Source organism: Pleurodeles waltl, chromosome 2_1 (genome assembly GCF_031143425.1).
Source record: "Pleurodeles waltl isolate 20211129_DDA chromosome 2_1, aPleWal1.hap1.20221129, whole genome shotgun sequence".
In the NCBI taxonomy this organism is placed as follows: domain Eukaryota; kingdom Metazoa; phylum Chordata; class Amphibia; order Caudata; family Salamandridae; genus Pleurodeles; species Pleurodeles waltl.
The window spans coordinates 804558479-804630567 of record NC_090438.1 but is presented as its reverse complement, the minus strand read 5'-3'; positions in this window follow the sequence as shown (position 1 = coordinate 804630567).

The following is a 72089-nucleotide window of genomic DNA, read 5'->3' as shown; positions in this document are numbered from 1 at the left end:
AGAACCACCCCACAAACATTCCCTGAGATCCAGGACAAAGACAGAGAACGATGCCAAGACCCCCCCAAGAAATGAGACCGCCCTGAATGTCATCCTTTTGTCCCACCTTGTCACCCTGTCCATCCTCAAACTACCCCAGCTCCACTTCCTATGCCCCTTTGGACAATGCACCTGTGAGACTAATAGACTGGACTCTGCCATGGACATTCCTCCACCATCACCCCTCACCATTTTACAACCCCCTCCAATATTGAGCACTTAAATAAACACCCTTAAAGCACAAAACAATCTGGAGTCTGTCTGTGATTTCGAAATAGTGTATTAGCAATTAAAGTGACAAAATGCTCTTTCAATTGTAATGTCAACATACTTATGTTACACAGCTCTAGTCCATGAGGAAACAAAGCAGATGTCACACGGAGGGACCCACATCTGTGAAATGGTAAGGGAAAGTGACAACTCAGTGACCATACACTGGGTGAAAAGGACAGACAGTAGAGAGGTAGTACTGTTAAAGTACATTTAGTAGGCAGGTTTGTATTTTTACCTGTGTCTCACTGGAAGTATTGGAGGATCACAGAGTCCCTGTTGTCGACGTCCTCTTCTTCTGCTTCCTCATCTTCGCTGTCCACAGGCTCCACAGCTGCCCCAACACCTCCATTTGGACCATCCTCCTGCAGAAAAGGCTCCTGTCATCGCAAAGCTAAGTTGTGAAGCATACAGCAGGCCACGATGATCTGGCACACCTTCTTTGGTGAGTAGAATAGGGAACCACCTGTCATATGGAGGCACCTGAACCTGGCCTTCAGGAGGCCGAAGGTCCTTTCTATAATCCTCCTAGTTCACCCATGGGCCTCACTGTAGCGTTCCTCTGCCCTTGTCCTGGGATTCCTCACTGGGGTCAGTAGCCATGACAGGTTAGGGTACCCAGAGTCACCTGTAAATGGTGAGGGACAACTGTTAGACACACAGTAACCTGTAGGAATATCCCCAGACCCAGACAACTATTCCCAACGATTTGGTTCCAGGTGCTCATCTAATAGCCACACAAGGTGCCTCTGGAGTTGCCCCATCACTTAAGGGATGCTGCTATTCCGCAGGATGCAAGCGTCATACCCTGAGCCAGGGAATTTGGCATTAACATGGGAGATGTAATGGACGGCCAAACACACCATCTGCATATTCATCGAATGGTAACTCTTCCGGTTTCTGTACACCTGTTCACTCCTGAGGGGGGGGACCAAGGCCCCATGGGTCCCATCAATGGCACCTATGATGTTGGGGATATGTCCAAGGGCATAGAAGTCACCTTTCACTGTAGGCAAATCCTCCACCTGAGGGAACACGATGTTGCTCTGCATGTGTTTCAGCAGGGAGACAACACTCTGGACAACACGTTGGAAAACATAGGCTGGGATATCCCTGATGCTATGGCCACTGTTGTTTGAAAAGATCCACTTGCAAGGAAATGGAGTACTGACAGCACCTGCACTAGAGGGGGGATTCCTGTGGGATGGCGGATAGCTGACATCAGGTCTGGCTCCAACTGGGCACACAGTTCCAGGATTGTGGCACGATCATTACATGTCTTTCCTCCATTGTCAACAGGTCCACCAGCGGTCTGTACACCGGAGGATGCCGCCATCTCCTCACATGTGCCAGCGGACGGTGCCTATGAAGGACAACAGCGAGCACAGAGTCAACCAACTCAGAGGTACGTAAACACAGCTTACTCAGAAAACCATTCGTAACCCGATTTTTGGCTGTATGAGTGTTAAGCCAAGGCCTAGGTATGTGTGACGCAGTTATAATTCAAGCCATGTGGGCCCCTGAAATGGCGGCTGCCTGACCTGTAAAGTGGGACAATGGGATGTGAGGTAACTGCGCTGGCGTTGTACACCGTCGCAGTAGGCGGTCGAAGACCGCAGCGGAATTCTGCATTGGTTAACATTGGACCCTATGGGTCCCAGGAGCCCATAGGGTCCCGATGTACGCCGGCGGCGACAGTATACACCGCAGCAGACGTGACCGCCATTTTCTATCTGTTCAATCACTCGATACCTGATCTTCGACAGGAGAGGACCTACACTGAAAGTGCTGCTGTGACCTGAGTCTGGAAGAGACAATGGCTTGTGCGTCTGGGGAAAGGGCCACTGCCTTCACCACGGAGGAGTTGGAGAAACTCGTGGATGTGGTCCTCCCCAGTACACGCTACTCTACGGTCCTCCAGACAAACAGGTAAGTACACTGTGAGCATGCTGTATGGGCAATGCCTGTGTGGAGTGTGGTGGATGAAAGAGAGGGGGGGAGAATGATGCGTGCATGAAACGACGGTGAGTGCATGTGCCACATGGCAAGAGTAGGGATGCGGGCCAATGACTGTGACGGTGCAGTTGGTAATAACTTCTCTTTTTCCCCTGTACAATTCCTGTAGGTCAGCGCCCACCAGAAGAAGGATATTTGGCGTGCCATCACCAAGGACGTCCGGACCCTGGGGGTCTATCACTGACAGAGCACCCACTGTCGGAAAAGATGGGAGGACATTCGCCGCTTGAGCAAGAAGATGGCGAAGTCCCAGCTGGGGATGGCCTCCCAATGTGTGAGGGGTGCCCATCGCACCATGACCCCCCTGATGTTTAGGATCCTGGCGGTGGCGTACCCGGAGTTGGATGGCGCTTGAGGGCATCACAGCAGCAACAAGGGGGTGAGTACACTCTCATTCTGCGTGCAGTGGAGATGTCTGTGTGGGGGAGGTGGGCTGTCAGTTTCCTTAGGCCAGGTCAAGTGTGTTAGTTAAGTCCCCTTTTTCAGGCAGACCCTGTGGCACCTTCCCCACCTGGGTACAGTGCCAACTACACCTAGTCCGGCTCCTGTGACATCCATGTGTGCAGATATCGGCCCTAGCCTTGTAGGCCATTTACCAGGCATTGAATAGTGGACCCCAAGTGCGCGGCGTAGTGCAGGGGGCTTCTGTGTCTGTCGTGTCCGCCAACTGTAGCAGTAATGCCTGCACTCAACATGTCTTTCTTCTGTCTCCCCCCTCCATTTTGTGGTCTCCCTGTACATGTGTGCATTAGAATCATCAGGCAGAGGAGCAGTGGCACCGGAGCAGGAGGGAGCTGCATCCCACATGGCCCTGGAGGGCGACACTACGGAGTCTGATTTCACCAGTGGAACGGAGGTTGAGGGGAGCTCCACGGCAGGGACAGGAGCTGACACCAGCGATATGGACTCATCCTCTGATGGGAGCTCCCTTGTGGTGGCGGCCCCATCTGTGCCCCCCGCATCTACAGGTACAGCCGCCACGCCCCCCTCCAGCACCGCCCTCCCGGCAACCCCTCAGCCTTTGCCCCGTGCCCGCTCACCCAGGAGGGTGGACATCTCTTTTGCCCCAGGCACCTCAGCCCCTGCCCCAGTCACCCCTGCTGCCCTCAGTAAGGAGGCCATTGACCTCCTCAGGTCCCTCACTGTTGGGCAGTCTACCATTTTTAATGCCATCCAGTCTGTGTGCCGCTGCTTTGTAGGTAGATTACCATGGGCGTGTCATCTATAACCTGTATATGTGCATTGTATGACACCATGGCTTACATTCTGCTGGTACTCTCTGTCATGCTCTATTTGCAGATTGGAATACTGACTATACAATTGTGTTGACATGGAATTCTCTGACATCTGTCCTGTGACATTTCTGTTGTAATGTGTCTCCTGGTGAGGGAGTCTCCATCTGATGACCATTACACTGGCTGTTCGATACAGGGGGTATGACCAGAACACATTTGGCAAGCATGACTATTGTCATGTATCATAAAGAACACATACACAGTAGCTGTGTTTAATTGTGATTTATTGTGCATATCAAAATACTATCAGTTGCAAATGAAGTGAAAAAATGAAAATAAAATTGATGAGTGAAGTCATGGTTGATGTATCCAACAGGGCTGCCAACAGGGCTGCTGCTACAACAGTTGGTTACACAAGTCCAGTGTCCTTGTACTATGAGAAAGTGGAGTTAGGTTTCTGAACAGTCAACAGGGTGTTTGTGTGGCACACAAGGGTGACAAATCAGGAGAGGTTCACTTCCTGGCTGTGGGTTCTGGACATGGCATCTGCTCCACCTGGATGTCTGGGTGGGTGTTCAGCTACAGAGGGTGGGATGTCTGAGGCAAGTCTTTCCCCTGGCAGGGCCTCCATTCCAGTAACTGCCACAGATGTAAAAGGGGCAGATGTAACATTGCTAGTGGAAGGTGCCTGATGAAGAAACTAATCAGGCTGGTATTGATGTCCCTCAGCACCCCTGCAATGGTAGCCATGCAGGCATTTTGTGGCTGCCACTGCTGCATGACTTCCTGGTGGTGTTCCCTCTGCACCCCTTGATTTCCCCCCAACATGGTGATGATTTGGCCCATCCTGTCTTGGGAACTTTGGTAAGCTCCCAAGACTTGGGAGATGGTTTCCTAGTCAGCTGTGTCTCTTTGCAGCCTCATCCTCTGTCCCATAGCGTCACTTCCATGCACCCTACCCCCACATGCTTGTGCCCCTGACACAGTGTTCCCACTTAGAGTGGATGGAGGTCCATCATTGTCAGGGGTCACAATGTTAGACTCAGTTCCCTGTACTATGGGACACAGAATGGATTGAACAGACCCTGGGACACAGGTTTGGGGGCGAATGGTTGCCTGTGATGGGATGCTACAGTGTTGGGAGGGGTTGATGTGGGCAGGGTGAGGCTGAGAGTCGTTGACTGATCAGGTGTCCCAGTTGGGCCAGGTTGTTTGTCAGTGTCCAGACATCTAAGTGTGTTGTCCTCACTGGGGCCTTCATCCTGAAGGGAACTGACAGTCTCATGTATCCTCTTCATGGTGGCAATGTCAAGGTTACCTGTGGAGGGAGTGAGGCACAGAGTTCAAGCTAGAATGTGTGCTTGCTTGCTTTTTTGTGAGATGGACACAGTGGCTTTACGTGATTCCCTACAATGACATTGACAGGTGCAGAACAGCATACCTTGTTGTATATACAACTCTGTGACTTGTTTTCCTTACTCCATGTTGAGAGCTGTTATGCTAAATAGGTACAGACGTTTGTGCAGATGCAATCTGCACTGTTACCTTATGAATAGTCAGGCTTGCTAGATGTCACACATTAAAGGTGCACAATGCAACATGGTGCCCTAGTGGGAACATAGTATGGGAGTATGCAGAGGAAATTGTCCTGTAAATAGATGCAGTGCATGTGCATTGACTCTGCAGTCTTACTTTCCAACCAAGGTCTGTCTGTTTCTGATTTGGTATATTTGTTCTGTGGCCATTGGGAATGGTCATTCAGCTGTAGCTGTATTTTACTTTGGTTGCTATTGTGAGTGTGCCATTGCATTGCTGTCACTGCCATGCACTGGTCCTCACTAGAACAATATGGATGGTGTACCTGGAACTTTAGTTGTACATGCATAACATGTGATGTCATGTGCATATTCCAGGTTTTCACAATGATGGGTTTGTGCATTCTGGGAGTCATAGTGATCTAATCAGCCTGTAATTAACATGCCACTTTGAAGGGCTATGTGGGCAGTTGGGCTGAGTGGAGAGGTAGCATCCCAGAAGGGGGCTTTAGGTGATTAGGTGAGAGGTGTGGTGGCTAAAATAGTTAAACAGAGGATTTGGATGGTGAGGAAGCATGCAGGACTAGTCAACTGTGTGACATGAATGCTGTGGGTACATATCAGACTCCAGTCCCCCAGGTATTCCTCTTAGGCCCTCATGTATGTCCAGTACCTTCTCCTCCCTTGATGTGAACTGTGGGGGAGGAGGTGGGGGCCCAACGCCAGTCTTCTGCACATCTATCTGGTGCCCGGATGCCATGGAACGCACCTTCCCCGTAGGTCTTTCAACCTCTTCCTGATGTTGTCCCTTGTGCGTGCATGACTGCCTACAGAATTGACCCCGTCGACTATCCTTTGCCACAACTCCATTTTCCTGGTAATGGATGTTTGTAGGACCTGTGCTCCAAACAGGTGTGGTCTACCCTGACAATGTTATCCACCATGACCCTCAACTCGTCATCAGTGAAACATGGGTGTTTTTGTGGGGACATGGTAGTGGTTGTGTTGACAGTGTGTGGTGGTGTTCTGAGTGTAAGGGTGAAGTGTTAGGTAATTGGTGAGGTGTGGGTACTGCGATCTTAATTGGAGACTGTTATGGATTATGCATGCTAGTGATGTGTGTATTGTGAAAGCTGTGCTGATGTGGTGTGTGTGCAAATAGTGTAAAAGAGCTAAATCTATATTTTTGGCTTCTCTGAGTATCTGAATGGTGTTCTGCTTGCAAAGGATTGTGGGTGGTGTTGGGGTGTGTTATATAGTGCAGTGAATAGGTGTGTCAGGTGTGTGGATGTGTCTCAGGTGTTGGGTATTCAAACTGTCCAACGTGGTGTGGGGATCTGACTGTTGTGAGCTGTGACCTCCGCGGTTCACACTGCCAATGGTTTCCTGCCATGGAAGAACCTCTGTGGTGATTTGTGGCTTGTAATCTGGTGGGCGGATTTTTGTGGGGCTGGTGGTGGGACTGCCTCTTTTCCGTCCTCCTGTGTCCTGGCAGTTGTTTTTTTTGTGGCTGTTTTTTGGTGGTCTTCACAGTGTGAGTAGTAATACGGAGGTTGGATGACCGCCAACATGGTGGTCTTATGGTGGCCGCCACCGCGGCGGTCTTGCCAAAAGACCGCAAGACTTGTAATGAGGCCCTTAGTGTCCAACGCCCTCCACACTATGTCTTAGATTGAAGTGGGACTAGTAGATGTCACCCTTTTAGTGTCCATTACTTTCCCCACAATGGCTTGGATTGAACTTGGAATAAAAATGTCACCCATTTAGTGCTTAACACCTTCCCCAAAATGGCTTAGATTGGAGTGGGAATAGTATATGTCACCCATTTAGGCCCATATTTATACACCCTTTGCACCGGATTAGCATCATTTTTTTACGCTAATTTGGCGCAAACTTTACACCATATTTATACTTTGACGCTAGAACCGTCTAACGTCAAAATATCCCAGTGTGCGCCATTTTCTGGATGCGTGAAACCGCCCTGCGTCAATGAGATGCAAGGTAGGCATTCCCGTCTAAAAAATGACTTGTACCCATGCACCAAATTTATCCATCCGCACTGTAATGGCGCACGTCTGGTAGGCGGAGCTGGAAAATGGCGCAAATTCCGATTTGTGCCAAAAATTAACGCCTGGGTCAAGGCAGGCATTAAAATGGGGCAAACACACCACTACTTAAGGAAAACTCACACAAGCAACATCATAGCTCAAAAAGAAAGACATGGAGGTGATACTCATGCAGCATGCACGAAGACGCAGAGCACGGGACCAACAGCAGCAGCTACCACCACACCAACATAGACCCCAAAGGCAAAGCAGAAGGCAGGAGAGGGTATTCAGGACCAGGTAAACCCTTCAGGGCCTCAGGGAACATGACATCATCCAGAGGTACAGACTAATCTGGCAAGCCATACAGCAGCTGCTGTGCCACACTGAGCCAAGGTTGGCACCCAGCTTGCAGACACCCCATATCATTCCACTGGAGACCAATCTGCTGGCTGTCCTGCACATGTTGGCAAGTGGCTCTCTTCAAACCACTGGTGCCCTGGTTGCTGGGATCTCACTGCCCTCATTCTCTGCCGTCCTTCCCAGGGTACTTGATGCCATCATCTCCCTCACACCCCGCCATATCAGCTTCCTCAACACACAGCAGAAGCAGCAGGAGACCAAACAGGGGTTTTATCAAATTCATGGCTTCCCGCACGTGCTTGGTGCCATTGACTGCACACGTCAGGATTGTGCCACCTGTTGCAACAGAGCACCTATACCGCAACAGGAAGCACACACACTCCATCAATGTGCAGGCCATTGTGGATCACCTTGGTTTGTTCACCAACATCATGGCAAAGTATCCTGGGAGTCTACATGATTCATTCATCTTCCGCCACAACACCATCAATCAGCACTTCCAGGATGGATGATATGGCAATGGCCTACTTGTTGGTAAGTACAGAAACCTGGTTATTTACACACAGCACAGCAACTCTGTAGGACACCTAACACATATACCACTACATTGACACGTGGCCAGGAAGACACCGAAGAGTGACACTGGTAGTCATGTTTGATATCCTGACCCAATGGGATACACACCTATGGACAAATTACAGATGCAAATAACAAGAGATGCCACTCTAAAGCCACACGGGACCAATTTTAATCCACACAGTGACAATGACATGGCCTTAAGTGGGAGTACAACTTGGAAGATGAACTTTTCAATATCACATCAATAACACTCAATCCCACACCCTTCCAAACAATACGTCCTGTGTAAGGGGTGTGTAATGTGTTTTGCTGCAGGTCAAACACCATGAGATACTTAGCATGATGAAGCTGACTCTAATGAAGGTGACATGGAATCATTGAGGCAGTACCAACATCTCACATCACTCCTGGGGTGACATTGCCAGCTAGCAATAAGGAAGTGGACTGTGCTATGAAAACATGTGGATGTGACACTAATGAAAAGTGCACACTGCTACACATACGGATTGAGACAATTCCCCATATACATAACAGATGTACAGGCAGATGGACCTTCCTACACTAAAACCTTCACCCCCACAACCATGTTAGCCAGCTTACCTGGAGCAAGTTCAGAAGTGTAGGCACAGGTTTGCACATGAGCCAACTCGGTGGGGGCACAAATATAGGTTTGCATAGAACTTGTCACACACGGGATAATTGTGCATTGTCAATTGTGAACACTTCAGTGCTGCTAACTTATGGAGCTGTGTTGTGCATAGTCACCTAGCCAAATCAAAGGGCCTCACTGTTGCACTTCACCTGAAATTATATATGTCAAATTGGATGGGATTTTCAGGCCATGTAGTGCAACCATGTTACCACCACAGTGGAATCTATTGTGTGTGTGGAAGTATCATGTCACCTCCAGTGAAGGCACACGGACACTTCTTTCACATTACATAACGCATGGAAAAAACACACTAAACTGCAAGTTTCTTAATATACCACTGATATCCTGTTAATCAACCAAACACCAGTTTTGATAGTTAAACAAGCCAATGCAGAAAGAACATCACAGAAGCCTAGGATCCCACACAATACCACATACATAGATGAGTCACAGTGTAGTGAATCCTAGTTTGTTTTAATGGTATAACAGGAGTTAGCTTAGTCTTCGGCTTGCAGACTCGTGCCCCCGTCACCTAGTGACTTTTAACCTACTTAGCTTGCTCAGTCTTAGCCCATTTAATTATTTAATTCTTCTAAGATGGCTGCCTTGTTTATAGTTAGGCCACTTGTAAGCTTTACATCATCAGTGCCACCGCGTTTAGGCGTCAATATCAAGTGACAAAGACAAACAAACAGTAGGTGGTCACACTTAGGGACTTTCCCTCTCTATACTTTCGAGGGAATTGTTTATATTAATTGCCGCCCCAAGCATGTCTGTTATCTATTGTTTGGGAGCACACCTACGTCAGGGGTCCAAGCAGATCTGTATAAAAACATCACATTTTAGACAGATAATCAGAGGGATTCCGACCAGAGGGCATCGCCACCATCGCTGATATCGATGCTGTATATCGTCTTGACGCTGACCCAGTCTTCGTGTCCCTGCGGAGTCTGAGATAGAGACCTCATTCCAAGGTAATGAGGGTTGGGGGCTCCTCTCATGGACATGGCATTGGCATATTGGGTTTAACAAAACCCAGCTATCCTTTAGGTAGGAGGTTAGGCCTATCATATGAAGGTATTAGGACAAATTATACACCTTACGTCTCTTCATGCTATTGCAAGATGGTGGGGGTCTTTATAATAATGACTCTTGTCTTAACAATTATGTTTCTTGCACTGTTCATTATCCTAATCATTGCAGCCCATGCAACTTATCGCAGATTGCAGTTGTGTTAAATAAAAACTATTGAAACTTTACTGCATCTTCGTTATTGCCTGTGTTTGGATGAGACAGGATGTATCTGTGAGAAAGGGGTAATCTCTGTTTAACCACGACACTCCCTGAGATGTCTTACTCTCTAGTCCATGCGTAAAGGCTGCCACAAATCACCTTTTACTATTTGTGTTTTTGGTGAGATGGTGCTAGTGAGCCGGAAGGGTTGGGACGACAGCTGCAACTTGTTGTAGGATAGGCATAGTCGCCTTCAAACATAAGTACTGTCATCCTTAAACCAGCAGTCTTGTCTAGAGCAAGTGTCCAAACTACGACAACAGACGACACAAGATAAAAACTGCCAGGCAAAGTGAAAATCACGGTGCAACCAACAACCAAATAATTACCCTCATTTTCTCTTTCAGCTGATCAGGGTTATGGGATCCAGCCATGGATCATGACGCCAATTGCCAACCCAAGCACAGCAGCAGAGCGTGCCTATAATGAGGCACATCGTAGGACATGCACCATAGTGCCATGAACACATATCCACCCACTTCAGATCCCCACACTTGCTGCCCATCAACAAAAGGATCATTTTCAAAATCCTTGTCCATGCTCACAAAGCCCTCCACGACACTGGATGGGTCTACCTCAACAAACAAGTCATCTTCCACATACCAACTCGACAGCTCCGCTCCGCAGACCTCACCCTCGCTACAGTCCCCCGCATCAATCGCACCACCTCTGGCGGCAGATCCTTCTCCCACCTCGCCGCCAAGACCAGGAACTCCCTCCCCACCAACCTACAAAAGACCCTGGACCTCCTAACCTTCAGAAAGCACCTAAAAACATGGCTTTTCGAGCAGTAACCGGACCCTCCACCAGCGCCTTGAGACCCAACCGGGAGAGTAGTGCACTTAAGAAATTATTTGATTGATTGATTGATAGTTGAGAGGACTTTTGGTGTCCTGAAGTCCAGATTCAGGTGCCTGGACATCACCGGAGGCAGCCTTCTATATTCCCCTGAAATGGTCTGCAAGATCATTTTGACCTGTGCCATCCTGCACAACATTTGTGTGAGGAGGAATATTCCTCTCTATGAACCGGATCCACAAATGCCTGAAGAGGAGGAAGAGGAGGATGCTGTCTGTGAAAATTAGGGGGAACATCCAAACACAGCTGCAGGACTGCGCCGGAGACAACACATCGTACAAAACTTCTTCTAACTATAGTCATCATCACCACTTTGTTATCATATGTAATTAAACACCTCACATCATCATTCAATCATGCTCTGGGTAATTATTTATGCATCACATGATCTCTAGGAATCGTAATCAGAGTTTTGCCTCATGGAGCATTGCAGAAATACACATTTGGATACTGAAAAAGCCACATCACATTTGATGGGTATGAATGTACAGCAAACATCACACACAGTGTTAATGACATATGTCCTGTCTATTTCACATTTGAAGGGCAATATCAGAGGACCACAGCTATAAGACACATCCATGTTGCCAACATGGTCCATTGCAGCATATGACACACAACTAAGACACCATTAATCATAAGGTAAAAAAGTGCTTCATACATGAGGCAGTGGATGTGCAATTGCATTGGTAACAGGAATGTATGACCAGACCCTTGACAGCAGTAAGTGTGACATCAGTTATCTCTGCAAGGAGCATGTGTGACAAGAAGTCCATCTAAGCTGAAAATGGATAGCACGAGTGCCCCAGGTATGACAAGCATTGCTCACAAGACATGCCCTGCGCAGTCCATCCCAGGTAATAAGTCCTGTGACTGCCATGTTTTCAGTCTTTGTCCACCCTTCTCTAGGAGGCCCTGTAAATGGACTATCTGTACCCTGAGAATCTTCATCTACACACACCCAGACTCCCATTCTGACTCCTGTGTGCTTCCCTCTTCAGTATGGCATGGCATAGTAATAGTTCATCAGTCTGCATGGACTTCAGGTCCGATAATGCACTGCCTGGTAGTCAGTAGGACCTCTAAGCAGCTGTCCATTGCTTCCCATGAGAAAGGTCCAGTTGGCCCTTTGAACTTGATTCTCAACTCCAGGACTTGTGAGAGACTGAAGGTGCACACACCTGTGAGCACTTCCATGCAGACCAGCCATTTGAACCTGCCATGCCCTTGCTGCTGCCTGGAACTGCTTAGAAGCTGCCATTTGCTGAATCTCCTTGTTGTGCAAAGGCGTACAAATCACTTGTGTACCAGAGCCCTTGGGGGATTGTGTAACGTTGCAGACCACAGCACAAACTGTGTTTTAGTTCCCACAGTATTGTTGCTGCTTTCCCCAGTCAGAGTCTGCTCACTGTGTATTTGCCTTGATCATGTTTGTTCCTGCAGAGTCTGCATCCTGTTAGCCTGACTGGTTCCAGTCTTTACGTTAACCATAGAGGTTCCCTGTGGCTACATTTGTCTCATAGTTGCTTTTCATGCCCTCTGTTTCCTCCTGGGGTATTGTGTCTGGTAGGTCTACAATTAATCCTCAAATGTATAGTATAGTTTAATCAGTTTACTTATCGTATTCTGTTCTGGGAAATGTATTCGAATGGCCTAATCCAGCCCCCATCCCTTGTGTGGTTTTGCATGTCTTCATTAGTGCCAAACAGTGACAGTGTGCTATGGCTGTATGCATGGATTTGGCACGGTGCCTCCAGCACAACAAACAAGGGTTGCTAATGTGTATGTAAGGACAAAACATGTTTGTGCCCTGACGGTCCACACACAGATTCACTTCTGCCGCCACCTTTTGATGGGGCTTGCGTGGTGACTAGCTGTGAGATTAATCAGCACAGAGGCTCTGATGTTCCCTGTTGAAGTGGGAATTTTAGAGCCCACCCTGTGTACAAATGTTGTGATGAAACCTACCTGTTTCCTATTACTGATCCATAACGTATTTGAGCACACCAAGGTTGCTCTGTCGTCAGCCTTATAAAAGTCCTTCAGTGCCATAGCTGGACTATCCCCATGTGTATTGTTAGTTGATATTTGGCTTTTGCTCAAATCTTCTTTGAAGGATACTCTGTTAATTCAAGGATTGGCTCCACAGACTCATGACTAGACCTGCACGTAACTGTGAAAACATGGAAGCCAATACTGACACAGGGTACACATGGCCACACACTTGTCCAACATTTCATTACATGTGAGGGGTAACATATCTGACATAGTCATTATCAACGGTCCTCGATCTATCCTGTGTATAGTTCGTCATAGGAAATGTTTTGTCCACAAAGTCAAGGAAGTACACACAGCATAAGACAAATATAACAAACACATATCATAACTGATGTACCTCAATGAATGGTATCTGATTGTTATACACTATTATAACACATTCATACATGCACATTACACCAACATTTCTCGTTACATTCCCACAGAGGCACAACAACAATTTGAAGAGCCAATTCACAGATATCAACACACAGGCCATGAGTCTATTTGTTTAGTTGCGTAGTCTTGCTGTCCTCTATTGATGCAACACCTGCTCAAACTAGGAAATACCAATTTTATTCCAAAGGTTTGTGTTGCTGTTGCGTCAGTTAAGAGAGCTAATCCTGCACAACAACATGAGTATTATGGGCCGCAGTAGTATGGTCTGCCACATGTGCCCAAACACTAGAACACACAATGCAGGTCATACCATCCTATCTTTGTCTAGTTATAGGCTGCATGCATGTAAAAATTTGAAAAATCACACAAACACAGTTAAAGACAGAGTTTTTTACACAAATGCGTCAAAAAGACACATATGCGTCAAAATATAACGCATAGGCGTTAGAAAATGACACTCACACACATACTACATTGTTTGGTCCCTAGCGTTAGTTCCAACACCGCACCCCAGGAAATCGGTTATCCATTTAAAATGTATTGATCCTTGAATGCGGGGGAATTTTCATGCATATGCATCAAAAAATATTGACGCAGACCCTGTAAGCGTCATAAAATTACATGCAATATCAAAAAAACTCCCCGCTATTGAGACAGGAAGTAATGTAATAGGATATCTTGTTTACAGAAATGGTACAGTGGGTGTACTTTCCCTTTCACTTTGCAGTCTGTGATTATTCTAGACTGTGTGGCTGTGTCTTGAGTTGTGAATATTGTGCTTTTGTCTCCTGTGTGCTATTGCTATTGTATTCTGGTATTTTGTCTGTGTCTGTGTTAATCTGTGTAAGTGTTTTTTTGTCATTTATTGTGATTAGATTTGTCTTTGTACTGTTGGGAGTGTGTTTGTGGATATTGTTAGTTGGGGTATTATTGGGCTGTCTGTGGGTTAGTTAAGTTTCATTTTCATACATCCTTTCCCTGTTTTTCCCTCTTTACCCTTTCCTATCCTATTTTGTTTGAGATGTTGGGAAGGCCACGTTTTGGGCAAATGGGAAAGGAGGAGCTAGGGGCTTTAGTGTGGCTGGTGTGCCACTTCCTCCCCCTGACTTTGGAGGCTGGGGTCCGGGTGATACAGAGGTATCACACAGAGGCAAGGAGGCTCAGGTGCGCAAAGGTGCTGTTCCACCTAAGAAGAATCTTCAACAGACAGGGCAACGACCACCAGTTGAAGCATCGCTGGGCTGACCTTGTGGCCCGAGTGCAGGACCTGCTGGACCACCTGGGTGTGGTGATTGGTGGCCCTGTTAGTGAGTACAAATTAGACTAATGTGTTCAGTACAATGCTCTTGAGTGACAGTAGCAGATTTTGTGACATGCTGCATGCAATGTTTGTAGACATGTGGAATGCAAGTTGAACAAACTGTGGCCCTGATTTATACAAATTTTGCAACGCATTACCGTCATTTGTTGACGCAAAAGCTGGACAAACATACAAAAGACAACTTAATTTTGTAAATTAGTGCCACTTTGACATCAATAGATGATGGTAATGCGACACAAATAAAATTATGATTCAGGGCCTGTGAGTGTATCAGGAATGGGATGTATTTCACATGCTAATACAAGGAACCAATCGAGTCCCCAGTTTTTTTAAACCATGTCTGAACAGTACTCATGGCCATACGTACAAAGCTCTTCCTAACCTCTGCTAAAATCTTAGGCCAATATTTCTACTTCATTTGTGCAGCATTTGCATTATTTCTGGACGCAAAAGTATAGTACACTTGCTACAATCCAATTTCTTGTGCCAATTTCCATAGCTGTAGCGTAAACAAATGAAGCAAATGCAACACAAAAAAAGAAAACACATCTGGCCCTAAGCTCATTGTTTCTGTGTGTTTACATCTGGACAGATAATCTTTCACATGGCCAAACCCAATTTCGTCAGGATGCTACCAGATTGCAGTAGCACAAAAGAGGTTCATCTTGTGGCTTTTCGGAGGAGGCGTTGGAATCCTATCATTGAGTAGCATGGGCCAACATTTTAGCCTTGGATTCAATTGCCTTTACTGAGCTAGTGCAGTTACTATCTGTGTCACTTTATAGCCAAACAATTTTGTAAAGTGAATGGCTCATCATGGGATCCCTGCTCTTTGTGAATGCATGGTCACAAACTATTTATTAGCGTGATGTGCAAGGGACCACTGACTGCTTCCATTATGCCATTTAAGTGACAAAATAGGTTGTATTTTACTTTTGGTACACCCCTGCTGATAAAGTGCAGCACATGTACAATTGTTAAATTCTCAGTCTGAAGGCTTTCACAGACATGGTGGTATGCTAAGATCAGCAGGCCAGCATTCCTGTGAGTGCCGCCATTCCCAAGGTGCTTTCAAATAGAGACCTACCTCATGAAGATTGCTTAAGTAGGACATTTGCTAACCCATTAATCAGCGGACAGTGTCAGTTCCGTTGTATTACCACAGATCACCCAACTTGGCAATTCTAAGTTAATGAAGGTGCCAAAGTGTGATTTACAATACCTGATATAGGTACACAGGGCCCAGAGTAACACATTTCATGTGCAATGACTACACCTGTGCCTATGCATTATGTCACGAATGATCAAAATAGACTCTGTCAGCATACATTTTTGTTGTTGTTTTGAATCTGATAAATGGCCAAACCATGTTTAGCGTAACATTGTCATCAAGTAACACACAGGATCCCGACCATCCTGTTATCATAGGGGGCATATACAGCTCTGGGTACACTGCCAATGTGGCATATGTAACCTACATACCACACTGGCACACATATAATGGACCACTGAAAGCACAATCATTCCTGAACGCAAATCAACCCACCAGAGCATCACACAGTATTGTTCTTTGATGCACAAGCCACAATACCTGAGTCACTACTATTGCAGTGCACCCTGAATGTGGAATTGCATGTCTCTCATAATTACAAATGATGAAATGGAGTACCCTCTAGAATGAATTAAGCACAAAATGGAGTAATCATGTTTGACACCACATGATTGTTAGTGCCAGTGCATGTGTGCATATGTGTGCCTATCACTCACTGGAGTGATAGTGTCAATGCATGTTTGCAGTAGTATGTCTGTTGATGTGTCTACATGCCTAATGTGTAGCTCTATCATATAAAATGTCACACACAGTAATTTGTTGTTCCAAGTTTTGTACAGGGAGCAGACATTGAGCACATATCACCCTTCCATGCTTTACAGGTGGACCAGCCCCCTACACAATTGGTGAAGTGGCTCGATTTGCGGACCCAGACGTATCCAGTAAGTGTTAATATGTTTGTCCTGTGTTGAGTTTGCAGCTGTTGTGTGATTGACTCCTGTGTGTTGGACTCATTGCAAGGTATGATGTGCTGGCACATGATCTGATATGTGACTTGACTGGAGGTTGACATTTTGTTCCATGTTAGAGCTAGACATTCTGCGGCGGAGAGTCATATATTGGGAGTCGAGTGCTGCGCTATAGGCATGGGCAGGTGAACTAGGTGATTAGTTTCTACATGTATGCCAATAATTAATTTGGAGGTGGCCAGTGTCATAATTTAGTCAGAAAGTCATACCCTGATTCACACAGACCAGTGATGCATAAGTTTTACCCACAGACTTGAGCATCCCTGTTCAGTAATGAACATGTAGGACTGTATGGGTGACTTTCTGGCAGCATCTAGCTCCACATGTTGTACTCCATTTATGTGGCACTTGAGTGAAATGTCATAGGTGTGCATGGAGGTCAAGGCCAGATGGGTGCTTGCATGAATGTGCTTGATTAGGAAATGTGTCAGTGAGATCTAATGATGTTGACAATTGTCCACAATTAGAAAACATTATGTAGATGTCCAATCGTTGACTCAATTCTAGTTGTCAGGCCACCTTACCTGTGGTGGACTGACTAAACCCATGGACAGCTGTCCCAAGCTTCGTGGTTGTCCTTGATGTTTGAAAGTATGTGTTGCATGTCCATCCCCCCCGGGGCACATATGTGTACCTAAGTGTGATGGCCACAGTGTAGATGACAGACATGTAATTCAAGCATTCATGTGTTCCAAACTACAATGCCCCCTCATGATTACCAACTGCATACCGTCCTGGCAGTTCCATATACAAATCACAGGTCTTGTGTGCCTTGATTGTGATCCTGAAGATAGTTATTAGTCGGCCTGGCACACGTGGAGTACTTGCAGCATTTGTTATGTGACTAATATCAGTACAAAGAAGCACAGATCATTTAATTAAGTACACACCTTGTTGTGCATTGCTATGCTGTTAGATAGTTTGTGGGTAGGCGGCGTTGGCATGTCATTCCTCAGGGACATTCTATAGTCTGCACTGTGATTTGGACTGTATGTGCTATTTTTGATGCAGTGTCAGAACATCATCTGTAGATGTATCACACAATGATGTCACTAATGTTTGGCTTTCTCTTTTTTTACAGCGGCCAACATGAATGCCCAGGAGATACGGGAATTTCAGAGGTGGGCCGTGCATTACCGCCACATACTGGATGTGGAGGCTGGGTTCCGCAATATGGCACATAGATATCACCATGAGAGAGCCACAGGGGTATGGAGGGCATTTGCCAAAGGGGGGCCAGCATTGCCCACAACTGCCACCACCACCACAGCTCAGACCCCAGTGGCCCAAGGGATGGCAGCCACTGTAGCAGGTCCCTCGACTTCGTCAGCCCCAGACCCACAAGCAACACCTCCTGCACCTCCCCCTCCAACCACAGCACCGGCACCAGCACCAGCGTCTACAAGTGGTACACAGACAACCCCAGCTGCTGTAGTGGACAATCAGGATTTACAGTCATTAAAACGTGACATGCAACAAATGTGCAGGATGGACAGGCTGCAGCAGGAGGTGGCCCGCAATAGCAGGAGACTGCGGGGTATTAAGAAGATCCTGCGGAGGGCCAATTTGTGACTTTTGGATCCTCACCCATGATTCCCTCCCCTTGCTCCTCTTTCATCATTCTTTTCTTTAGTGGGTTTAGGTGGCTTAGTGTTAGGTTAGAGTAGGCTGTTTAGTTAGTATACTGTAAGTGGATTGGGAGGTGGAGGGTGTTATATTATTACATGTTTTTTATGGGCTTGGGTGGGGGATGATGTTGGGGTTTATGTGTATAAAAAAAGTACACAAAAATAAAAAGAAATACAAAAATATATATATTTGTTTAGGATAAGTTAGTATGTGTTTAGGTTAATATATGTTGTTCTACATGTGTCCCGTCATATAAAGGGGGTGACAGATTGATGTTTAGAGTGTTTAGTTAAATGTGGTAAGTAAGTTTAGCTTAGGGTAGTTAGGGTCAGTTATAGTTAGGATAGGTTAGGTTAGTTAAAGTGTTTCCCCTAGTTTAAGTTTCCTTTATTACTGTAAAATAAAGTTTTAGGTACTCCTTTACAGTATGTGTCATATGCTTGGGGATCAGGGCCTTTGTATGGGTGTACAGTGTCAATTTTGTATTTGCATTTGTGTGCCATCCTGCATCAGAATCCGATTATTGACATAGTTATTCCCACTTCTAAATGAGCTGTCACATTGGCAGCTACAACAAAGCTACTTCTCTATGCATCTGCCATCCATTGCACCCACCACTCAAGGTAACTATGGTTCCCAACGTGTTGTAAAGGTTGGTGTGTTTTTAAACCTACCTTCATTTGAGTCCAGTATTGGATTCCTGGCCACTGTGGGATGTCTGCCTGCAACCTGATGTTCATTTGAACCCTGATAAGGTGAGTGATGTTATAATCTAATGAAGTTCAGTATACATACACCATACCTATCATTTATTACATTGTACTCCCAGGATACATAATTGTCCATACACTCGTACACATCCATTCCTACTGTATGGTGCGTGTGTGTGATTAAAGTTGGCCACATTGAGTTTCATCTTATACATACTTTGGAGCTGACTTTTTCAGTTCTACACAGCATTATACTGTTTGTTATCTTCTAACTTCAGAAATAAGCCTAAGGAAACACAGATGATGATAAAATCCAGACCCCAGTGCATAGTTATCAGCCCACATTCTTTCTATACTGTTGTATTGACATTCTATGGCCATTGACATGTTACATACATTACAAATCTTCTCAGTTGGTGTGTCACATTACACAGAGACAAAGTGGCTGTGTAAGTGATATTTCTTTAAAATGCTGTAGTGCAATATTTACATAGTCCAGGATTGTAAGTCCATTAGTGTGACACCTTCTATTGTGATGCAACACAAGTACAATGGTGAGGGACATGTCATTGGACATGCTGTGGTGAAGTGTCATTCAGTGCAGAGGAACATGAATTGCCAATGAGGTAGTGAGAGACAATTGCAGTGCATAGTAAGGTAAACAGTGTGCTGGAGAACAGTGCATGTTACCAACTGTAGCATGACTGGCATGATAACAAGCACAGGACCTAGGAAATCAGTGCACATGTGGCATGGACTTGTGCTACCGGGTACTCCTACGCGTGAAGGTGATCTGTTCCATGTCTTCATCTTCTGATGTGTGTGTCGTCTCCTCTGCCCTTGGTGGTGAAGGGTTTGAAGGGGCAACACACACTTCAGTGTTTGAAGACGTGGAGTTAGAATTCCCGGTAGCTGCCAACTGGGGGGCTATTAAGGGCATTACTGCAGCAAGGAGGAGCTGCTGGTTATTGAATATAGCAGCTTCATCACTGTGGTAGGCAGCCAGGTCGGCCCTGAGGGGGTCATGATTGCATTCGTGCACACAGTGAAAGGTTTGGGATGCCAGGTGTTGTGGCAACTCCCTAACTGCTGTGGTGAAATCCCTCACACATTGTTGTGATTATTGCAGGAGGGATTGTAGCGCTTGCATGGCTGCTCATTGTGATGGCTGCTTCATCTGTACTCCTCCTTGCGACTGAAGGTGGGGTCCGGAGGGTTGCAAGGACATCTTGGAGGGTCTGCTGGCTAGTGTTTGTCAGCTCATCATCCATGTCATCAGGGAAGTCCAGGACAGGCATATCAACAGGAGAACCATCGTCCTCTGCAATGAGATATTGTACAATTAGTGTGTCTTTGTTGTGGCAGTTGTAATGTGACATCACTGACTTCCTATTAGTGAGAAATTGTAATCTTTTTTCCTGTTCATTGTTCCTGTCATTAATATTAGCATTCTCACAGGCCTATGCCCCACCTGCATGTCACATGTAGTGTGGGCAGTTTGGGGAATTGTCTGTGTCACATCCTCTAGCTGTAGATTCTATCCAAATTGTATGTTGCCACCTTCTTGTCCTACTCAACCCTCCCTCTACTTCTATTAGCATGGTGAGGACTTGTAATGGCTGTGGGTTTTCTGCTGCCACTTGCACCACACTTAACAATATGGGACTGACCCAGTCTCTGATATTTCACATACACCTATACGTTGCTGAGACCAAGCACCTACTATGTATAGCATTGGCATGGCACGATACAGGTGTCAGCATTGGTAGTGTGTCATGTTGATGTTGGCGCATGTGTGCTACATTGGATTGCACTGATGGGCCTGGCAGTGTTCCATTTCCTCTTATGATTGTGCGGGTGTATTTAACTAGCTAGACACATATGTCCTCCCCCTCAATGCTGTTGTCTTAGCAGTATGACAGTTGGGATGTTGCAAGGTGGCATTGCAGCTATTGTAACACAGGCACGGGGTAGACCCTGGAATGTGCAGCATGGGTATGACATTACTGCTGTGTACTTCATAATGTAAGTAACAATACCTGATGTTTATTGTGCCTATCGATATGAGCATTTGACAGGATTTACACTTTGTTAGGAAATACAGGGGATTGATAACGTTGTCATCCTGAACCCTCTGTTTTGGGTGTGTTTGATCCATGGGCACCTGCCATTTGCTACTTGACCAGCACACACTGCACAGGTGGTACTGTCAACTGTTGTCAATGGTACATGCCACTTGCGGATATGGCCTGAGATAGGAAATTGAGCCCTAGTTCCTTTTGTGACAATACCAGCTGTCCTGTGACAGCAGGCCAGTTTTATGTTCTACCCTACCCTCTTGGACTGGATTTGCCTTTCCAACAGCCTTGGCATGGCAGAGTACCCCCATGCAAATGTTGTTGGTGTAGTGTTATGCTGTGCCCCTGGTTTCCCCTGCACACCCCATGCACCGGGCCAGTGCCCCTTTGCCCTTTCCACTGCCTGATTTCCATGGCTGACATGCATTGTGTAGTAGGTATGTACCTCCCCCTGCTTGCAGTTAACATTTGGGCATTTTTGTCCCCCATGCAACTTACCCTGCATCTGTGTTGTTTCCTGGCAGTCTGCGCTGTACTGTCCGTGAATTCCGGTGACGATCTCCTCTGGGATGACGGCTGCCACCATCTCCTCCATCTGGTCCAGGGCTTCCTGCGATGCTGGACTCCCACCTCCAGTCAGCAGTGCTGCCTTCCTGTTCCGTGCCATTTTTTCCTTGGTCCTGCGCTTGCAGTCATGCCAGCGTTTCTTGCACTGAGTGACTGTTCTCCGTACTTCTGCCACAATGTTTATCTTGTCCACAATTTGTTGCCAAATTGCCTCTCTCCTCCCATTTGGCAATTTTGAGGTGACAAAAAGTTGATGCTGGTGTTCCGTTACCTCTTTCACCAGTATTTCCTCCTCCTTTGCACTGAAACAACACTTCATTTTCTTCTCCCTCTCCTGGGTCTTGTCTGGGTCCTCCTGGCTGGTTCTTGGTCGATTGGGGTCTCCCTGGGGTCTCTCCTGCCTTCCGGGATCCATTTTGGGGCTCCATAGCACATTTTGCTGTGTTTGCGCTGCTTTTTTTTACGCTATTGCATGGAAAAATGGCGCGTATCCAGTTTGCGATGTTGTAAACCGGATTAAAGTAATTTTCTCTCACTTACCCGTGGTTTGCGCCACGGAGCGTCAAAGTATAAATTTGACGCCCTGGTGGCGCAAAGAAATGGCGTTAGCCGGCCTTAAACTTTTTGACGCAAAACTGCGTCGGCACAGTTTTGCGTCAAAAAGTATAAATATGGTCCTTAGTGTCCAAAATCTTCCCCAAAATGGCTTAATTTGGAGTGGGAATAGTACATATCACACCTTTAGTGTCCAGCACCTTCCCCAAAATAGATTAGATATGAAGGGGAATAGTAAATGTTACCCCATGAGTCCAAACCCATCCCCTAAGCGGCTTAGATCAGAATGGGATAGTAAATTTCAATGGCTTATTTTGGAGTGGAAATAGTATTTTAACCTCTTCAGTGTCCAGTACCATTTCCAAAATGGCTTAGATTCAAGTGGGAATGATAAATGTAACACTTTAGTGTCTAACCCCCTTTACCAAAATGGCTTACATTGTAGCAGGAATAGAAAATGCCATCCCTTTTTGTGTCCTGTGCCTTCCCCTAAGTCATTTAGAGTGGAATGATAAAATTGTATGTCAACATTTTAGTGTCATACACCTTTCCTAAAATGGTTTAGATTAGGGTGGTAATAGGAAATATATTTATTTTTGTGGTCATCGCCTTTCCCTAAATGGCTTACATTGGAGAGGGAATAGAAAATGTCCACACTTTAGTGTCAAACATCTTCCCCAAAACAGCTTAGATTAGAGTGGGCATTGTAAGTACCACACTTTTAGGGTCCAACATCTTCCAATCAATGATTTGGATTAGACTATGACAGCACTCCTGGTGTTCTGAGGGCAGTGGGGGACTCACTGTTCCAAGTGACATTGCACCTGGAGGTGTAGTAACTGCCTGCACCTGGGGGCCCTGCCGATGCGCTAGAAGCTCCTGCATCAATCCCAGTGTGGGATCCTCACATCGCTCCTGGTGTTTTGCGGATGGCGGAGGACTCTTGGTACTAAGAAATATTGCTACAGGAGGTGCCATAACTGCCTGTCTGCACCTGCTTGCCCTGACAACACGCTTGAAATGCCTGTATCCATCACCCAGCATGTGACAGGCGCAGGCCGCAGCTGGGCTAAGAGCGGGGCTGTTCTGTGCCCGTCAGCACCAGGAAGAGCCAGGGCAGGGCCACCCCCTTTTGACTTTGTAGTCTGCTGTTGTTACAACCTATATAGGTTGCTTTGATTATCGGCTCAGTTGTATTATGCTTGGAGCACTGTGGGGAGGCCTTTGTCCTCTCGCTGCTGCGGTCAAGATTTCCAGACTGTGGTTTGAGGAGACCTGAGGTCTAAGTGTGGGCCCCCTGAACTGTTTACTTTGTTTTAAGTTCTTTTATTTTAGCATATTACATGCTATATTTCATTTGCTTGTGTTTCAGTCTGTCTTCTTATTCTTTGTACTCAAGGGGTCCTTTAGGGCGATTACAAGTTTACATCCCCATAAGCTAATCAAGTGCAGAGGGATTGGGCCTCACCATGTGCTTTATGATCGCATGCTACTAATGTTGTGGGTCCCGCAATTTGGTAGTTATGTTACTGGACCCCTTTTAAGGAACAAATGCCCCTGGTTGTCACCTCCAGCCTGTTTTCTTTTCCTTGCTTAAAGGGGTACTTTAAGCCAGAGCATTCCTCTGTATCATGGGCCTCTAATGGTCATTGCATATTGTTATCTATCATAGTGAAAAGGAAGGCTAATGTAGGAAGCTGGCCTGGTGTGTGGTGGGTACCAATGGTACCTACACCTTATACGAGGTCAAGATATCCCCTCTTATTGAAGTGTAGGCAGTGTCTAGAAGCCAGGCTCTCTAGAGGTAGCTGTGGATGAGCAGCCATGGCTTATCTAGAAGACATGCACAGTTCATGTAATACCACTGTAGTCACACAGCACTTACACACATGAAAGAAAATACCCAGTTGTATAACAAAAGTACTTTATTTTTGGCAAATATCACCACAAAATACTAGACAGGTGACCCACCCTTAGGAGGTAATACGCTAAATATATATACTAGCAATCAGAAATAGGCATAGAAAAGGTTAGAAAATAGTGCAAAGAGTAATAACCAATTGTGACTCTAGGGGGAGCACAAACTATATACTAAAAGAATTTAATGCAAGCAAGGTACCCCCACCTAGGTAAGAAAAATGTATAGAGGGGAGCTGGGGGTATTAGAAAACCACAAAGGTAAGTAACACAGTACCCCCAGCGACCAGGAATGCAGGAGTGAAACACTGGATTTCCCACAAACCACACAAAAAGAAGAGAAAGAAGACACCCAAAGAAGACTGCAAGACAACCAGCAGTGGATTCCTGAAGGAAGAAGACCTGTGGAGAGAGGGGACCAAGAGTCACAGTGGAGTCCGGTAGGAGTAGGAGGTACTACCCACCCAGCTGTGGATGCAGGAGTTGGTCGATAACACTGAAGAACAGGTCAGCACTACAGCCCAAGAGCTGGAGAAGAGTTCCAGATGGATGACGGAAGGAAAATTGCAGGCGGGTGTCAGTGCAAGATTTCCACCAACAAGCCTTGGCAAAGGCAAACTCGTGGTTGGTGGAAAACAGTTACTGCCGAGGACCAGCAAGGCCCAGAAGGACTCAACCCGGGAGGAGGAGTCACAGGGGACCCTCAGCATCGCAGAGAGTCCACAGGAACAGAGGTAGCACCCACAGGAGTCCCACAGAACGGGGACACAGGAGTCACAGAAGAAGCCCATGCAGCACTACAAAAGACGATCACACGCCGTAGGAGAAGGAAGCAGCAGGCTTGGATTTGCAAGAAGGAGTGCTGGGGGCTGGATCTGCATGTAGCCAGAAGGACCCTTGGAGCAGATGCAAACAAGCCTTGGCAGTAGCAAGAGATGCGGTGCAAGGGGGTGCTATCCTGCCTGGGATGGCAAAGGATTACCTCCACCAAGGTTGGACAGCTGGCTGAGAGGACCAAGAGGACTACTCTGGACCACCACCCGTGATGCAGGATCCACTCAGCTCAGCAGGAGAGGGGATCAACGCAGCCAGTCGTCACTTGTCGTAGGTGCCTGAGGTTGCAGGGGAGTGACTGCTTCACTCCAAGGGAGATTACTTCTTCTTGTGCAGGCTATAAAGAGTTGCAGTCTTCTGAGGAGGCACGATGAGGAAACTGTTGCAAAGCTGGCAGAAACTCTGGAAACAATGTTGCAGAAGAGTCTTCCTCGTGGATTTGCAGCTTGTGGGTTCCTGGAGGATCCACTTGCGGTTCCGTGGGCCAGAAGTCAAAGCAGAGGTTGCAGAGGAGTCCTGCTGGAATCTTGCATGCCGAATCTGAGGATCCACCCAAGAGAGAAACCCTAATTAGCCCTGAAAGTGGGACTGGTCACCTAACCAGGTACGCACCTATCAGGAGGGGGCAATGACGTCACCTGCCTGTCCTGGCCACTCAGATGCTCCCAGAGTTCCCTGCCAACCTTAGAAGCAAAATGACAGAACCCAGGGACCCTCTGTAGGAGCTCTGGGCACCATGCCCTGGGTAATGATGGACAGGGGAGTGGTCACTCCCATTTCCATTGTCTAGTTTCACGCCAGAGCAGTGACTGGGGGTCCCTGAAATGGTGTGGACTGGTTTATGTACGGAGGGCACCTAATGAGCCCTTCAAAGAAAAAACAGTGGCTTGAGGAGGCTACCTCTCCGAAGCCAGTCAAACCTATTTCAAAAGGGAGAGGGTGTTACCTCCTTCACCCAAAGGAAATTCTTTGTTCTGCCTTCCTGGGATTGAACAGATCAAACAGCAGGAGGGCAGAAACCTGTCTGAGAGGTGACAGCAGCTGAGCTGCGCAGTAAACCCTGTAAGACTGGTGGTAGCAATGCTGGGGGTCCTGTAAGGAGCCCCCAGAGTGCATGGAATCATACTTCCAATACTTGCAACAGTATTGGGGTATAATTCTGACATGTTAGATACAAAAAATGCCCAGGTTCTAAGTTACCATTATGTAGCTGGACATAGATACTGACCTATATCCAGTACACATGTAAAATGGTGTCCCTGCACTCACGAAGTCCAGTAAACTGGGACTGGAGTTCTTGGGGGCACTTCTGCTAGTGAAGGTGTGCCTTCACACACAGGTACCTGCACCCTGCCCACTGGGCTGAGAGGGCCTGCTCTAAGGGTAACTTACAGTGACTTACCTATAGTGAAAAAGGGTGCATGCACCCGTTTCAAGCAGGTTGCAATGATGACCCTGCAGAACCCTTTGCATGGGCTCCCTCTGGGTGGCAGAATAACTGCTGCAGCCCTTAGGGATCCCCTGGAAATCCAATGCCCTGAGTACCTGGGTACCATATACTAAGGACTTACATGGTGGGACCATTATGCCAATTCTGGGAAGAAAATGGTACAATTTAGAGGAAAGAGCAAAACTACTGGGGTCCTGGTTAGCAGGAACCCAAAAACATACTGACAACAGGCAGAAAATGGGGGTAACCAGGCCAAGAAAGAGGGCACTTTCCTAAAGAAGGCTTCTGGTGTCGCACTTGCCCCAGCCCCTCCAATGAAGTGTACCTCAATAGATTGTATGTTGGAGAGGACAGTTGGGGTTATTAGCATGGAAACTGCCCCTACATAGAGGATATTGTCCCTAAATTCATGTAATAATCCTCTACTCTTTGATGAAGTCCCCCTGCATCCGCTGTCCAGCCCCACAGTCATTTGTTCAAATGTTAATTTGCCTAAGCTTGTAAAGGCAGATCATTTTCACACTGGAGGACACAAGGAGTCTGTTAACACTAAACATCTCAAGAGGGGCTAGCTATCTGTCACTGCCACTCAGACAAGCTTTCTGATAGCTAAGGTGTCAGTGGTTGCTCAAGGGAGCCTGGTGGTTCAGCCTTTGATATCCTCAGAGGTAGGCACTGTAATGTTTTCAACCAGTCTGAGCTTGCTCCAATTCTCACTCATTTGGGAGTTCTTGAAACCCAGCTTACATCTATTTTGCCACGGGCTCCTCCCAGTCTCTCAGAAGTTACTTTGCCCAACCTTATTATTCCATCCAGACAACCACATTGAATGCCAATAGGGGCCCTTTCTTTTGCCCTTTCTGTTCCTTTACTGCCCCTGCACTTAATATATCAGCTTCCAGTACTATGGTAGGGGGGTGTAATGGAACACACAGCTTACCCGGACCTGTCCACTAACCATACTATTATAAATCACCCTTCAGGTGTATGTCCTTATGTGGTGGTTGTGACTGGCATACCCACTCTGCAAAAACAGTGCGAAGAATCATATGGCGAGTTGTGCATTAAAGTATTATATTGGCTTTTCTGAGGAAATTTTGTTTACTCGAAGGATTGGCTGGATGGACCCGGCTCCATCACCTCTCAAGGGGACTGTGTTATTATCAATTTCAGATCCTGCCGCTGGCACAGGTGATTTTGACCAGTAATCTGAGTTGCTCTCTCCCAGTAAGTTCCATAGTCCCTGTATCCCTTAGGTTCTTCTATAAGCCACACCCTGTAGGGTCTCCCTCTCAGAAGCCTAGATGTTTGGCAGAGCGGGGAAGAAGTGGTGACGCTTCCTTGGGGACGAGACCAGCTCCTTCACTATCTAGTTACCGGCTACCTCTTCCACACTCCCTAAAGGCTGTTTCAATGTGCCCGTAAGGAACCAATTTGATATTCTATGAGAATTGGTTTTTTAGGGCTCAGTAGCTGAAGAAGCCCTGATTGATGTTAGAAGGAGGGAGCTGAGAAAATATGTTGCTCTATACGACCTTGTAGAAGTAATTAATCATTTTTGTGGGGAAGGGCGTAACATCCCCACATATGGGGGGACGGGTGTCAGTTATTAACTACTTTTTTGCTTCTAGGCTCCTTTTGCAATTGTACTCCAATATCTCAACCCTAGTAACCACATGGGGGGACCATAATGCCTTGTTCATATTAAGGGCTCTCCCTATGGGCAGAGACAAATCTTGTGTTGATACCTCCCATCATTCAAGAGATGGCTTAGATTAGTCTGGCATCTTAAGACCCTAGCACTACACTGGGCATGCTCACCAATCCCCTTCTTGTGTTTTTTTTTTAGTTGTTTAGCAGAGAAATCTGGGGTTGCTCTATTCACCTGTTATCAATTATTTTGAACCCAGATTAGGAACCATCTGTTGAAACCACATCATCCTGCCCCAGACCATCCACAATGGTTTGAATCAAACTGTTCAGTGGCTAACCAACATCTGAGGGAGGCCCTGACGGCACAACCGAGAGTTGCTACAGAGGTCAGGAGGGCAAGATGTGGCTATAAGTGGATACTTGCAGACAGGAAGAATGTCCTGAATAAAAATGGATTGAGAAGAACTGGAGTAAGCAGTTACCAAGAAACGCATAAGGCATTCTGGGACATAGCTAACAGGTTCCACCAGCGGGATGCCCCTCACAACCAGCTTCTGTCTGCAACATCTCTGGCCTGGATTGGGTTAAGCACTTCACTTCAATTGCACACAGATTAAAAGGCTGCATGCACAGTTAGCTAATTAACCTGTTCTCCAGATTTCATTTCATGAAGTGGATGTAGCAATGTGGAAGTGCAGTAGAGGTAAAGCCCCCGGGTCCTGATGAGATCTCCATGGACTTATATAATTGTAACCCTGAGCTCTGGGGGACGCTGCTCCCCAATGTATTTAATGATTCTTTGTGTAGCAGGGTCCTTAATTCTTGGGCCCTCTCTATACTTGTACCAACATTGAAAAAGGGAGATAGAGGGTCCCCCAAATGCTATAGGCCGATACCCATAATAGATACTTCAGTGCAAATTCTAGGGAGGGTTATTTTCAATCATCTGCCGTCTTGTGTAGTGATAATAACATTTTGTCCCCCTGTCAGTATGTTTCCGCACGGGCTAGGTACAAGGCAGTAAATACCCAAACTTGCATCTTAGTGTGAGCAATATACCATTGGCAGGCATTGCCTGATTTACCTGGCCTTCATGGACCATTCTTCCGCATTTGACTGCGTGAATAGGGCCAAGCTGTGGTTGATTCTTATAGATTTGGAGGTTGAAGCCCCCGTGGTTAATTTTCTGCATTCCCTACATGAAAATGTGGCTGCCAGGGGGCATTATGAGTGAGCTGGAGAAGTTACTGATGTTTTTCAACTAGCGAGTGGGGTGCTATTTGGCACCTCTGGTGTTTATTATTTATATAAATGAACTAAGAACCTACTAGTCTCTGTCCACTGATAATGCTCGGAAAATTTATAACGCATTTGTTCCAGCATTATCATGTGCTGACAATTAAGTTTAAATGCCAGGACCCCCCTTGCCCTTCACATTCTGGTAGAACCTTTTGTCTTCTTCATGGGCAGCTTAGACATGAAATCCAACTATGGGAAGTCTCAAGCAATGGCCTGTGGATGAGGAACTAGAAATCTGTTGTCTTTAAAGCTGTTAGGTCACTCCTTACACTGCGTACAGAATTTTTGTTACTTGAGCATCATCTTTGATTCCTCTAATACCTGGCAATCCCAAGTGAAGTCAGTTTGCATGAAGCTGAGTAGGGCGGCAGGGTCTTTATTTAAATTTTTTCAGAGGGAAGGTAAGGGCACTATGGTGGTCATTATGACCCTGGCGGTTTTCTGACCTCCAGGGTAAATGTGGCAGACCGCTACAGTATGAGTGTGGCAAGTTGGCCGCTGCCAACCCAACACATCTCCACTTATACCGCCATGACGGTCTGAACCGTCAAGCCGGAGATGATCATCTCTGACCAGGTGGTCCACAGAGTAACGCTGGTGGTATTAGGAGACTCCTTTCCGCCGTGGTTTCTGCAGCGGCAGCACCGTCACGAAAACCATGGCATAAAGGCTACTGGTGACATGGAAGGTGACTCCCCCACACCCCTAGCAAGCACTAGACTCTCCCTCCCCCCCACCAGACATAGCACCACCCTCCCCACATACATGCAGACGCACACAGACACCCACATGCACAATGCATACTCTCATTTACCTACACTTACATACGCGCATTTACTTCAACACTCATACACGCATTCAAGCACGCATACACACATTTACGCACACAGGCAGACACCACACACTCACACATGCATGCACACCCCACCCTCCCGCCCCCTCCCCCTCCCCCTGTCTGACGGTCAACTTACCTGGTCCGGGAAGAAGGTTGTCCGGCAGGGAACGGGAAGGGGCGCTTAATATCTTCACTCTTCCGTGTGCCCCTACCGAGTAGGAGTTTGGGGGTACCATAATGCCTCCCCTATTCAGGTGGGGGGAAACAGAATTATTAGGCAGTTAAATAATCTCCCTCCAGCTAACCCCCACTTTGTTTTACATTCCAAACTCAAAATAGAATATGTCTCTGACAGAATTGAACTGGCACCTCTCTTGCTCTGGGTAAGCGCATGGTCCAATACTGAAGCAAATTTCAAATTTAGGTTATTTTTTTATTGTCTCAGCTGGGACAGTGTTCTTTCCATCCCCTGGTCGACTTATGTTTGAAAGTGCTTCATTGACATTTGCCTCCCTGAGATGCTTACTGCCCCTGAAACTCTAAGCAAACATGTCAGGTGGCTGGTAAAGTCTTGTTATACAGAGTTTCGGCTGTCCCGCAGATTAGAACAGATTTTTAACATGCCCCCTGTGCGCAGCTTTTTCACCACACTTGACACTGGGGACATGGCACTCTAGCTTACCTTGGAGCCCTCATGATGGGAGAGGTCCTTGCTTTTTGGATTCAAGTTAAGTACTGTGTGGCACCTGTTGTGCTTTCCTGATGGGGCGAATGTGTGGAACAGAAACTTACCTCTGTGCCTCGTGACGGGACTTCAAAGCAATCTTTACTGTACTTTATGTTTTTCTGTAACTGTTATTGTTATTCTTTTCAACTCTGTCTTAAGCACATTTTGAAATCACTTGGTATCACAAGATGAATGAGGCTCTTATGTATCTCCAGATGTTTCAGTGTTATAGGAAATCAATGGAGGGGTAATTTGCAATGATTGTTAATGTTGCAGTTAAACTAATGCACTTTATTATGGCAGCTTGTTCCGTACTGATGTTATTACTTTTGACATTTTTAAATTGTGATCTGTGCATTTATGATTTTTAATGAAAATCTAAAAAATAGTTTTTAATTGATTAATTGATTAACTTTGAATAGCAAATTTCACCTCTTTAATATTCAACACCTATCCCACAATGGGTTAGATTGGAGTGGGAATGGTAAATGTCACCCTTTTAATGTCCAACACCTCCCTCACATTGGCATAGATTAGACTCAGAATAACAAACTTCACTCCTCTAGTGCCTCGCACTTTCCCCTTAATGGCTTAGATTGGAGTGGGAGCAGTAATGTAAACCCTTTAGTGTTTATCAACGTCCCCTAAATGGCTCACATTAGAGAGGGAGGAGTAAATGTCACCAATTTAGTGCCCAACACCTTCCCCAAAATGGCTTATTTTGCAGTGAGAATAGTAAATGTCACCCCTTTTGTGTCCAACACCTACCTCAAAATGGCTTAGATTGGAAGGAAACTAATTAATGCCAACCCTTTAGTGTCCAACACTTTCCCTTAACTGGCTCAGTTCAGAGTGAGAATAGTAAACTACACCCTTTAGTGTCCAACACCTTCCCCTAAATGGCTTTGATCAGAGTGGACATACTAAATGTCACCCTTTTAGTACACAGCCCCTTCCCATATATGGTTTAGATTTGAGTGAGAATAGTAAATGTCATCCCTTTATTGTCCAACGGCTTCCCCAATGTTCCTTAAACTAGAGTGGGAATATTATATGTGACCCATTAAATGTCCAGCAGCTTCCCTAAAATGGTTTAGATTGTAGTGGGAATAATAAAATGTCACCCAATAGTATCCAACACCTTCCCTAAAACAGCTTAGATTAGAGTAGGAATAGTAAATGTCACCCCTTTAGAGCCTAGCGTTTTCCACTAAATGGCTTAGTTTAGAGTGGGAATAGTACATGTCACCCCTTTAGTGTCCTATGCCTTCCCCAAAATTGTTTAGATTGGAGTGTTTGAGTGGGAAATATGAATGTAACCCCTTCAGTGTCCAACACATTCCCCTAAATGGCTTACTTTGGAGTGGGAATAGTAAATGTAAACCCTTTATTGTCCAACACCTTTCCCATAATGACTTACTGTGCAGTGGTGTAAGGAAATGCCTCCTTGGCATGGTTACCCCCTGACTTTTTGCCTTTGCTGATGCTATGTTTTGAATTGAAAGTGTGCTGAGGCCTGCTAAGCAGGCCCCAGCACCAGTGTTCTTTCCCTAACCTGTACTTTTGATTCCACAATTGGCACACCCTGGCATCCAGATAAGTCCCTTGTAACTGGTACCTCTGGTACCAAGGGCCCTGATGCCAGGGAAGGTCTCTAAGGGCTGCAGCATGTATTATGCCACCCTAGAGACCCCTCACTCAGCACAGACACACTGCTTACCAGCTTGTGTGTGCTAGTGAGAACAAAATGAGTAAGTCGACATGGCACTCCCCTCAGGGTGCCATGCCAGCCTCTCACTGCCTATGCAGTATAGGTAAGACACCCCTCTAGCAGGCCTTACAGCCCTAAGGCAGGGTGCACTATACCATAGGTGAGGGTACCAGTGCATGAGCACTGTTCCCCTACAGTGTCTAAGCAAAACCTTAGACATTGTAAGTGCAGGGTAGCCATAAGAGTATATGGTCTGGGAGTCTGTTTTACACGAACTCCACAGCACCATAATGGCTACACTGAAAACTGGGAAGTTTGGTATCAAACTTCTCAGCACAATAAATGCACACTGATGCCAGTGTACATTTTATTGTAAAATACACCACAGAGGGCACCTTAGAGGTGCCCCCTGAAACTTAACCGACTATCTGTGTAGGCTGACTGGTTCCAGCAGCCTGCCACACTAGAGACATGTTGCTGGCCCCATGGGGAGAGTGCCTTTGTCACTCTGGGGCCAGTAACAAAGCCTGCACTGGGTGGAGATGCTAACACCTCCCCCAGGCAGGAGCTGTAACACCTGGCGGTGAGCCTCAAAGGCTCACCCCTTTGTCACAGCACCGCAGGACACTCCAGCTAGTGGAGTTGCCCGCCCCCTCCGGCCCCGGCCCCCACTTTTGGCGGCAAGGCCGGAGAAAATAATGAGAATAACAAGGAGGAGTCACTGGCCAGTCAGGACAGCCCCTAAGGTGTCCTGAGCTGAGGTGACTCTAACTTTTAGAAATCCTCCATATTGCGGATGGAGGATTCCCCCAATAGGATTAGGGATGTGACCCCCTCCCCTTGGGAGGAGGCACAAAGAGGGTGTACCCACCCTCAGGGCTAGTAGCCATTGGCTACTAACCCCCCAGACCTAAACACGCCCTTAAATTTAGTATTTAAGGGCTCTCCCTGAACCTAGAAATTAGATTCCTGCAACTACAAGAAGAAGGACTGCCGAGCTGACAAACCCCTGCAGAGGAAGAACAGAAGACACCAACTGCCTTGGCCCCAGACTTACCCGCCTGTCTCCTGCCTTCCAAAGAAACCTGCTCCAGCGACGCTTTCCAAGGGACCAGCGACCTCTGAATCCTCTGAGGACTGCCCTGCTTCGAAAAAGACAAGAAACTCCCGAGGACAGCGGCACTGCTCCAAAAGAACTGTAACTTTGTTACAAGGAGCAGATTTAAAGACCCCTGCAACTCCCCGCAAGAAGCGTGAGACTTGCAACACTGCACCCGGCGACCCCGACTCGACTGGTGGAGAACAACCAACTCAGGGAGGACCCTCCGGCGACTCTACGACTGTGAGTAACCAAAGTTGTCCCCCCTGAGCCCCCACAGCGACGCCTGCAGAGGGAATCCCCAGGCTCCCCCTGACCGCGACTGTCCGAACTCCATTTCCCGACGGCTGGAAAAGACCCTGCACCCGCAGCCCCCAGCCCCTAAAGAAACGGAACTTCTGTGCAGGAGTGACCCCCAGGAGGCCCTCTCCCTTGCCCAGGTGGTGGCTACCCCGAGGAGCCCCCCCCTTGCCTGCCTGCATCGCTGAAGAGACCCCTTGGTCTCCCATTGAAACCTGAAGGAAACCCGACGCGTGTTTGCACACTGCACCCGGCCGCCCCGCGCTGCTGAGGGTGTACTTTCTGTGCTACTTTGTGTCCCCCCCGGTGCCCTACAAAACCCCCCTGGTATGCCCTCCGAAGACGCGGGTACTTACCTGCTGGCAGACTGGAACCGGGGCACCCCCTTCTCTCCATTATAGCCTATGTGTTTTGGGCACCTCTTTGACCTTTGCACCTGACCGGCCCTGAGCTGCTGGTGTGATAACTTTGGGGTTGCTCTGAACCCCCAACGGTGGGCTACCTTGGACCAAAAACTCAAACCTGTAAGTGACTTACTTACCTGTGAAAACTAACAATAACTTACCTCCCCCAGGAACTGTGAAAATTGCACTGTGTCCACTTTTAAAACAGCTTATTGTGTTTTATGTAAAAAGTAGACATGCTAAAGTAATGATTCAAAGTTCCTAGAGTACTTACCTGCAATACCTTTCAAAAGAGCTATTACATGTAAAATCTGAACCTGTGGTATTAAAATAAACTAAGAAAAGATATTTTTCTATAACAAAACCTATTGGCTGGATTTGTCTCTGAGTGTGTGTACCTCATTTATTGTCTATGTGTATGTACAACAAATGCTTAACACTACTCCTTGGATAAGCCTACTGCTCGACCACACTACCACAAAATAGAGCATTAGTATTATCTCTTTTTACCACTATTTTACCTCTAAGGGGAACCCTTGGACTCTGTGCATGCTATTCCTTACTTCGAAATAGCACATACAGAGCCAACTTCCTACATTGGTGGATCAGCGGTGGGGTACAAGACTTTGCATTTGCTGGACTACTCAGCCAATACCTGATCACACGACAAATTCCAAAAATTGTCATTAGAAATTGATTTTTGCAATTTGAAAAGTTTTCTAAATTCTTTAAAGTCCTGCTAGGGCCTTGTGTTAGTCCCTGTTAGCATTTCTTTTAGAGTTTAAAAGTTTGTAAAAGTTTGAATTAGATTCTAGAACTAGTTTTAGATTCTTAAAAGCATTCCAACTTTTAGAAGAATAATGTCTAGTACAGAGATGAATGTGGTGGAACTCGACACCACACCTTTCCTCCATCTCCAGATGAAAGAGCTAAGGTCACTCTGTAACATAAGAAAAATAACAATGGGCTCCAGACCTACCAAAGTACAGCTCCAGGAGCTGTTGGCAGAGTATGATAGAGCCAACCCCTCTGTGGATAACACAGAGGAGGATGATAGTGAACTGGAGGAAGAATCCCCTCCACCAGTCCTATCTAGGGAGAACAGGGCTTCTCAAGCCCTGACTCCAAAAATAATAGTCAGAGATGCTGGCTCCCTCACAGGAGGGTCCAGCCTCTCTGAAATCACTGAGGATAACTCCAGTGAAGAGGACATCCAGTTAGCCAGGATGGCCAAAAGATTGGCTTTGGAAAAACAGATCCTAGCCATAGAAAGGGAAAGACAAGAGATGGGCCTAGGACCCATCAATGGTGGCAGCAACATAACTAGGGTCAGAGATTCTCCTGACATGTTGAAAATCCCCAAAGGGATTGTAACTAAATATGAAGATGGTGATGACATCACCAAATGGTTCACAGCTTTTGAGAGGGCTTGTGAAACCAGAAAAGTGAACAAATCTCACTGGGGTGCTCTCCTTTGGGAAATGTTCACAGGAAAGTGTAGAGATAGACTCCTCTCACTCTCTAAAAAAGATGCAGAATCTTATGACCTCATGAAGGGTACCCTGATTGAGGGCTTTGGATTCTCCACTGAGGAGTATAGGATTAGATTCAGGGGGGCTCAAAAATCCTCGAGCCAGACCTGGGTTGACTTTGTAGATTACTCAGTAAAAACACTAGATGGTTGGATTCAAGGCAATGGTGTAAATGATTATGATGGGCTGTACAATTTATTTGTGAAAGAACACCTATTAAGTAATTGTTTCAATGATAAACTGCATCAGCATCTGGTAGACCTAGGACCAATTTCTCCCCAAGAATTGGGAAAGAAGGCGGACCATTGGGTCAAGACTAGGGTGTCCAAAACTTCCACAGGGGGTGACCAAAAGAAAGGGGTCACAAAACCTCCCCAGGGGAAAGGTGGTGAGACAGCTAAAAACAAAGATAGTAAAGAGTCTTCTACAGGCCCACAAAAACCTGCACAGGAGGGTGGGCCCAGAGCCTCTTCACAAAACAATTCTGGGTACAAGGGTAAAAACTTTGATCCCAAAAAGGCCTGGTGTCGTAACTGTAGTCAGTCTGGACACCAAACTGGAGACAAGGCCTGTCCCAAGAAAGATACCACTTCTAACTCCCATCCAGCTAAAACTGGAATGGCCAGTCTCCAAGTGGGATCAACAGTGTGCCCAGAGCAAATCAGGTGTCACACTGAAGCTACATTAGTCTCTGAGGGTGGGGTGGATTTAGCCACACTGGCTGCCTGGCCCCCTAACATGCAAAAATACAGGCAGCAGCTCTTAATTAATGGGACAAGTGTAGAGGGCCTGAGGGATACAGGTGCCAGTGTCACCATGGTGACAGAGAAACTGGTTTCCCCTGGCCAATACCTGACTGGACAAACCTATCCAGTCACCAATGCTGACAATCAGACTAAAGTACATCCCATGGCAATGGTAACGTTAGAGTGGGGAGGGGTCAATGGCCTGAAACAGGTGGTGGTCTCCTCAAATATCCCAGTAGACTGTTTGCTTGGAAACGACCTGGAGTCCTCAGCATGGGCTGAGGTAGAACTGAAAACCCATGCAGCCATGCTGGGTATCCCTGAACTGGTGTGTGTCAAGACTAGGGCACAGTGCAAGGCACAGGGTGAAAAAGTAGAGCTGGAGTCTGGAAAAATGGCCCAGCCTACCAAGAGAAAAGGAAAGTCAGCTGGGAAACCAGCTGCAACACAACACCAAAAAGAGAACCTCTCTTCTCAGGAAGAAGTTCTGCCCTCTGAGGGAACTGAGCCTATGGAACTGGAACCTTATCAGGTTGAGCTCTTAGGCCCAGGGGGACCCTCAAGGGAAGAGTTGTGTAAGGGACAAGAAACCTGTCCCTCTCTTGAAGGCCTTAGGCAGCAAGCTGCTGAAGAGTCCAAAGGCAAGAAAAATGGAACACATAGGGTCTATTGGGAAGATGGACTCCTGTACACTGAGGCAAGAGATCCCAAACCTGGTGCCACTAGGAGAGTGGTAGTGCCTCAGGGTTTCAGAGAGTTTATTCTGACCTTAGCCCATGATATTCCCCTTGCTGGGCATTTGGGACAAACCAAGACGTGGGAGAGGTTAGTCAACCACTTCTACTGGCCCAATATGTCCCAGAAGGTTAAGGAGTTTTGCCTCTCCTGCCCCACCTGTCAAGCCAGTGGTAAGACAGGTGGGCATCCAAAGGCCCCCCTCATTCCACTTCCAGTGGTGGGGGTCCCCTTTGAAAGAGTGGGTGTGGACATAGTTGGTCCACTAGAACCTCCCACAGCCTCAGGAAATATGTACATCCTAGTAGTAGTGGATCATGCTACTAGGTATCCTGAAGCTATTCCCCTTAGGTCGACTACTGCCCCTGCAGTAGCCAAGGCCCTCATTGGTATCTTTACCAGAGTGGGCTTCCCTAAGGAGGTGGTGTCTGACAGAGGTACCAACTTCATGTCAGCATACCTAAAACACATGTGGAATGAATGTGGGGAGACTTATAAATTCACTACACCATATCATCCACAAACTAATGGCCTTGTTGAGAGATTCAACAAGACCTTAAAGGGCATGATCATGGGGCTCCCAGAGAAACTCAAAAGGAGATGGGATGTCCTCTTGCCATGTCTGCTTTTCGCTTACAGAGAGGTGCCTCAGAAGGGAGTAGGATTCTCACCCTTTGAACTTCTGTTTGGCCACCCTGTAAGGGGACCACTTGCTCTTGTTAAAGAAGGCTGGGAGAGACCTCTTCATGAGCCTAAACAAGACATAGTGGACTATGTACTTGGCCTTCGCTCAAGAATGGCAGAGTACATGGAAAAGGCAAGCAAAAACCTTGAGACCAGCCAACAACTCCAGAAGTTGTGGTATGACCAAAAGGCTGCACTGGTTGAATTTCACCCAGGGCAGAAAGTCTGGGTTCTGGAGCCTGTGGCTCCCAGGGCACTTCAGGACAAATGGAGTGGCCCTTACCCAGTACTAGAAAGGAAGAGTCAGGTCACCTACCTGGTGGACCTGGGCACAAGCAGGAGCCCCAAGAGGGTGATCCATGTGAACCGCCTTAAGCTCTTCCATGACAGGGCTGATGTAAATCTGTTGATGGTAACAGATGAGGACCAGGAAGCTGAGAGTGAACCTCTCCCTGATCTCCTCTCATCAGACCCTAAAGATGGCTCAGTGGATGGAGTGATCTACTCAGACACCCTCTCTAGCCAACAGCAGTCTGACTGTAGGAAGGTCCTGCAGCAGTTTGCTGAACTCTTTTCCCTAACCCCTGGTCAGACACACCTGTGTACCCATGATGTGGACACAGGAGACAGCATGCCTGTCAAAAACAAAATATTTAGACAGTCTGACCAAGTTAAGGAAAGCATCAAGGTGGAAGTCCACAAGATGCTGGAATTGGGAGTAATTGAGTACTCTGACAGCCCCTGGGCTAGCCCAGTGGTCTTAGTCCCCAAACCTCACACCAAAGAAGGAAAGAGAGAGATGAGGTTTTGTGTGGACTACAGAGGTCTCAACTCTGTCACCAAGACAGATGCTCATCCCATTCCTAGAGCTGATGAGCTAATAGACAAATTAGGGGCTGCCAAATTCTTAAGTACCTTTGACTTAACAGCAGGGTACTGGCAAATCAAAATGGCCCCTGGAGCAAAAGAAAAGACAGCACTCTCCACACCTGATGGGCATTATCAGTTCACTGTTATGCCCTTTGGTTTAAAGAATGCCCCTGCCACCTTCCAAAGGTTGGTGAATCAAGTCCTTGCTGGGTTGGAATCCTTTAGTGCAGCTTATCTTGATGATATTGCTGTCTTCAGCTCCACCTGGCAGGATCACCTGGTCCACCTGAAGAAGGTTTTGAAGGCCCTGCAATCTGCAGGCCTCTCTATCAAGGCATCCAAATGCCAGATAGGTCAGGGAACTGTGGTTTACTTGGGACACCTTGTAGGTGGAGGCCAAGTTCAGCCACTCCAGCCTAAGATCCAGACTATTCTGGACTGGGCAGCTCCAAAAACCCAGACTCAAGTCAGGGCATTCCTTGGCTTGACTGGGTACTATAGGAGGTTTGTGAAGGGATATGGATCCATTGTGACAGCCCTCACAGAACTCACCTCCAAGAAAATGCCCAAGAAAGTAAACTGGACTGTAGAATGCCAACAGGCCTTTGACACCCTGAAGCAAGCTATGTGCACAGCACCAGTTCTAAAAGCTCCAGATTACTCCAAGCAATTCATTGTGCAAACAGATGCCTCTGAACATGGGATAGGGGCAGTTTTGTCCCAAACAAATGATGATGGCCTTGACCAGCCTGTTGCTTTCATTAGCAGGAGGTTACTCCCCAGGGAGCAGCGTTGGAGTGCCATTGAGAGGGAGGCCTTTGCTGTGGTTTGGTCCCTGAAGAAGTTGAGACCATACCTCTTTGGTACTCACTTCCTAGTTCAGACTGACCACAGACCTCTCAGATGGCTGATGCAAATGAAAGGTGAAAATCCAAAACCGTTGAGGTGGTCCATCTCCCTACAGGGAATGGACTTTATAGTGGAACACAGACCTGGGACTGCCCATGCCAATGCAGATGGCCTTTCCAGGTTCTTCCACTTAGAAAATGAAGACTCTCTTGGGAAAGGTTAGTCTCATCCTCTTTCGTTTGGGGGGGGGGGTTGTGTAAGGAAATGCCTCCTTGGCATGGTTACCCCCTGACTTTTTGCCTTTGCTGATGCTATGTTTTGAATTGAAAGTGTGCTGAGGCCTGCTAACCAGGCCCCAGCACCAGTGTTCTTTCCCTAACCTGTACTTTTGATTCCACAATTGGCACACCCTGGCATCCAGATAAGTCCCTTGTAACTGGTACCTCTGGTACCAAGGGCCCTGATGCCAGGGAAGGTCTCTAAGGGCTGCAGCATGTATTATGCCACCCTAGAGACCCCTCACTCAGCACAGACACACTGCTTACCAGCTTGTGTGTGCTAGTGAGAACAAAATGAGTAAGTCGACATGGCACTCCCCTCAGGGTGCCATGCCAGCCTCTCACTGCCTATGCAGTATAGGTAAGACACCCCTCTAGCAGGCCTTACAGCCCTAAGGCAGGGTGCACTATACCATAGGTGAGGGTACCAGTGCATGAGCACTGTGCCCCTACAGTGTCTAAGCAAAACCTTAGACATTGTAAGTGCAGGGTAGCCATAAGAGTATATGGTCTGGGAGTCTGTTTTACACGAACTCCACAGCACCATAATGGCTACACTGAAAACTGGGAAGTTTGGTATCAAACTTCTCAGCACAATAAATGCACACTGATGCCAGTGTACATTTTATTGTAAAATACACCACAGAGGGCACCTTAGAGGTGCCCCCTGAAACTTAACCGACTATCTGTGTAGGCTGACTGGTTCCAGCAGCCTGCCACACTAGAGACATGTTGCTGGCCCCATGGGGAGAGTGCCTTTGTCACTCTGAGGCCAGTAACAAAGCCTGCACTGGGTGGAGATGCTAACACCTCCCCCAGGCAGGAGCTGTAACACCTGGCGGTGAGCCTCAAAGGCTCACCCCTTTGTCACAGCACCGAAGGACACTCCAGCTAGTGGAGTTGCCCTCCCCCTCCGGCCCCGGCCCCCACTTTTGGCGGCAAGGCCGGAGAAAATAATGAGAATAACAAGGAGGAGTCACTGGCCAGTCAGGACAGCCCCTAAGGTGTCCTGAGCTGAGGTGACTCTAACTTTTAGAAATCCTCCATATTGCAGATGGAGGATTCCCCCAATAGGATTAGGGATGTGACCCCCTCCCCTTGGGAGGAGGCACAAAGAGGGTGTACCCACCCTCAGGGCTAGTAGCCATTGGCTACTAACCCCCCAGACCTAAACATGCCCTTAAATTTAGTATTTAAGGGCTCTCCCTGAACCTAGAAATTAGATTCCTGCAACTACAAGAAGAAGGACTGCAGAGCTGACAAACCCCTGCAGAGGAAGAACAGAAGACACCAACTGCCTTGGCCCCAGACTTACCGGCCTGTCTCCTGCCTTCCAAAGAAACCTGCTCCAGCGACGCTTTCCAAGGGACCAGCGACCTCTGAATCCTCTGAGGACTGCCCTGCTTCGAAAAAGACAAGAAACTCCCGAGGACAGCGGCACTGCTCCAAAAGAACTGCAACTTTGTTACAAGGAGCAGATTTAAAGACCCCTGCAACTCCCCGCAAGAAGCGTGAGACTTGCAACACTGCACCCGGCGACCCCGACTCGACTGGTGGAGAACAACCAACTCAGGGAGGACCCTCCGGCGACTCTACGACTGTGAGTAACCAAAGTTGTCCCCCCTGAGCCCCCTCAGCGACGCCTGCAGAGGGAATCCCCAGGCTCCCCCTGACCGCGACTGTCCGAACTCCATTTCCCGACGGCTGGAAAAGACCCTGCACCCGCAGCTCCCAGCCCCTAAAGAAACGGAACTTCTGTGCAGGAGTGACCCCCAGGAGGCCCTCTCCCTTGCCCAGGTGGTGGCTACCCCGAGGAGCCCCCCCCCCTTGCCTGCCTGCATCGCTGAAGAGACCCCTTGGTCTCCCATTGAAACCTGAAGGAAACCCGACGCGTGTTTGCACACTGCACCCGGCCGCCCCCGCGCTGCTGAGGGTGTACTTTCTGTGCTACTTTGTGTCCCCCCTGGTGCCCTACAAAACCCCCCTGGTCTGCCCTCCGAAGACGTGGGTACTTACCTGCTGGCAGACTGGAACCGGGGCACCCCCTTCTCTCCATTATAGCCTATGTGTTTTGGGCACCTCTTTGACCTTTGCACCTGACCGGCCCTGAGCTGCTGGTGTGATAACTTTGGGGTTGCTCTGAACCCCCAACGGTGGGCTACCTTGGACCAAAAACTCAAACCTGTAAGTGACTTACTTACCTGTGAAAACTAACAATAACTTACCTCCCCCAGGAACTGTTAAAATTGCACTGTGTCCACTTTTAAAACAGCTTATTGTTTTTTATGTAAAAAGTAGACATGCTAAAGTAATGATTCAAAGTTCCTAGAGTACTTACCTGCAGTACCTTTCAAAAGAGCTATTACATGTAAAATTTGAACCTGTGGTTCTTAAAATAAACTAAGAAAAGATATTTTTCTATAACAAAACCTATTGGCTGGATTTGTCTCTGAGTGTGTGTACCTCATTTATTGTCTATGTGTATGTACAACAAATGCTTAACACTACTCCTTGGATAAGCCTACTGCTCGACCACACTACCACAAAATAGAGCATTAGTATTATCTCTTTTTACCACTATTTTACCTCTAAGGGGAACCCTTGGACTCTGTGCATGCTATTCCTTACTTTGAAATAGCACATACAGAGCCAACTTCCTACAAGTGGGAATAGCAAATGTCACCCGTTTAGTGCCCAACACCTTCCTCAAAATGGCTTACATTGGAATGATAATAGTAAACGCCACTTTTTTGGTCCAGCACCTTCCCCACAAAGGCTTACCCTGTGTAATGAAGGTGGTTAGCCACTGGTCTGGAAATTAATGGAGGGGGGGGTTGCCCCTTATATTCACACTCTCTGGGAAAGACGAAGACAGGGTCCAGACGGTTGATCAATGGAGATTTTTAACATAAAACACAAAAGGGCAAAGAGCTAAGAGTCGGCCATTGCAGGTTCGCAGACTAGTTAGTAAAATAGGGAGAACATTTATGCAAAGGCATTAGAGGATAAGGGTCACTTTGTGTTATGGTGAAGTTTTACAAGTCTAAAATAGAAGACAAATACACAAAGTTAGCATATTAGGGTGCTTACCTCAGATCAGGGACAGCTATTCTAGGGTGGAAATGTCAAAGAGGGCACCCCTGGGGGAATAAAAGAACTTACGACTCCAAAGGACGCAACCGTAAGGTGCCCCTAAGGTCCGTGTTCCAGCCGCTTGAGTGCTGCAGTGCGAGTGCGCCGGTTATTTAAGGCAATTAGACCTAATTAGTGCTGATTAGTTGCGCTCGTAACAACAAGTATTGTTTCCAGGGGCCCCACAGGACGAACGCCCTGTCGCTGTGTGAGGCGGAGGGGCTGGAAATGGCTGAAAGACGCGATGCGTCTAATCAGGCCTAGGAGTGCCGGGAGACGTAGTCCCTGCCCTCCGAGGCACGCATGCCCGCGGTTGCCGTAGCAACCGAGCCGATTACACGCTCTGCTTCTGAAGCGTCATAGTCGTGTAACCGGACGTACATGCTCGTGCTCCGTTGTACGGAGAGAGCCAATGAGGGGGGTAGGAGGAGGAGGGAAGAAAAAGAAGAAATTGTCTACGGGGAGGGACAGCTAGGTGGGAAGGGAGCAGAGGAGGAAGAGGAACAAGAAAAGAAAGGCAAGAGAAAGAAGACATAAATGAAAGAAAGGAACAAGGAGAGAACATAGAAATTTAAGGGCAGAAGGAAAAGAAAGAAACAGAACGGGCCCTAAAACAATCATTAAAGGAATAGAGGAGGGGGGAAGAAGGGATAGGGAAATGGGGGGGAGGAAGGAAAACAGTGGGGAGAGAGGGGGATATTAAAGAGGGTCTAATGGAGAGCAAGAAAAGAAGGAAAGGGGAGATAAGGGGGGGACTTTGGAAAGGAGAACCTAGGGGAAAGAGAAGGTGATTGTGGAGGGGCTGTCATTTTTACAAAGCAGACCATTGGATGTTGTCATTCAGACCCATAGTGTCTGTATGTAGCCTCCACACCCATCTCTGCTCGTAGAACAGCAATTTTTGCTTCAAGTTCATGGTCAGATGGTTAAGTTTATTGATGACAAACCACTTCATGTCATTGGGATTGTGGTTATTGGTGATGTAATGTTCTGTTAGGTGGGTGGCATCCCATTTGCATTTAATCGTGCTTCGATGTTCGCAGATGCGTGTACCCACTCTCCTGGTGGTCATGCCAATATACATGAGTTGGCATGGGCATCTAATCATATAGATTACATTTTTGCTGTTGCAGTTAGTGAGGTTCCTCAATTCCCATGGTGTCTGTATGCCTATTTCTAATTTGAGGGTCTTCTTTGTAAATTGACAGACACTGCAGTTGCCGCAGGGAAAGTGTCCTTTTGGTGGTGGTAAGTGCCATAGGGTCCCTTGTTTTTTAGCAGGGGAACTGTCTCGTGGTTGAGTATGGCTAATCATGTTGCAAATGCTTTTGGCTTTTTTGAAAGCGGTGAGGGGGGGTTCAAAGGGAAGGCCTCCTGAGGATAGGATTTTCCAATCTTCTTTATCTTTTTCACTGTATTAGATAAAGAATTAAAGGTTGTTACACAGATTATACTGTCCTTTTTGTCGGCTCTTACTGAGGGTTGCAGTCACACATCCCTATGACTTGAGCTGGCTCTTTTTTTGGCTCTTCTCGTGAGATGGGCGGGGTAGCCTTTAGCCCGTAGCTTATTGGTAAGTTTCTTGGCATGTTTATTGTAGTCTGTTATTTCTGTACAATTACGCCATAGGCGTAGGAATTGGCCCAGTGGCAGGTTCTCTTTGAGAGAGCGCGGATGGAAACTTTGGAATTGTAGTAAGTTGTTCCTATCAGTTGGTCTGTAACAAACGTCCGTCTTTAGGAAGCCGTCTTTTTCAGAGATGAGGAGCCCAAGGAAGGAAATCTCTGGGTCTCTGGTGAACAGTTTAAATTCCTCAGGAATGTCCTTGTACTGAGCCCAGCCAAAATTATCAGCTGTTCTTTTCACTCAAGCCTGATGCAACAGACTTGTTTTCTTTCTTAGCGGGTTTTGGTACAGTTCAGAAAAATCTTCTCCGGGGATGACCAGGATTGGGGTGTGTATGGTGATGAGGGAATAGAGGCCACGCCATCCAGGGACAAACTGGGTGTAAGCAAACTTGCTGTATTGCCAGTAGGTGTCCATCAGCGTGGAGAGGCCCCATTGCATGTCCGTAATGTTCCACAGTTTTTAACGGAATGGTTCCTTTGCCTTTCAACCATAAGGAATACAGTCTGAGTTTCCATACAATCAGGGGTTGTTAACTTCCCTTCTATCCACCTGTACCTATCTATCCTAGTGTCCCAGATCTCCTGACCTGGGGTTTCTATGCTTTTATTTAACCCTCCCTATGAGACCCATTTCCCTTCATATCATCAAGGAGGATGGCCTTGCACTGCAACTCCATGTTTGGGGTCCACCTATTGTTGATGAAGTCGGCCCCAGACACATTAAGGGCCACCCTGGGTTCACAGATGGAAGCAGGAGTGGATGTGTTTGTGCACTGGTTATGTGGTACAGGTGATATAGCCACCTCCAAGAATCTCTTCTCTGGAAAATCTCCAGGCCAAACAGTATCGTCCCCTGGTTCCCTTTCTGTCTAGCTCAGTTTGGCTATTGCAAGGCTTGATGAGAAGGTATAGTGCTGTAGGGTTGTTCTCATAGTGGGTCAGATTTACTACTACTCTATGAGGCTCTACTCTATTGGGTTGCATTTTGGACCTAATTCTACATAGGTCAGATTTACTGCTACTCTATGAGGCTCTACTCTATTGGGTTGCATTGCGGCCCTAATTCTACATAGGTACAGATGCAGAAGGCATTCTGCTTTTTTCAGGGGCTATCTGTTCGGATAAGTAAAGCCTGTCTGCACTTAATGCATGTGGTATCAGCAAACAGATGTAACATAATCCGGCTGATGTCTTGGAGCTCACGGCGGTCATGTGCAGATACCACGTATTGTGGCACTGTGTAGTGCATGTGGAATGCTACTGTTGGGTGTAGTGTAACTATAGGTGAAGTGTGTGAAGTGGGAGAGGTCCCTATGCAAGCAGTGTGGTGATCTCGGAATATACTCCATTAGACAAGGTCACTTTTTAGAAATGCATTGATGTGGTAGCACCCCTTGTAAACATGTAAACAGAGAATGTACCAATATATAAAAACACGTAACTTGTGAGACTTTGTAGGTCTTGGGATGGTTCTGGTGGGGATGTCTGAAGTTGTTTGATGATGGGAGGTCCTCGGTTTTGAACAGTTTGAAAAAAACGTCTTTGGAGCAAGGTGAGGTTCAGGATCCTGTTGGGGGTTTGGATGAGGAAAGTTCTAGGAGAGGGTTGTAGTTCTTGATCTCGCTGGGGGTACTGGTGAGGCCACTGAGAAGGCGAGGGTCCACTGTAGAGGTGGTGCACTTAGCGGCTCGACTGCAGACCTGTTTGGCAAGAGCAACATTTGGTTGTTAAAGAAGAAAGAACATTGCATGTCACCAATTATTAATTGCTATGTTTCTATGATTTGGGTAGAGCAGCGGAAGGTGGCCCCACTCGGCATACCGGGTTTGGAAAAAATTGGCTATTGTTTAGGCACATATTGATTTGAATGGGTTGTTGGGTCTCCCCCTTCTCCATGCCTAACTAAGTGTACATCTGAATGGTATGCTTGACGGGGTGCTTCTCATGAATGGGGGACTCTAGTGAGGATACCCAGTTGACAGCCTCACAGCAACCCTGAGTTTTCAAGAATGCAAGTAAATGTTTATTCGCTGATGTTCTCTCGTTTCCCTTTCTTTTGAGTTTTACTGCAGTGAATTTTAAGGTGTAAGGGAAATTGATGCTTAGAATTCAGGGAATTAAGGTTTATTGTGCATTTCATTTGGGTTTTGCATCTGCACAAAGGCATTGCCTTCGCAAACAGGTACCTTTCCCTGCCCCGACCCTTGTTGGGCTTGGTTCCCTGGCAGTGGTTGCTAATGCCATGCATTGGTCCATCTGCCTGACCCCTGTTGCGGGGGTACAACAGTGGACTGACTCCCTTGGAGCTGAAAATAAGGTGAAATCAGGTTTCCCTCAGCTTGACTTTTCAGATGGGAACTTTGCAGGGCCTGGTTCTGGCTCATTGGCTTCTGCTTGTGGTGTGTCTTTAGTCGGCATCTGTTAGTCATGTGGCCCATTCTGTGGCAATAGTAGCATTGAATATGCTTTGGCTGCTGCCACCCTCCCTGATTTCTATCAGTGTAGCTATATTGGAACCCTCTGCTGCCCTGTGGTTGAGCTCCCTACAACACTGGTGCCATTTGCAAGCTTGCAGCCAGCATGGCCCCCTTGAGGGTGGTCTTCCTCAGCTTATGTTGGACCAACTTAGAGGTGTCCTTCTGGGCCTGCTCCTGTTTTTCCTTATCCTTTCACTGTCTCTTTATGTGAAAATGCAATATGTGCGCTTGTATCTCCTGTCAGGTTTGGGTATTTAGCCCTAATATGCTGTCCAAGCCGCTTTGTATTTCGGTGGGCAGCCCCTTCTTGAGGCGGTTTTAAAAGAAGATGACCTGAGAGCCTGTATCAGTCCATGGCTGTCCTGTCTCCTGTCTCCTGTCCCAACCACTCTCTCATCCTGTCTAGAAAATCTGTCATGGTCTCCCGAGGTTTCATGGGTTTAGCAAACAATCCTCCTACATTTGGGCAGTCAGGGAACATTTTCCTCAGGGCTGTCCATATTTGATGCCTGTATCAATTGAATGTGGCCCCATCATGTTATCTGTTTGTAACATAATTGCTGGGAAGCGGGCTCGGTTGAACACAGTGTTAGTCTCCTCACTGATAATGCTACTTAGCAGACTTTTAAGATAGCAGACATATTCTCGTTTTGGGCAGTTCCACTGGTTTGCCCCGACATAGCATTACCATCTCCTCAGGCAATCCTGCATGTAAGGGAAGTTCTACTTGGGATCTCTCACTCCGTGCCGGATGAAGTCTTCTGTAACTGCTATGTCATCTGGTTTGAAGGATCCCTCTGCCGGACAGGGTATATCATACTGATCATTTCTCATGGTCCAGCGGGCTAGCAGGTGGCTAAAATGTTGTGCGAAGATCTTGCCTTCCTCCTGAGCTACTATATCCCTTGGGGTTAATTTACCTGCCTTACGCATTCGGGAGGAGCACCAGACGTTGTTGTTGCCCCTGCTTTCCTCATGCGCTTGCAAAGGTGCCATCTTGGTCCTCTTGTGTCTAGGCAAGGTTTGTATCAGACTACCTTGGTCCCTAATTTCCTGGTCAGCCCCCTCTCCTTTGCTGGCACCCTGGTGAGGAACGGCCCCCAGTTGAAAGCTTCCCTTCTGTATCGATCTCAGATTCTTCTGAGCCTGGGGTTCTGTACCTACCTCTGTTCTCTTCAGGTGGAGGGAACACTGCTCTACTCTCTAGGTGGGCTTGCTGGGTGTGAGCTCTCTCTCTCCCTCTTTAGTTCACACCTTTCCTCTGACTCCCATCTAGATTGCCTCCTTCACTCAGAGTTATGCGCTGTTCTTGTTAGTGAGGACCTGTCCTTGGGCCTGCTGACCTGTTGACCTGCCATGCCTAGTCCTAACAGCCGTTTGTTCTGTAGGGACTCCTCTGGCTCCCTTGACTGGCGGATTGGTGTATCCTAATATGGCGATATATATTCCAGGCATCGGGGTGAGCACCTCCATTCCCACATATGGTGGAGGAGGTACAAGCACCTTACTTGCTGATTGCGGGTCGGTGTTATCGGCATCGGCCTGCTCAAAGACGCCACATTATTATAGTAATGCTTCCCATTTGTCCTTCTTTTGACCTGTGTATTTTGTTTTTATGTGTGTTCTCGTGTGTGCAATTATGTTGAGGTCAAAGGTTCCCTCTTTTGGCCAGGGGAACGTGTGTGCCTTGAGGTGTGTGTCATTCATGGCAGAACTTGTCCAGCTTTTCAGCCTGGGTGGGTAATTTATTCTGCATAAGCTTTTCCAGCATATCCATGATCATTTTGGTTAGTTTTTAAGGGCTAGTTACTTCTAGCATTTACGTTTTTAGTGGATTTTAAGTTCCACATGCCTAGCTTTTCTGTTTTTTAGAGAATTTTCAGTCTTTTACTCTGGTAACGTGAAAATATGTACACTGGGATTACTAGATCAAATCTGGTAGTGGGAAATATATACACAGACGTTACTAGATCTAATGAGTTCTTTGTTGTTCACAAATGCATCAAAATATACATTTAACAAACAAAAACATCAATGCACATGAAGAACCAAAACCTACGAAAAATGTAACTTTTAACTCAAAACAACTTGAAACTTGGCATCAAAATAGCAAGCCTTACTTTGGCATCAAATAGAAATTTGTAAGAGTCAACAATGTCTTCACAGCACATTCATTGACAAAACACAACACTCAACACTTATGGCAAAACACAATTACATAAATTTACCGGTACAGCACATTGGGTCACCAACAAACACTACACTCAAGACAAACCACAGTAATATTAATTTACCAGTGTCACAATATCAATATGACGCTCTTACAACTGACACAAAAAAAAGTTGACAAGGCTCAAAAAAGTAAAGGGAATGGCATGTCTGAAATACCTTAGCTGGCTGCTAGTGCATGTTATCTTTTGACCAGGGGAATTTCTACATAGAGCTCAGGACTGAGTGAGCCCTCAAATCAGTCAAGAAGGAGACACAATCGGGATCACAAATCAGATCCTGGGCAGTGTATCTGCTCCACAGATGAGCTCCTACCTGAGTGCCAAGTCTTCTTATCTTTTATACCTTAAAACACCTCAGGAAGAAGGTTGTAGAAACCCACTCCCCTCTGTTATGAAATTAAACGCTAGCTGTACTTCGTCTGCATCGCAAACACCCATCGGAGCTGGCCAGGCTCCCAATGTTTGTTCTGAGACAAACCAGCAGTGACATTGTAAGTAATCACTTGAGTTAGGTTGTTCCACTTATCATCAGTGGTTTCTTGGCAAAACCAGCAATATTCATATAAAGATAGATGAGATTGTACGTCACTTACTTCCACTGCCCCATCTGCATTAGTAGCATTAAATATTTGCAGCAAGACACTAGCAGGAGTTGGAATGGCAAAGAGGCAGGTGAAAATTATATTGGTGGTGCATTTCATATTTGTCATGCAGAGGTTCAACATGTTAAGTAAGGATAGTTTGTTCCAGGTAGAGCCACACATCCTCTGACAGCTGCAGCAGAGGTGTTGATTGGTGCTGTCAGTCGATCACTTCAGGGTTGGAGGTCCTCGGTCCCTCCCGACACCACTCAAACCTGCCCGAACACACTTCACATAGTAAAGACAGCACAAAGGCACCTCTTAGTATGAGCTTTAAAAGAGATAAGTATGATTATTCTAGCAAGTAACATTTAGGAGGTGGTACATGTTCCCACTTTTCCTGTCCTGGTTTCATGACTAACAGAATATTGTATTTTCCTTTCACTATGACTTCTGCTGGTTCAAAGGGATGATTAGGGGATTCGGCCCACAGTTTGGCACCAGGGTTCTTGTCAGTGGAGCCAAAGCCTCCCTCCCCTTGCACAGTAAGAAGGGCTGTGGCAGTCCCCTTTTTGACTATTCCTCCATACACTGCAATAATCACAATTTGGACTATTCTATCTCCAGCTTTGAAGGAAAATGCCACTGTTGGCATGGTTACCCTCTAACATTTTGCATATTGTTGATGCCAGATTTGATTGATAGTGTGCTGGGACCCTGCTAACCAGGCCCCAGCACCAGTGTTTTTCCCCTAAAACTATACCTTTGTCTCCACAATTGGCACAGCCATGGCACACAGTTAAGTCCCTTGTAAAAGGTACCCCTGGTACCAAGGGCCCTGTGGTCAGGGAAGGTCTCAACGGGCTGCAGCATGTATTATTCCACCCTGGGGACTCCTCACTCAGCACATGCACACTGCCTCAAAGCTTGTGTATGCTGGTGTGGAGAAAAAGACTAAGTCGACAGGGCACTCCCCTCAGAGTGCCATGCCCACTACCCACTGCCTGTGGCATAGGTAAGTCACCCGTCTAGCAGGCCTTACAGCCCTAAGGCAGGGTGCACTATGCCACAGGTGAGGGCATATCTGCATGAGCACTATGCCCCTACAGTGTCTAAGTCAATTCTTAGACATTGTAAGCGCAGGGTAGCCATACAGAGTATATGGTCTGGGAGTTTGTCAAAAACAAACTCCACAGTTCCATAATAACTACACTGTATACTGAGAAGTTTGGTATCAAATTTCTCAGCACAATAAACCCACACTGATGCCAGTCTGGGATGCCAGTCTCCAACTCCCCGAAAAGTTTCTGGCCACATGGGGTGAGTGCCCTTGTGCACTCTGTGACCAGGAACAAAGCCTGTCCTGGGTGGAGGTGGTTCACACCTCCCCCTGCAGGAACTGTAACACCTGGCGGTGAGCCTTAAAGGCTCAAGCCTGGTTTTACAGCACCCCAGGGCACTCCAGCTAGTGGAGATGCCCGCCCCCCAGACACAGCCCCCACTTTTGACAGCAAGTCTGGGGAAATAATAGGGAAAACAAGGAGGAGTCACCCCCTCAGCCAGGTCAACCCCTAAGGTGACCAGAGCTGAGATGACCCCTTCCTTGGAAAATCCTCCATCTTGTTTTTGAGGATTTAGCCCAATAGGAATAGGGATGTGCCCCCCTCCCCAAAGGGAGGAGGCACAAGGAGGGTGTAGCCGCCCTCAGGGACAGTAGCCACTGGCTACTGCCCTCCAGCCCTAACACACCCCTAAATTTAGTATTTAGGGGCTACCCTGAACCCAGGAAATCAGATTCCTGATGACCTAGAAAGAAGAAGGACTGCCTTGCTGAAAAACCCTGCAGAGAAGAAGGAAGACAACAACTGCTTTGGCCCCAGCCCTACTGGCCTGTCTACAACTTCAGAGAACCTGCACCAGCGACGCATCCTGTGGGCCCAGTGACCTCTCCCGACTCAGAGGACGGCTCTGCAACTACAAAGGATCAAGAACTCCCATGGACAGCGGACCTGTCCAACCAAGAAAGAAGAAACTATCTTTACAGGGACTCTCACCTCACTCCAGAAGCATGAATTCCCCCCACTATGCACCTGAAGCCCCCCTTTGCCCAGCCTGCAACGCCTGAGTGACTCCCGGGTCCCTCCATTGAATCCTATTACAAACCCGACACCCTGTTTGCTCACTGACCCGGCCGCCCCTGTGCCGCTGAGTATGTGTTTTGTGTGCCTACTTGGGACCCCTCCAGTGCTCTACTAAACCCCCCTGGTCTGCTCCCCGAGAACACGGGTACTTACCTGCCAGCAGACCGGAACCGGAGCACCCCCTGTCTCCATAGGCGCCCATGTTATTTTGGCTCCCCTTTGACCTCTGCACCTGACCGGCCCTGTGTTGCTGGTGCTGGGTGTTTGGGGTTGACTTGAACCCCCAATGGTGGGCTACCTATGCCCCCGAGACTGAACTTGTAAGTGCTTTACTTGCCGTATTAATCAAACTGTACTTATCTCCCCAAGAAACTGTTGAATTTTGCAGTGTGTCATTTTATGAAAAACTGTGTGCATTACTGTTTTGGTTCAAAGTTCTAACTATACCTATGCAAAGTACCTTACATTTAATGTACTTACCTGTAATTTGAATCTTGTGGTTCTAAAATAAATTAAGAAAATAATATTTTTCTATATAAAAACCTATTGGTCTGGAGTTAAGTCATTGAGTGTGTGTTCTCATTTATTGCTTGAGTGTGTGTACAACAAATGCTTAACACTACCCTCTGATAAGCCTATCTGCTCGACAACAAATGCTTAACACTACCCTCTGATAAGCCTATCTGCTCGACCACACTACCACAAATAGAGCATTAGTATTATCTATTATTGCCACTGTCAAGCCTCTTGAGGAACCCCCCGGACTCTGTGCACACTATGGCCCTCATTACAACCCTGGCGGTAAATCCCGCTTACCGCCGTTCTGACGGCAGTCAAGATACGGTGGCCGCTGTGGAAATCCACTACAGGTATTACGACCCACAGCTTGCAATCCGCCACAATACACACACCCATACAAGTCAGCCAATCCAAAGGTCAGTGATACACTGGCGATAGCAAAACCGATACCATCACGCCAAGAGAACTACGCCCACACTATCACGACACATGAATCAACACGGCGGTCATTCAACTGTGGTAATCCATTGGCGGTTTGCACCGCCACACTCAAAATACACACACATTTACAATACACAACCACATTGGACAATTCAAAATACACACACCTGATACACATACACACATCACACCCACATACCCACAACACTATAAAACACACACCCACATTACCCACAACCCCTTACAACGGTTTTCTTGGAAGAAGCAGAGAGAGAGAGAGAGAATAGTAAACACAACCCCAGCATCCACAGGCACACAACACCATCAATTATACAACATCCACATACCTCATACAACACACACCAACACAACACATCACACAGCACAACAAACAGCACCTCACACATCACCCACACCACATAATGGCACCTCAAAGACACCCCAGGTTTTCTGAGAAGGAGCTCAGGGTCATGGTGGAGGAAATCATCCGGGTAGAGCCACAGCAATTCGGATCACAGGTGCAGCAGACATCCATTGCAAGGAAGATGGAGCTATGGTGGAGAATTGTCGACAGGGTCAACGCAGTGGGACAGCATCCAAGAACACGGGATGATATCAGGAAGAGGTGGAACGACCTATGGGGGAAGGTGCGTTCCGTGGTATCCAGACACCAGGTAGCAGTACAGAGGACTGGCGGTGGACCCCCACCTCCTCCTCCACAACTAACAACATGGGAGGAGCAAGTCTTGGCGATCATGCATCCTGAGGGCCTCGCAGGAGAAGGAGGAAGACTGGACTTGGGTAAGGCAAATCTTTACTACTATATTACCCCCACACTACCTGCATGCTATCTCAAACTCCTAGCCCAACCCTCACACCCATCACCCCAACACCCCACAGATACCCCACTATCACAATCCACACATCCCAATAGCAAGCCCTGCATGTTACACCAATGCATGGACCCCCATCACCAAAGCATGTCCAGTAGAGATACTCACCCAGGCCCCAAAATTAACAATCACACAAGGCCAAAGACAATAAGCCAAGCACAGGAGTAGAGGGTAACTCACACATTGGACAAGATGGCACACACAGATACAATAACTATGCATTTACCCCCCAACAGGACCCCTACCCAATGTCACCGGACAGGAGGTACCAGACATATCCAGTCCCCCCCACAGAAGAGGCCCACAGTGACGACAGCAGCTCTGCATGCCTGGATCAAGATGACAAGCCCGGCCCATCAGGGACCTCTGGACAGTCGGTTCCCCTGCCACTGTCACAAACAACCACTGAACCTCCCCCCTCAGGAAACACCACCACAGCACCCACCCAGCGGGCCCATCCCCCTTCCCCATGACACGTCAATCAGCAGTGTGTCCACCACTACAGGGACCCCAGGCAAACCCACCAACCCACGACAATCAGGGACCTGGGGTCAGTGGCATTGGGCACACAGTTCAGGGGACAGAGGCACAGGATAACAGGGAAACTGGGAGGACTGCTGTGCGACAGGGGGAGGACAGGCCCAGGGAGCCCACTCTCCACGAGGCACTCTCCAACATCACAGGAGCATACCATCATTCCCAGACCAGGGCACGATACTGGCCAAGTTTCAGGAAACCCAGCAGCTGCAGGAGGAACATTACCTGGGGATCAGGGAGGACTTGATGTCCATTAACAACACCCTGGTCACCATTGTAGGGGTGCTGGCAGACATGGTCAACACCAAAAGGGACACAGTGGCACACCAACGGGCCCCTGACACTAGCCTGAACGATGAACAGCCATTCACCTCCGTTGGCGCTAGTGGACAGTAGGTCCCGCCACAGGACCAACAGGCCACCAGCACCCCACCCCCTGCAGAAGGAGAACCACCTTGCAAACAGTCTCTGAGATCCAGGAACAAGACAGAGAACATTGCCAAGACCCCGCCAGGAAATAAGACTCTCCTGATTGTCACCCTTCTGTCCCACTCTGTTACCCTGTCCACCTTGAACTGCCATTACTCCACTTCCTATGCCCCCTTGGACAATGCACCTGTGATACCAATAGACTGGACTCCAGCATGGACATTCATCCACCATCACCCCAGCCCATTGCACAGCCCCCTCCACTTATTAGCACAGAAATAAACACCCTTGAATCACAAATCAATCTGGATTCAGTCTGTACTTTCACAAATGTGTAATTGCAACCTATCTGAAAGATAGCAATGTCAATGTTCATTTCCACATACCAATGTTAGACAGTTGTTGGGCAGCAGTAGACATAGCAGAAGGCAGAAAGTGGTACACAGATCTGTAAAATGGAAAGCCAAAGTGAACTGTCAGGGTCCATTCACAGAGGTAAAAAGGCAGAATCATGCAATGTCCTACAGTAGTATGATATGAGAGGAGCAGAGCCAGTCTCTTAACTGTGTCTCACTGGAAGTATTGCATGATGATGTTGTTTCGGTTGTCTATATCTTCTTCTTCTGCCTCCTCTTCTTCACTGTCAACAGGCTCCACAGTTGCCACAAGACCAACATCAGGCCCATCCTCCTGCAGCAAAGGCACCTGGCATCGCAAAGCCAGGTTTTGCAACATACAGCATGCCACGATTATCTGGCACACCTTCTTCGGTGAGTAGTATAGGGAGGCACCGGAACCTGGCCTTCAGGAGGCCGAAAGTACACTCAATTATCCTCCTAGTTCGCCCATGTGCCTCATTGTAGCATTCCTCTGCCCTTGTCCTGGGATTCCTTACTGGGGTCAGTAGCCATGACAGGTTGAGGTAACCAGAGTCACCTGCAAATATTGAAGGACAACTGTGAGACATACACCAACCCATAAGGGACTCTACCATACCCAGACACCTATGTTAACTGTGTTGAGACCTTGGGCTCACCTATTAGCCAGACACAGTGCCTCTGGAGTTGCCCCATCACATAAGGGATGCTGCTATTCCTCAAAATGTAAGCGTCATGCACAGAGCCAGGATACTTGGCATTCACATTCACTGCCAAACACACCATCTGCACATTCATAGAATGGTAGCTTTTGCGGATTCTGTACACCTGTTCATTCCTGCGGGGGGACAAATGCCACATGTGTACCATCAATTGCCCCAATGATGTTGGGGATATGTCCCATGGCATAGAAGTCACCTTTCACTGTGGGCAAATCCTCCACCTTGGGGAAAACGATGTAGCTGCGCATGTATTTCAGCAGGGCAGACAACACTCTGGACAACACGTTAGAGAACATTGGCTGTGACATCCCTGATGCCATGGCCACTGTTGTTTGAAAGGACCCACTGGCCAGGAAATGGAGTACTGACAGGACCTGCCCTAAAGGGGGGATTCCTGTGGGATGGGGGATAGCTGACATCAGGTCTGGCTCCAATTGGGCACACAGTTCATGGATTGTGGCATGATCAAGTCTGTAGGTGATAATGATGTGTCTGTCTTCCATTGTCGACAGGTCCACCAGGGGTCTGTATACCGAAGGATGACGCCATCTCATCATCTGCCCCAGCGGACATGCCCTATGGAGGAGAAGGGTGAGCAGAGGGTCATACACCACATAGCTTGCACAAGGGTGTTTTGAACAAATGTGATGTAGTCGGTGTATTGCGCTGTATGTCCGTATTCATGCTCAAAAGTGCTGTGACACAGTTAGTTGCCCTCCCATGTAGCCCCCTGAAATGGCGGCTGCCTGACCTGTAAGGAGGGACAAGGGGAAATGAGGTAACTGCGCTAGTGTTGTGCAGCGTTGCGGTAGGCGGACGAAGACCACGCCCCAATTCAGCATTGGTTATCATTGTGCCCTATGGGTTCCAGGAGCCAATGACGATGTACGCCGGCGGTGACGGTATGGACCGCTGCATACGTGACCGCCATTTTCTATCTGTTCACTCACTTGATACCTGACCTTCAGCAGGAGAGGACCTACACTGCAAGTGCTGCTGTGACCTGAGTCTGGAAGCGACAATGGCTACAGTGTCTGGGGAAAGGGCCCCTGCCTTCACTGCAGAGGATTCGGAGAAACTGGTGGATGGGGTCCTCCCACAGTACACGCAACTCTACGGTCCACCAGACAAACAGGTGAGGACAATACACTGTGAGCATGATGGATGGGACATGAATGTATGGAGTGGCGTCGATGGAAGATAGAAGTAGGGGGTGGGCAGAGGCCAGCATGTGAGGATGGTCAGTGTATGTGTTTGTGGGCCAGGTGGGAGGTTGTGGCCAATGAGTAAGAATAACCGGAGGGGGGAGTAAAATCCATTCTTACTTTACATTTCCTCTAGGTCAGCGCCCACCAAAAGAAGGGTATTTGGCGTGCCATCGCCAAGGAGGTGCGGACCCTGGGGGTCTACCATAGACGGAGCACCCACTGCCGCAAAAGATGGGAGGAACTGCACCACTGGAGCAAGAAGACAGCGGAGGCCCAGCTGGGGATGGCCTCCCAACGTGGAAGGGGTGCCCGTCGCACCATGACACCCCTGATGTACCGGATCCTGGTGGTGGCATATCCGGAGTTGGATTGGCACCTGAGGGCATCACAGCAGCCACAAGGGGGTGAGTACAGTCTCATGCAGCTGACTGCGCGCTTTAGGTTTCTGGGTGTGGGAAGTGGGCTGTTGGTTCCCCTAGGCCAGGGCAAAGGTGCCAGGGTAGATCCATTGTTAGGCAGGCTTAGTGCCAGTCCAACCCCAAAAGTGGTAGTGGCCCTCTACACCTAGTCAGACTCCTGTGGGTTCCAGGTGTGCATCAAATGGGTTTAGGCACAGTCCCCCATGGGCATGTGATTTTCCCCAGAACTGTTAGTGCATGGCCTAGTGCATAGGGCTGCTCCCTGTGTGTTGTGTCTGCCAACGGTGGTGTTGTTGCAGGAGTTAACCATGTCTCTCCTCTGTCTTTCCCCCCTTTTTCTTTTGTCACCCTGTCCTTGTGTGCATTAGCACCATCTGGCGGACGAGCAGTGGCACCGGAGCAAGGGGGAGCTGAAACCCACATGGCCCTGGAGGGTGAATGTACGGAGTCTAAAGGCACCGGTGGGACTCCAACTTCCACTACCACTGACCCAATCCCCTGTACCTCAGCCTATCACAAGCACACCACAAGACCAGCATACACACTCATCAACACACAAGAGTGGACATGGCAAACATAAGCATCACACATCCCACAGGCACTCACACAAGCACCACCCCGATGCAGACACACCAACATCCACTGCCTCCACTGTGCCCCCCTCCTCCATGTCCTCATCCTCCTCCCTCCCTGTCTCGTCTCCACTCACACCTGCATGCACTACATCCTCAGCCACTACCTCCATCACCAGCACACCCATCACCACACACCGCTCACGTGCAATCACCAGCCCCACTACCATGCACACGTCCACTGTGTCCTCTCCCAGTGTGTCTGTGAGCCCTCCACCCAAAGTACACAAACGCCGGCACACAGCCACTCAACAGCCATCCACCTCACAACAGCCTCCAGCCCATGCACCCAAACCCTAACTCAGCAGACGTACACCTCCTACAACCGCTACCTCTTCCTACACTCGCAAACCCCCTATCTTCCAGTCCCAGTGTGTCTAAAAAACTTTTCCTGGCTAACATTGACCTCTTCCCTACACCTTCACCCCACCATCCTTCTCCCAGGGCCTGGATGTCCAGATCCCAGCCCAGCACCTCAGCCACGAAATCCTCGAGCACTGTGGTCCCTGCAAGTCCAGTAACATCGCGGGCCGCACCCATCAGGGCTGCCAATGTGCCACCTAGTGAGGCCAAGGATCACCCTATTCCGCCACCTGCCAAGGTGAAGAAGGGGACAACATGCCGTAGGGAAAAGCTGCACCAACCACCCAGCAAGGACTCCTCCAAGACATAAGAGGACAGTGCCAAGGTCCCAGCAGCGACTTCTAAGGTGGGGAAGGTACACAAGGCTAAAGGGAAGTCAGCTCAGGGCACAGAGCCTCCGGGTGAGGGACTGGTGACACCCCTTCTGCAAGACAGAACTGCAACCTGTATGGCAGTGGCCACCGCCGCGACCACCGCCACCTGCACCGCCACGTCGCACCCACCTGCACCGCCACCTGCACGCCCACCTGCACAACCACCTGCACCACCACCTGCATGCCCACCTGCACGTCTGCTGCCTCTGCTACAGTCCCCAGCATCATCCCGAGTGGGCAGCCATCAGAGGCTGCAGGAGGCGTCCTGGTGTCTCCCTCCACAGGTGCTGATACATGCACCACCGCCAGCATCTCCGCTGCTGACACTGCTGCAACCACCGCCACCTGCCCCGCAACGTGCTCAGATAGTGCCACCAGAGCCGACATGACCATCATCCCCAGTGGGCAGTCGTCTGAGGCTGCAGGAGACGTCCTGGACCCTGTACAGAGTGCATGAGGCACCACAACCAGCACTGGCAGTACCAGCAGTTGGCAGGCTATGTCGCAGCAGGGTGGAGTATGTCTCTGCCTCCATGGAGTATCATGCTACCTGTTCCCAGGATATCTTGTGGCTCTGTCACCCAGGTGCGGGAATGGGAACTGCCACACACCATGTGCAGCACTCTGGGCACAAAGCCCCCTCCAGAACCAGTGGAGAGATACATCCACTACCCCAGTCCTTGGCAGGATGAAGCACTCTGGCCACAAAGCCCCCTCCAGAACCAGTGGAGAACAGCATCCACTACCCCAGTCCTTGGCAGGATGAAGCACTCTAGGCAGTAAGCCCCCTCCAGAACCAGAGATGAAGCACTCTGGTTACTAAGCCCCCTCCAGAACCGGTGGAGAGATACATCCACTACCCCAGTCCTTGGCAGAATGAAGCACTCTGGGCACTAAGCCCCCTCCAGAACCAGAGATGAAGCACTCTGGGCACTAAGCCTCCTCCAGAACCGGTGGAGAGATACATCCACTACCCCAGTCCTTGGCAGAATGAAGCACTCTGGCACTAAGCCCCCTCCAGAACCAGAGATGAAGCACTCTGGGCACTAAGCCCCCTCCAGAACCGGTGGAGAGGCACATCCACTACCCCAGTCCTTGGCAGAATGAAGCACTCTGGGCACTAATCCCCCTCCAGAACCAGTGGAGAGGTACATCCACTACCCCAGTCCTTGGCAGGATGAAGAACTCTGGGCACTAAGCCCACTCCAAAACCAGTGGAGAGATACATCCACTGGAGAGAATGTGGCCTTGCACTCCCCAGGACCAGGCAGAGGGTAAACCACCCACTTGAGAGACTTGAGAGACTGTGGCTTTGCACTCCCCAGGAGCAAGCAGTGGGCAAACCACCTACTTCAGAGACTGTGACCTTGCACTCTCCAGGACCAAGCAGTGGGCAACCCACCCACTTCAGAGACTGTGGCCTTGCACTCCCCAGGACCAAGCAGTGGGCAATCCACCCACTTGAGAGACTTGTGAGACTGTGGCCTTGCACTCCCCATGACCAATCAGTGGGCAACCCACCCACTTGAGAGACTTGTGAGACTGTGGCTTTGCACTCCCCAGGAGCAAACAGTGGGCATGGAGCCCCCTCGTGGAGCAGTGGCGTCGTCCCATCATCCGGCTGAAGTGCCCCCCCTCCCCTTCCCCCTGAGGTGCCTGTGTTTTTTTCGACCTGATGCCCCTGCAGTGTTCTCTCCGTTTTGAGGCAGGTATCATGTGTGGGCTTCGCCCACGCATTTTGGGACCACTGGTCCACGGACAATGAATGGAACACTATCCGGACTTGTGTAGTTGCTGTAAATGTTTGTATATAATGATCTGTTACAGACCTGTTTCCCTATCTGTATTTTCAATGATTACACTTGTTAAACTCATTTCATTTTGTCTTTCCGTTCTTCCAGAGGGTTACGGGGTGTATATGTAATGTTGGTGCATGTATTTGTGTGTATGGTGTTGGGGGTGAAGGTGAAGGTGGGGGTGGGAGTGGTGCGTATTGCGTGTGTGTGTGTCACTCTCTTTCCCACCACCCCCTGTGTACTAGGTGTAGTACTCACTGTGGTCGTCGTCGCCGTCTCTGATGATCCTGGTAGAAGAGGAGGTAAACCAACATTGGTAGAACCTGTAACTCGGGCTCCATGGCGTCCTGGTTCCTCGTTGGGTATCGAGAGGTGAGTGGTTTCCCTTCTGTGTACTGTTTCTGCTGTGCTTTTGATGGCGTTGGTACCGCCCCGGAAAAAGCTGGCGGATTGGTGTCTTGTAATACAGTGGCAGTACATTGTCTTCCGCCTGGCAGTTGGCAGTTACCGCCGCAGTGTTTGTTTCTACCGCTGTGGCAGTCGGAGTGTTAAAGTGGCTGTCTGTGTTGGCGGTTACTGCCATGGTCGTGATTCCCTTTTTTTTACCGCCAGCCTGTTGGTATTACCGCCGCTTTAACACTGACCGCCAGGGTTGTAATGAGGGCCTGTATCTCACTTTGATATAGTATATACAGAGCCAGCTTCCTACAAGCTTGTATTATCAAATCAGCATCTCCAATGTTCAATAATATCACCTTGATTTCTCCTTTGATAGTGTTCATCAATCACTCCCCCCAAGTCCTGAATACCCTGGAGTGCCAGCTCAGCTAGAGGAACAAACAATCCGAAATGCTCCGGGGGAATTTGTATCCTGACTCCTGTCTCAATGAGCAACATTATCTCTTGGTTTCAGTCTGTACGTGTTCAAAGCATGCAAATCAAGACCTGCAGTCTCTGGTGTTGCTTGGTTCGGATCTAAAGCTCCTGTCTTTTTCTCTCAATACGTAATGGTATCAGTTGCCACATCGGGTTGTATTTGCAATGTTGGGGTTCACATTCGCATCAAAGGGGTCTCTGCATTTGTCAAAGATCTACTGTTCCATATTTGAAATGCTTCATTTAAATGATCTATCCAATTTTTCAATGATCCATCTGACAAGTTTATCAACTGAGACTTTAACAATCTATTCAGTCTCTGAATCAATCTCACAGTTTGTAGGTAAAATGGAACATAAAATATCCACTCTATATTGTGCTGCAAACAGTAGTCTTGCACCAACTTCCTTTGAAATGGGATCCGTTATCACTTTGGATCAGAATTGGAGCTCCATAATACAACATCAACAAATCTAGTGTCTTAATGGTATTGAACTGGGTAGCACGCTTGCATGGATATGCTATTAAATAGCAAGAATAAGTATCTACCACTGTGCATGCATACTGACATCCTCGACTGATTGGCATTGGTCCAATGTAATCAATCTGACATATCTGCCTGGCAACTTTCCTTTTCCTAGTTGACCCCTGATGGTCTGTGGGACAGATCTCTGTTGGGGGTGTTGACAAATAGGACATTGCATGATCACTGTCTTGATCAAATCTTGGGGAATGTGCATCACTCTAATCTCTGCCCACCTGTTAGTGGCCTTCTCTCCCAGTTGTCCACATTTAGCCATCCCCACCAAGTCAGAATCCTGTGTCACCACTTCTGCTTCCGAGATTTTGGCCTTTTCGTCTGCAAGGGACTTTAACCACTGTTCTAGAGAGTCAGTGGGACAGTGGGCATCTACATGATATACAGTGACTGTTCTTTGCTGTAACATTTCACAGATTTCTTGCCACAGTTCTTTGCCCCACACATCCTTCGAATGGTTTTGCCAGTTATGTGCATGCCACGTGGGGAGCCAGATAGCTAGTTCATTGGCAGTAGGCCAAGAATACGCATAAATGTGACATTTACCAGGTAATTCTTGTTTTGAGGCTTGATACACAGCATACAATTCTGCATTTTGACAGCTCTTTCCTTCTCCAGTAGTGGAAAGCATCTTTTAGTTACTGGATTATATGACACTGTCATTCTCCAGCTATCATCAGGTTTGCGCACAGGCCACACAAGATTATTCCACGCAGTGATGACCAGAGCTACCACCCTTGCTTCCACCAAATCCTGTATGGTCCTACTTATCTCCTCATGCCTTCCTGGGATCCGATACTGCTTCAAATGAACCACCATGGTGGCTCAGGGAAACTTCACCGGAGGTATTTTCAAGTGATCCACCCTCACTGCTGCCATTGAAATGTACCTCTTTGATCCGAATTGATAGCACCTATCTTCCAAATATTGAGTCATCCCCTTCAGAATGTCAATTCCAAGAATATATTCAAAGAGGGGCACTATCAAGACAGTGTATTCTCGTTTTGGTGTTCTCTCTATTTTCATGTGGACCTTGGTTTGCACAGCGAGGGTTTCCTTTCCACCTAACCCTGTAATTGTGTAATGCTGTCCTTTGAACTTTTTCTGATTTCCATATATCAAAGAGGCCTCCGCTCCGGTATCCACCAAGGTCCGGACCCTCTGGACATTACTCTTTTTCCAATACATTTCTAAGTCAACATGGGGTCTATTATCCTTGCAAACTAATCCCTGTACCGGAGCTTGGCATATTTCCTATCAACCTGTTGACTTTTGTCCAGGTCAAACCAGGATATGTGCCTTGATACCTGTGAGGAGTCTCTTCTCCCCCCGTTCTCCTCAATCAACCAATCAGTGTCCAAATCTTCCTCGTCCTTCACCTTTGGGGAAACATTTTTCACCTTCTCTCTCTTTTCCTCCTGAGTCTCTGACTTGCCCTGACTCATCTGCTTATTATCTAGATTATTCACTTTATTATTCATTATTCAGTCCAACCCCTGCTTGTGATACATCTCTGTGTCTATTCCATCTACCTGTTTCTTCTTCACACCATCATTCAACAATGCCATAAACATTTCTCTCCTAGATACCCTATTATTGCCTGTGTGGCCTTCAAATCAGGAGGCTTTTTCAGGTTTGATCCGCTCTCCCAACTCACAGACTGCATCTAGTACGTCTTTTAAAGGGTTACCTGTCGGGTTGATTAATAGGGTCAATATCACACATTTGTAGGCTGTGGAGGCTAAATGTATTATTTTATTTCGCACTGATACTGTCAGTGGTCTGTCCAACAAACAGTGAGCATCACTCAGAAAAATGCCAGTTTTCATACCCTCCTCCTTGATTCTCTACATTGCATCTCTCAATGTGAACCCTTATTATTTTGGGGCCATTCTGACTTGGTAGGATACCTATGATTGCACCCGGTAACTGCTAATGGCAATAAGGTGATTTGTTTGTTGCCCTGAAAACCTCTGAAATGCTTCTGTACAGTGGGGTCAGTACGGAGTGTACAGAACTTCGGTGCGTCTCCTACATCTAACATCATTCCTGAGGCTCCTGTATCAAATAATCGCACTATCCAAGTGAGCAATATTTCCCCAGGTCTCTGCCATTATCTGTCTATGATATTAATCTCTTGCTGAGTGTAATACTTCAGAGAGTCGATCCCGACCCTTCCTTGCAATTTTCCTCTGTATCTGGGCTGTCCCAGATGACCTTCTGGTCATCTGACTCACCCTGACCATTATTTTGAAAACACTCTTCCCCAGAGGTCAAAAACCCTGAAGAATCCAAAATATTACCATTCCATTCCTCAGGATTCCAGTCTTGCCCTACTTTAGCAATGCTTTTCCATCTGTTCATGTTCCTGTTCCAACTGAGTATATTTCTCATGCATTTCATGATAAGCACATAAGAGCATACAGCTTCTCCATCCTAAAGTGCTTTTTCTTTTTCAATTGGTGCTTTCTGCAAACAAGCTAATACATCTGCTGGCTCTGCTTCTGCCTCATACGCATTCCAGTTTTCACTCAAGCCAGCATTGGGAGACCACTCATGCGTAAGCACATTGTACAGGGCTGTTTCCCACCCTGGTACTTCATTTGGTATCTGGGAAACTGCCTTTGTCTTTTTGCCAAACATTTTTACACTTTAATCTCTTTCTTTGCATCCTGCAAGTGACGCCAAAATGTATTGCTTTCACCTAAACTAAAAGGACACGATGCCAAAGGAATGCAGCACTTTTAGTCTAAATAATGAATTTATTAAGGTACTTCCCAAATATCAAATAAAGGTCATACAAATATATGAGAATAAGCATATAACTCAAGTGCAGCAAAATATGTATATACAAAGATAAATGCATATATCAGGTGGTCAAGACTTAAAAAGAAATGTGCAATGCATTAACAGAGTATGCATACATGAGATAAATAATGAAGATTTAAAATACTTCACTGATTGATTTGACTTCATCACCCTCGCCAGAGTGACTGAGGAAACCCTCAAATCAGTCAGGAAGGACACCCAATCAGGATCACAAATCAGATCCTGTGCAGTGCATCCGCTCCACAGGTGAGCTCCTAACTGAGCACCAAGTCTCTGCGTCTTTTATACCTTATAACACCTCAAGAAGAAGGTTCTAGAAACACCCCATTATGAAATTAAGTGCTGGCTGTACTTCATCTGCATCAAAAACACCTATAGGAGCCGACCAGGCTCCCAATATTTGTTCTGAGACAGATTTGTACATTCCTCTGGTAAAAACAATCTCAGCCTTGTGAAATCAAAGGGCACAAAATGGAGTCACTCACACAAAATAGAGTTGATGGTCAAATGATGGTCAAATCTAAATACCATCACAAGTGGTAGTGGGAGATTTCGAGTTGCTAGACCCTTCCGGACAACCGCCAGCCAACAAAGTAACAGTGGACTACTTTTGCTGCTGCCAAGGCTTGTCTGTCACCAGCCCGGTAACCAACAGCTCCTCGGACATCACCGACTCCAAAGCAGTTCCCAGCATAGTGACTGACATCAGCAATGACCCCACTCCTGAGATCCTCCATCCTAAAGGAGGAGACTTTGTGAGGAGTAGCAAAGCATTTTTGCCACAACCAGCCCTGTGATTGACAGATGCAAGGCCACCTATGGACCCGGAGCCCCCAGACGTGGTGGCAAACTTCCAGCTGTGGAATCCAGGTCCTGGGACCCCAAAAGCCTCTACTTGCTGAGGGTAGAGTGTGAGTCCACCCCCAAAGTGTGCTTTAGTCACCTGCTGCAATTTTGACAGCACCCTCAGATCCTGTTCGCACCAAGGACAGCCAGAGCACCTCTGCTCACAGACTCCCAGGGCAAGGTAACTAGAAACTGATTAGTGAGGTTTGGTCTAGGGACCTGTAAGACCTTAACTCCAAGTGGGTTCTCCGGAGCTGTGATTTTCCAGACGGACTACAATGATATTCCTTTGGTCATTAGAAGTACTCTATTTTTCAACCCTTTAAAAATACACAATTCCAGTTGCATGTGGGATACAAAGCTCGTTTTGGTATCTAAATTAACATGAAAATCTGCTTCATTTTTCAAAATTAGTGTTGGATTTCTTATGAGTTGTGTCATTTACTTATTATCCATGTCGGTGTTCTGAAATACTTTACACATGTTCCTCCAAGTAGTCTGAATGCTCTTTGCCACTCTATTAGGGCTGAGCTAAGGTTCACTAAGGTGAACCCAAGGTCCACTTTTGGGCAACGTACTAGTATTACAAGGTAAAACTCCCTAGTCAATCCACACAATACTGCCACTTTGCTATATCTTACAACAGAGGTTTTGTCCCTATATCACATCCAGAACCTTATGCATACCATTTGTGTCATGCCCAGCAGGCCAAACGATCAGTAACCCAAAATAAAGCACACAAAAAACACAATAGTCACCTTTCCTGATGCTGATGATCAACAAAAGTGACTTTCCAGAGTTATGCTTGTATGTTTTTTCCCAATTTGCCACACACCAAATGCTAGGACTAAGGCTCTGATGTAGTCTCTTACCCTTCTGATGGTGGCTTCAGGATGGACCTCCTCTCCGCAGACTGAGCAGAACTTTCAATCAATTGCGGCGTCTGCTCACCTTTCTTGTTGCGCAAATGTGAATCTGTCCGGGCAGGGTCCCCTTCCTTTGGTTGCAGCTGGGTCCAAGGTACCAATCAGCTCCTATCTGGCTCGACAAAATGATGCTTGAATGAGAATTTACGTTAAAAAAACAAAAGACAAGGGGTGTCTGGAAAAACAGGAATGGTTCATTTAATTAAACATCATAGCCGGAAGAATTCAAACATTAATAAAAGAGGTCCAATTCTCCCTTCATCAGGAATGCCCAAAATTGTTGATCTGAAAAGTGGGTAATCAGGTGGGGGTTTGGACCACTTTTCCCCAGAAAAAACAAATGTCTGGAAGTACTAAAGTTGAGAACCCACTTGGATCATTTTGAGAGTTGTAGTAAAATTTCAGGTTGCATGCAGACATAATATATCTGATCCACGTTATGTGATTGAGGTGCATTTATTAACTCCAGGCATAAGAAATATTCTGAAGATTACGAGAAGAGACATCCGACACGTGTTTCGCCCCTTGTGGTGTGTTCACCCAGGGCTTTCTCAAGGCTGCAAATAATGAAAGGATCAGAAAAGAAAAATTATCAGGATTGATAAAATAGAATAATGGTGAAGACATGCAGAGGTACCACCCATTAGTGCAGAATTTTAGTTTGGAATCATACATACAGTCCACATAATTAATGCAGATGGGCCACAACCTTGCGTGGACACAATGCAGACCAGTGAGTGCTTGTCCAGATGTACAGCCTGAGGGGCGTGTGGTTACTGTGTGTACTTACCTGACAAACTAACCATTACTTACTTCCCCCAGGAACTGTTGATTTTTGCACTGTGTCCACTTTTAAAATAGCTTATTGCCATTTTTACTACAACTGTGTATGCTATTGCTCTAATTCAAAGTTCCTAACTTACCTGTGTGGAGTACCTTGCATTTTATGGATTTACTTCAAATCTTGAACTTGTGGTTCTAAGAATAAATTAAGAAAATATATTTTTCTATATAAAAACTATTGGCCTCGAGTTAAGTCTTTGAGTGTGTGTTCCTCATTTATTGCCTGTGTCTGTACAACAAATGCTTAACACTACCGTCTGATAAGCCTACTGCTCGACCACACTACCACAAAATAGAGCATTAGAATTATCTAATTTTGCCACTATCTTACCTCTAAGGGGAACCCTTGGACTCTGTGCACACTATCTCTTACTTTGAGATAGTATATAAAGAGCCAACATCCTACACATGTATATTCTCAGTATTGTGCATGGAAATTTGTACCAAGCACAAGTTTGTAAATGCAGCTTTCTAGGCAGTGAAATAATGTGATACAGAAATCAAATTTAATCATAAATTAATAATGTGATTGTTATCCAACAGCATGTACTCCATACAGAAAAAATAGCTTAATTTCAGAAATACCCAGTATCACTTATACACATTTTTTAAAAGTTGATGGAACAGTTTTATATATAATGAAGCAAGCAGCCGTTCATAGCTTTTTTGTCAATTTCATGGAAAAGCCTTCAGTTTGAAGGAACAGCCAACACTTGTTTCGTCGTTGAAAACTTGCTTCTTCAGAAACAAATGGATGATAAAACATCCTAACAACAAAAATGCAAATATTAAAAGCACACATTACCAGCAATCATTTAAAATACAACTAAAGGATACAAAATTACCTTACATCAAATTATACATACATACATTAGAATATTACAAAATAGAGCTTCATAAGCTAGCTTTTTTTTCAATAGAAACATAATAGAAATAGATTCACGGCTCTTACGGGCTTGAAAGATATTGACTGGCAACCAAATACGACTCTTATTTATAGAGATTGCACTATTGCCATCAGGAGCAACCTTAAGAAGAGTGCCTCTTTTATGGGCCATGCCATTAGTCCTTCATTATCAACATCCCATGGTATCCTGAATCAAAATTTTGATCTCTCTGTTTTTAACTTGGTTGGGAATGCTACACCTGTGGCTGAGACCAGGTTTCTCTCAGGCAGGGATGGCACGAATTTGAAGTTCCTAAGTTGGAACGTTGCTGGCATGGCTTACAAGCTATTAATTGAGGGCTGGTGGTTGTTTATAAATAATTATGACATTGTGTTCATGCACGAGACTTGGGATATGTCCAAAGTGGCTTCCAATAGGTTTTCTGTGTTTTAATCTTTTTGCTACTCCTTTTCCTGTGGGTCAGGCTAAAGGAGGCATGGCAGCCTGGTTCAATGTTAACACTGGATGTAAAGATTCCCCCACTGCAACTGAAATGGTGGGGGTTCAGGTGTCTGATTTACATTGGGGTTCCAGAGTTAGGATTCTTATGTTGAATTTTTATAATAATGACTTTGCAAAAAGGAGTAATCCGACCCTTATGGGCTTATCCTTTCTAATCCGTTCACTATTGGAAACAAATTGTATGCAGGAGTGTCATTTAATCTTCTCTTGGCAGGGTAGGAGACTTTAATGCAAAGTTGGGTAATACGTTTGCCCAACTAGCTTCCCCTTTTGACCCTGTTATTAAGAGGGTAGATCCAGCTGATATGGATTCAAGGGGCCACCATTTACATTCACTCCTGTTATTCCAGGTAAGTTAGCGATCCCTACATTTACTGGGAGGGGATGTGGAACAACCATCAATTACATCTTCACCTTATGGAGCCTGCAACCACTGATTTGGGGGGCGAAGTGATTCCTTTAATCTACAGTGATCAAATTCAGTTGAGTGTGGCTGGACCTTGTCAGGACTAAGGACAATGGGCAAAGGGTGGTCTGGCATTCTGCTGACTTGACCCTAATTATGACTCGATTGCATTGAACAATCACTATGCCTATTGGATCGAGGTGATTCTATTAATTCATTACATAGCTTTGCAGAACTCATGTCTGGTGCTAGAGCGCCTGGTCCTTAGTAAGTAAACGTACAAGGGGACGCGTATAGGCCGATGAACCTTTTAGATCGCATGGAGAATCCTAGCTATGTAGTAATCGATGAACATCAATTATCAATGTAATCAATCAATAACCACTAAGAGAATCATTAAGCATGAGACAATATATCAACATTACATGAATAACCACAACTCAATTATACATTTTATCAATTTTATTTCCCTATTAGTTACAATACTAAGTCATAAGGTTAATTCAAATTTTATTCAATCAGCTCAGAATTAGTTCATTAATGACCACCCGTAACATAATCTAATCAGAACTCGAGAAAACATATGCTTGAATGCTTCAACATACGCCAACAAGGATGAATATGTCAACATCAATAGCAGAGTTCAGCAATCATTCGTCAATCATTTGTCACTGTCAGCGTCACTCAAAGAATCCTCCCTAACCCAGCTTAGCAAACAATTTAGAACATGAATTTGGAAAATATCTTGCTAGTAGATAACCTATAAAAACAGTGCAGTTGGTACCCAGAAAGGAAAGGCACAAAAGTTAATCAGTCACATTGTCATAGCTACCTATCCACGAAATGGATCAGCAACAAAGTCAGTCTTCGTCCTCAGGTCATCAATCGATCAGCAATGCATCAGGCTCTCAAGAGCATGAGCTCAATGACATAATCTCGAATCACGTCTTCTGGCATCAGCATTTCACACCTCACATCTTAACGTTTAGCCCCTTCTCATGACTTTTTATTAGAGTTTTTCAATCCAACCCCCTAATTCCTAATTGGCCAGTCAATCAGCAGTTATGACTCTATCCTATAATATTAATTTTGCAAATCTATGAATTCTAAATTTCTCTGTTCTCAATTCATTGATTGGTTCACTGAACGATGTCCTCATCATCCAGCTCATCAGGATCGAAAATGTTGCATCTTCTCCAGTCAGTGTCTCTATTGTTTGGGTCCTGGGAAAGTACATCGAGTCTGCCTTACACCAAACTGTAGCAATTTTAGTTTCATTATCTCCTGTCCATCAGTACATTGCAGAAACCTCTAGCAAAGCAGATTTTTTTTAAACAGCAAACAGTTCACGGTAAATATAATGCAAAACATAGGTTATACATCTTAATATGACACATTACTACATTATTATTATACATTTTCATTATTCCATGCATTTTTACTCATTTCAGTACAAGTTTGTATAAATGGCTGCCATTCCCCGTGGACACATTTTCAAACGTACACATTAATTTTTCTCTACGATTAATTTCTCTATGAACTTTTATAAACCATAACATATAAGCATTTATTAATCATTTCTAATTAGCATATCTGCTGCAACACTGGTATTAAAATTATGCTGAGTAGAACCATCAGAAACATTTCCTGTAGCCGATAAATCATGGTTCGATAATTATTGTAAAAAAGCGAACATTTCTTTATGGCAAGCTTTAAAGCAGATCCCCAGGGATCAGGATGTAATTTCAGCCTGAAGCAAGGCATATGCCTTAGCTTTAAAGAAGAGAAAGTCTGATATAAAAGACGAATAATGGGACACTATTGTGGTTACTTACCAAAATAAGGACTCACAGGCATTTAGGCGGGCGGTCTGGGCTGGTCTAGCCAAGGGCGATCTCCTGATAAAGATACTGTACACATTACACCTGATGCCTGGATTGAGCATTTTTCAGGTATTTATGGCACCAATATTGTAATTCTTGAAGAGGCACAGGTTGGTTTGTCGCTAAACATGAGCCTCTTTTTCTCGGAAGAAGATGTATTTAAAGCTATTCATAATAGTCTTCCAAATATGGCTCCAGGTCCGCATGGGATTCCTCTTGATTTATTTATAGAAGGCCCTAGGTTTTGGTCACCGATTATCACCAATATTTTTTATTCTATTTGCAGGGTGGGGCCACCACCCTCTTGGCGCACATCAACAGTGGTGCCAATCTTTAAAAAGGGAAATGCTCTGGAACCCAGGTGCTACCGCCCGATTTCATTGCTTCACTCCACCTCCAAAATAATTGGTTGAGTAGTTCTGGAGCAATTGATCTCCTGGATGAATGATA